At 42.7% G+C, this 63,850-nt stretch overlaps 1 protein-coding gene across 1 annotated transcript; it reads right to left on the bottom strand.

Annotated features, from left to right (window-relative positions):
• Positions 1–10,003: 10,003 nt before the first annotated feature.
• On the bottom strand, positions 10,004–56,282 carry RFX7 (regulatory factor X7). Its single transcript, XM_065641909.1, is given in 10 exon segments — positions 10,004–10,025; positions 10,027–13,295; positions 14,235–14,530; positions 17,165–17,372; positions 18,070–18,154; positions 20,819–20,935; positions 27,110–27,232; positions 27,965–28,047; positions 35,794–35,827; positions 55,930–56,282. Coding segments are annotated over 10 exon segments (4,383 nt in total). The 5' UTR covers positions 56,076–56,282.
• Positions 56,283–63,850: the final 7,568 nt, after the last annotated feature.

The following is a 63,850-nucleotide window of genomic DNA, read 5'->3' as shown; positions in this document are numbered from 1 at the left end:
TACGTGCAAATATGCACTAGATCCTGGCGCTTAATGCTAGATTTCAAACACCATGATAACAAGATGCAAAATTGATGCAAAGTTGAAAATTTAAATTTTGTAAGCAAGAACTTCTTTCAGTCTGGTAAAAGTCACCCCAGACTGAGTGTTGTGCCACCATTACAACGAAGCTGCTGTTAGCTCACGCTCAGGTTTTTGGCAGCCCCTTACTGCTCCTTTTCATCCTCAGTTTTCCAAAGTCACTGGTTCGGTTTTCCCCAACTTTTTTTCTTTCCCTTAAAAGCAGCTTCTGTTAGGATGTGTTGCTTTCCACCTCCAGCCGTCCCAAACCCTGAGCCCTACTTGTCCCTGCGGGACAGCAAGGTGTGACCACCACTCAGGGACAGACAGGACGTGAATCAGAAATTCTCCACACAAGTAGCTCCTTTTCAGGGCAGTGTGCAGACAAAATTTAACACTGCTCCCCAAGCATAGGTCTGTGTTCCCAAGACACTAACACCTGCCCAGGGCCAGCGCACTCCGTCCCCCCACACAGATCCCTGTCCCCCAGGATAGCTACTGAGATCTCCAGCTCTCACATGGGGAGGCTGGGAGAAGGGAAAGATGTAAGAAATGTTTTTCCTAATTTCTGTGACTAGTATAACAGTTTACAAGCAATTTATTTTGGAAATCTCTCTGGCTTGATGAGCAAACCTGCATAGTAAGAAGAGCAACTGCGGTGGAGGTGGAAAGTCATGCTCTTTTGGTGCATATGCATTTGAATGAAGTGGTAAACACTTGTCTGAATCACCACCACTCATGTCATCTTTCTCTATTTTCAGCTTAAGGGGGAGGAGAGCTGCCAGAACAAAAAACCAGAGGTGCTGAGCTCCAGTCAACTGCTGTCACGCTGTTCTCAGCCTAATTCACCACCAGCGATCCCATGGTTAACTAAGTCATTGTGGATATTTCTCCTAACAGCTCAACCAAACACAAAGTTACAGAAGTAAGTTCTTTCCAGGGATGACGTATTTGGGCTTTTCTTCTTTAATACCTTGAGATGATCATTCTCCATATGTGTATGAAGTAGTATGTGCCATATGCTCTTTGCCAGTGTCTGAAACATCACTAAGACCAGAAGCAGCTATAATACTATTCTGACTAGGCCTGGGACTGAGCAGCATTCATGCACCCCCATGTTGACACCTCTCTTTTTCACACAAGTGGCTCCTTCTCATACTGTTTCTCCCTTATTCCATTAGAAAAATTGGAATAGTAAATAATTGCTGTTATAAGTAGGTTTTAATTACTTCTTTGGGTTTTTTAGTGTTCAAATACTGTTGAGTACACAGATTTTCAACATGTTGTCCTTGGTACATTGACTGGCTTCCAATAAACTTGAAAGTGTTGTCACCGGCAATTAATTACCAATAAGGCCAAACTAGACACAATAGCGCATCATCCAAGAAGTGCCCACACATCTTCAGGTCTGGCTGGCATAGGAAGTAATCCCACAAGAAAGTGCTGTTAAAAACCAGGATGACTGACGAGGATGTAGGGCTTTGTGCATGCTGTAAAACGAGACCTATTAGTGAGAAGACTGTTACCTCTGCCAAACAAAGGCAAATGCAACTATCCTCCTGTATTACGTAGCTACCGCTTGTAAATGTTATTTATTAAAAAAAAAATGCAACTTCAGATAATTCCTAAAGCAATAAAATAATTCTAAAGTTATGTACAGCATAACAGGTCTTCAGCAATTCCTTATTAGTAAGCACTGAGGTCTCCTATTTTGCTCTTGCAGACATAGCCATTTTAGGTCCCAGCATTAGTTTTGCTTTGCACAAGTAATCCTTATTAGAGTAGATTATAGTTATGCCATTGGCACAAGAACCTCTGAGCGGGGCCTGTTGGACATGGGCATTTTGTCTCCCCTCTCATCTATACATATGTAGCAGGAGAGATTGTTCTGATTTTTCAAAGCAATTTGTAATACAATCAAGGAACATTTTGTTCCAGTCAGAAATAAGCATTGCTTATACACAGCTTTTTAAACAGCACATTTCAAAATGCCTCTTCTTGTCTCAGAGCAAGGAGGAATTGGGCTTGATCTCTTTGGGAACTGATTATCACAGCCCTTGGAATAAGTGTTCTTTTGAAGTACTGACACTGAGCAGGCAAATTGAACACTCCAGGGTATTTTTGATAAAGAAAGGAGACGAGTGAACCCTAATCAGTTTATTTATAATGTAACACAGTTATATAGCTATGTTTTCCCATCCATACTAAAAAACAATGAAGAATGTTCAAGACGAGGGCGCCCAATGGCTCTTGAAAGTAAGTATGTAGAGAAGCACAGATTCGTAGCGATGGGTAGGTCAGCTGCCTGAGGAAGGCTGCAGGGACCCCTTCTCTTGACTCCTACTGGCCACTCTTCTCCACACGGTGCTCAGAAAACTGAGACTGCAGATGGACTCAGTCCCAGCAGCAGTCAAGAAATGCCCTGTTCAATTTAGTCTTCACAAAAATCCACTAGCAACAAGTTAATAACTGGATATAAGGCTCCTGAATAAATGAAGATGTATTTTCAGCTTCTTTGGTATAATTTCTATACTACTTTGAAAATATTTGTACCAAAAGTGGCTATTTGCCTGTGTAGGTAGGTTAAAATGGAATCTTCTCACAAGCTCCTGAGACTCATTTCCATCCTTGGGCCAGTTTTTCCAAGTACAATTTTAACATTCGTCTCAAAAAAACCCTACATGTGCAACAGAGTATGCTCCAGATCAGCAGCACACCGCTAACTTTATTTGAAACAGCAGCTTGAGCTCCACTGTAAATTTGATTCTAATGGGTATCATCTAATTAGGTAGTGGGATAGCTAAAGTTCCAATAATACAGAACTTATCATAATCCGTATAAGAGCAGTTTATTTAAAAGGAAGCTGACAACAGAGGAAAGATGAGCCACAGGGACAAAAATGGACCTTTTTAATAATTTCAGAGCTGAAGCATTACCATAAACAGGTAGGCAGGCCCAGGAAGAACAGACTTAAGAGGAGCCCCAACAAAGCCATTGGAGAACAGATGTGCACGTGTTCCAAGGCAACACATCTCGACTGTTTACATCAATAGTAGTGTATCTCCTACATATTCAAAGCACATAACAGAAATGTTATGACCTATGAGGAACTATAATCCCTTGGTTATTTATTCTGCATTATATATCAAGGTGATCTTTTATTTTGGGTATTTAAACGCTGCAATCTCCAGGATGAAACTGCTGTCTTTTTAGCGCGGTATGTTTTCTAAGCAGGAGGTGCTGCTTTATTATGATAGCAGTAACAAAGGTGCTCAGATTGCTTAAAATGCCATTTGCTAGCAGTAGCACTACAGAAAAAAGGAAGGACAGTATAGAAAGTCTTACATCCCTTCAGATCCCTGAGCTGTGCAGCACTGAATGGGCCTCTGATCCACATGCAGATCCTGCCTGTGTAAGGGTCACTCTGTTTTGGTCATTTGAACTATTACAGGATTTTCTTACAAGAGCCCAACTCTGTTCATCATTTCTACTGTCAAGCAGAAAGGATGTTCACATGAGAACTTCTTGCTGCACTTTCAGATAAAGGATGGGACGCACAAGTGGCGTAATCGCCGGCACCGAGTGGGAGCTGCCTGTGGTTACCTGGTCAAGTTCCTGCAGCCCGGGAAAAAGCGCAGCACAATCCAGGGACAGCACAGCACAGGCCTGGGCATGTTCAGGTTGTTGACTGTTATGCGCATCACTGACTCCTCAATGTGCAACGGTCTTCTGGTCTGGATGATTACAGGTAACTATTAGAAACACTATGCAGATTAAACGTTTTACGTGAACCACTACGTTTGCAAGTTTTATTGCACTCCCTCAAAAGCGTTATTCAGAAACATCTTAAGTGTACAATCAGGTCACTGTTCATTTCTTAAGTTTATAATTGCTTTCCAGAGTTATTCCACAATTTGTCTCACTACACATTTTTCTTGTATTTCCTCTCCTTTTCCAAGCTTAACTCACATCATTTGTAAGAGGGGAAGGATCCAAGTACTGGCTATCTCAGACCTAGATAATTAAAAATTTTCTGTCAAATGAACTGATGATCATCAGATACTGTGCTTGAACTTTACCTGAGTGAAAGCAGCCATGCTACACAGTCAGATCGTTAGGTTTACTCAGGTCTCCATCCTCGATGCACACGCTGACAAGGGGAGGTTGAAAGGAAGCTCCGGAGGTCACCTCTTTCATCCACCCCAGCTCTAATGCTTTGGGTTCAGATTGAGCTTCCAGCTCTCGGGTATGGGAGAGCAGCTTTCACAGAGGCAATTTATTCTCTGAGCACCTAATAACACAGTGCTTCTTTCTCTGGAGAAGACAGTGGTATCAATTACCAGAGATATTGTACAGACCATGTGAATCACTGGCTAATTCAACACAGCAATCCTTATGACCCTAGACGGGGAGGTACCAGCTGCATTCACACATGCAGATTTATATTTCTGGAGATGTAAAAATATTTCTCAGCAGCTATTTAGAATTTACTCTGGATGTCTTTATTAAACACATAAATATCTAGCTGTTTTGAAACCTACAAACCTCATGACTTCAACATTTTGAGGTAGTTATTTTGGTCATGCATTTAGTTCTGACATGTCTACCTTCTTAAGTCTTTCCTGTTTGTCCATTTCCATTCAGTCAGATTTGTTTGCTCTCATGGCCCTTTATATTAACCACTAAGGCAAATTTTTTCCAGTCTACAGCTGGGAGGTTTCAATGAAAACCCATTATTACTTCAGATGAACTATCAGTTTCTAAAATAGCCTTTTATATGTGCAAAATTATATTCTCATTCCTTGGGAGTTTTTAATTTTCTTTTTTTTTATGACTGTGGAACCTGGAGAATGCACGTCTGAATTGTTCATGGAGAACTCTTTTTAGAGCATGTTAATTTAGAATCCAGTGGGATATATTAATAGCATACCCTCCAATGTCATGTTAAAAATAAACTTGTCTTTCTGATGCTTTCATTCATGCTGCCTAATTTATGTCTCCCTGATGATAGTACTTCTTTGTTGATGAACCTGAAGCCAGCATCAAATCTGCCGCCTGCCAGCTCATCTCAGCACCTTTGTAGTCTGGGATGGAGTCTAACTGTTAACCAGTGCTATCTTTTTGGCACAAAAACCTAAATAATTATCCTCACCCTCATTTTCTCATAGCCAGTTTCTGCTCTGTGGTAATACTTTTCCATCATGTTCATGTAAACTGTGCTGGGAATGCTGCCGGGTTTATATACAATTTTGCAACCCAAATAAAGGACTCCATAGATCAAAAGAGCATTTTTTTTCTCTCCTTTATGGCAGCAAGCCAAACTGCATCGTAACACTACCTTGTAAGCAGGCTTTACTGGTGTCAAAAAGCAAAACCAGCCAAGCACCGCCACAGTGGATGGCCATTCCAGCAATGGGATGTTGGATGGCACAACAGTGAGAGCCACCACCCAGACACAAAGACTTGGAGCAGCCCCCACACCGGCACGTCTGCAGCACAGAGGAGCTGCACGTGATGACAACTCCAACCAGCACGACTATCACCAGCGCATTCTGAAGTACAGCCTCGACCAAAATATTATTTTTAAGGTTTGATTGTAAATTCGAACTGTCAGGTTCAGCTGTAAGATGCAGCTGTTTTTACCTCCCAAATGTACTAGTATCACCACACAAGTACTTTCCACTTAAAAGGGACACCTACGGAAATGGAATATAAAGTGAATGGTCAGGAGCCCATTAGCACCAGTTTCTCTTGGGATTACTCTGGGAGCACAGAGTGCCCAAGGCATCCCAGCCAGAACACCCACCTTCATGCCCAGCTCTACGTCTGTGACCGGGCTCAGCATCGGCAGCAAGTCGGTACAGCTGGGCAGCAGTGACCCGTCTTCACACAAACTAGAAAGCTCTGTATTTTAGGCCAAACTTAATGCATATTTTCCACATAAGGAAAAAAACTCCAGACGTCATTTTAATAAAAAAGGTTTTTATTGTTTTTGAAAACATTTAAAAAACAATTTTTGAGCACTTTCAATAAAAAAAATAACTGAAATGCTACTGCAATATTCAACTACTGTAGTTTCAGCAGTACAACAGACAACAAAACACTGGGGAAGAGGGGAGAAACTGGATTTCCTGCACTAAATGAAAACGTGGAACAGGGATTTTTCTTTCCTTATGGTGCAGTAAATAAAGCACAGTATAGTACAAGACTATTATATGAACCTCAGATGCACTGCACAAGAAACGCTTTCCTTCTTTTCAGTTCAGAAGTCAGTGCTTATTGCAATTATTTGCAAATTATTTACTTCATGAATTCTTCTCATGATAAAATGATGCAAAAATGTTTTTCAACACCAGAACAATAAAAAATAATCCAAGAAAAGAACATATTCAACAATAACTAAGCTGAATTAGTTAACATAAAAAAGTAAATAACTTGTGAATAACTATGCTCACCTGGTTAACACTGAACCAGTTTCAATACAGCAAAAGAATAAAAAAAATAAAAGTGGTTACAGGAATATATCTAGTACTGTACAAGATTAAGTCATTAACACTCATGCACGTTTTGTGATCATGTATTAACATGGTGAAGCAAACTAAACTTATTTTTTCCTGCTGTAATATTCTCATGTAAGAGAATAAGAAATAGAAATATCTCATTGAGATCAATGCACATTGCTACATAAGACAATTTTATCTGTCACTTTTAATGACATTTGCCTTTTAATAATGAAACACATTAAAAAGGTTTTGTTTGTTTTGCTTTTTAAAGTTTTTTTTTTTTAATCTGTGGGCCGTATTTGTTGCATTTATCCTAAGGAATGTGCCTGCCACAGGTTCAACAGAATTTTAGTGCAATATATGAACCCAGAAAGTTTGCTGGACTAACCAACCAAATTTAAAGTGTTTGCTGCAATACTGTACACAGGGTACAAATTCACTAGTTTGTATACTTTAGCAAAAACTGCTATCAAAATAATTAATTTATCACCTTAGTAGGAAGCCAATAATGTAAACAAGGGGTCAGAACTGTCGCAAATTCTTAGTTTTGGAGTATCTGACACAGACAGGCTTCCATTTGCTAGAATCACAGAATTTTCCTTTGGGTATTGCATACTTTGGTGTGCAGTAGTGCTCTGTCTCAATGTATAGTAAAGAACTCACTAGCGCTAAGGACAGGGACCTAACATCATCAATTATAACACCAACGCACATATGCCTCTAAAATAATACATCCCAATCTACAAAGCTGTGCCTGTGCCCTGGATTGTACTTGAAACAATCCTTATTGAATTTAACACTTCTTAAATTAAACACATTTTTGCTTTAAATCCACTGATTATGGAATATTTCCACTAATTAAGTCACACATTAGGCCCAATGTAATTATTGTATTTTAAAATTATTTTAAACGCACTTCTATAACCTTTGGTGACGGCTGCATAATTCAGAATGCATCAGCTTCCAATCTACTCTTGCTTTTCTGAGAAATGTTCTTAAAAAACTTAGTGAAGCCAAGGAAAAGCTGATTTCCCCCAAGCCCACGTCAGTGCCGGTGACCTGGAGGAGAGGCCAGCGCGTCACGCAGACGCATGGGCTGCCAAAGCACACGTGTGGCTTCTCCCCATCCTCTCCAGCCCCTCCACCCGAAGGCAGGTTTCACCTCTTCACAGACGCACCGGCACTTCACACAGGGTTGAAGAAAAAAAAGAAAAAAAAAAGAAAAAAAGAGGTGCTGAGTGTCTCTGAGTCAGTGAAGTCAGAAAGGTCAGAGGACATTCAGCACATCTCTGGCAAAAGGCCACAGGCAGGTACAAAACTCAAGCCCTGCCTTCTGCAACTTCAGTCTACAAGAGGAACGGTTCGAGCCTTACTGACAGACACCTGGCAAGGTAATAAGCAGAAGGCTACCAGGCAGATTTTCATCTCCTCCCCATTTCCTTAACAAAACCTTAAAGGGTCACTTGGTCTTAAATGATGCAAACCACACCATTGCACATCCATGTGCTTCAAGGACGGATCTGAACTCTTCAAGTTTGTTCCTAACAAAGCGGCAAAACTTCTGACGCAAGCACAGTGAAATCAGGCCCCATAAGGTGCTAGAGCTTGGCACAACTGTTTGTCCCTGCAGGAGAGGCCACAGAGCGGTGGTGAATTCGGGCAAGAGCAAGAGAAGCCGTGGTACACCAGCACCTCAGTGCCAATGCAGCAGCACAGGTTGAATCGGCACCGCCAAAAAAGTTGACCAGTACTGGGATCTCAAGTCATTAGCAAAAACTGAAGAAACGGAAGACCACCAAGACACTTAAACAAACAAACATGAATCACCCGAAAAATCTGAGCATCTTCCCCTTCAGTAAAGCTAGGGGGACTTATTGTGCCTACCCCTCATAAATTCATGTCTGCTCGTTCAAAGAGGTGATGCAAGAGAAGAAAATGTTTTCTGCTGTTTTCTGTCAGTTCACAGGAGAAATAATCAATCTCATACTAAGCCTAAGGGATGGTATTGTAGCATCCTCAGTGCACCACTTCATTTGTAAAAGCTGGCCTCTGCAAGTCCTCTTTCTAGCGTTAGGGCCATGGCCGGTTCAGTACCTCTCTTTTTTCACCATTAGAGAGATCCATGCCATGCCAATAAAACAAAAAATCTTTTTTGGTTCAAGTGAACTAGTGAGGCAGAAGTCTAAATCTCATTTTCCAGAGGGGCAGCTAAAGACTTCTAAAAAACCTTTGATGCACCAGTCCTGTCAAATCACTTTGAAAATGGAATTCAGGCTTCTAAAACAGCAAGTACTTTTAAAAGAAGTTTTACCAAAAGAAAGTTCACATGTCTTACTGTGTATCTGTAAAGTGCCTGGCAGTATTATGGCTCTATACAAAACATTTTTAGTTCAACCACATTTTCTAATATTTTAATCTTTTGTTTGAGAGCGAGCAAGAAATATGGAAAGGCTCAACCTATTGAAATACAGAAAATAACATCTTCCCATACCGTCCACTAGGTTAGGAAAGGGCAAACTTAAAAAACAAATCTTGAAAAATAGTATTTTAATGAGCTCCAGCAGCTCTTCTGTTTAAAAAAAGAGGGAAAATATCACGTTTCTTCTCTAGCATTGATAAATAATTAAACTACCTATCACTTTAAAATAGGGTGTTATGCCTAAATTAAATCTCAGTGCTCAAAATCTTTTTGTATTAATTCTACTTAATATAAAAACATTGAAGTGAGAACTAAAATATCAAGTATGCCATGAATATTAATGGCTAAAATAACTACATAGATTTATTTCTCTTAAATAAAAAATTTAGTGCATCTTCCTTTTTCCTTGATCATTCCTGTTAGTTTTTCCTCTGTCTGCATTTTAGTAGAGATGTCAATGGCACCACTGCTACAGAGACTTCCCGCAGCTCCCGCTGAGCAGCGCTCACAACAGCTACACAACACTCGGGCACCTGCACGTCACCTGGGTCACCGGTACCCACTCCCCACCACCGACCTGGCTGCAGACACCCTGCATTCCACACCTCAACGACAAAGGTCAGTAAGGATCAGCTACGAAGAAGTAACAAGCAATACAAAGTACGGAAAGCCTACTAATGAGTTTAAATCCTCCCAAAGCCTCAGCCATAGCTGTCACTGCTGGCTGGCTGGCTGTTAACCACCTCTTTATTTGCTACAATAAGAAATGTCGAGTGGGAAACACTAGAAAATTCAAAGTTTAATACTGGCTCTTTGATAGCCCATCACCTTCAGAGATTTGTTTAAAATTGGTAAGACTGCATCTTCCCTGCTGAAGAATGAGCAACGGGTACAGCAAACTTTTTAAAAAATGCCACAATACATAGCAAGTGTTTCTGCTGCGGGAGGCACTTCCATTAAGACAAATACAATACGTCTGTCTTTTAGATACAGTGTGCTACATACATATTATAAAACAAGCTTAACCCAACATTTCAACAGCATTCCTTGCTCTCCATCCACTCAAAACCTGATGTAGTCATTGAGCTAATGGATTCATTGCAGATTTGTTGAAACAAGGGGTCGTTTTTTAATTCCTCCAGTGTAGCATCATCGTCTTGTCCCTGCTGACGACCTGGATCAAACAGTAGATTTGTGTCTAAAGTGTTCAGATCGTTAATGCTGCCTGAGAGCTCGGAAGACAACCTGATGTCGCTGGGAAAGACAGATGCAACGTTATTGAGATCTGATGCCACCTGATTCACCAGCTGCTGGTTTGTTGGCAGACTGTCCTCCCCTAAAAGGTCTTTTACAGTGCTGCTAAAATCTAATTGCTGCTCTCCGATGTCTGATTGTGCTTGGTTATCTCCAGAAGAAAAACTGATCTGATCGGTGCTGCTGTTTTTTGTGAGGTAATTTGGTGTTTGGAATTCATAAACTGAAGTGCTGGAATTGATCATATTTTGTGGGTTGGCACTAGGAAAAGCAGCGGATGTCTCCAAAATCTGAGTGAGATTCATCCTGGCTGTGTAATTTGAGGGCATGTTGTTCACTCCCAAACCTCTCACTGCATCATCGCTATCAGAATCAAGTTTGTTTAACAACACATTGGTGATTTTTTTAGTGTTTGTTTGTTTCTGAAGAGACGGGAAGGCCGTCTGCATCATCACAGTCAACGGGACTGACTGGCTTCTTTGTGCTATGTTATTGGCACTGGTGTCTGCATGGATATTAGCAAATACATTGTGAACCTCAGGAGTCACTGGACTTCCAAAAGGTGTCAGGTTAGAGCGTGGTATATTTGAAACAGGGTAGACAGTGCTTCCACTGAGATTACGCTGGCGATGGACAGCAGGGCTCACGCTCCGGCACCTCAGACTGTTGTTGAGAGAGGAACCAGTGCCTTTGCTGTCCAAAGGAGCAGGAACAGCAAAGCCCTCTTGCTTGGTGGTGCTACTCACAGGGGCTGCCTGGTGCTGCACCGGCGAAACCGGAGTCACGCGGCCAAAGTGAGTATCGTGGTGGCGCGGCTGAGACTGGTACGACTGGCCAGGAACGGCAAAAGCGTGAGGTTTCCTGAAGCGGTCTTCCACCAGCTCCTGATAGCTCGTCAGGATGCCGTGGTTTGCAACTGACGAATTGCTGACTCCACTGTAGCCATTATTCATCCACTCAAGCTTGGTTTTGTCAGGATGGGTAGCCATAGGCCGCTGCATCGGCTTCACGGGGCTACTGGATATAATGCTGGCATCGTGGTAAGCCATGCTGGAGCTGATGGGAGTAAACGCAAAGGGGTTTCGGCATTCCACGGGACTCGGAGGGACACTGCTGCTGCAGTTGGAATGCGGTGTACCGATGGGCGTATGCCGGCTGCTCCCTAGAGCACTGTCCACGGGAGTCGTCTGAGCCAGCCTCGAGCAAGGGCTCTCTCGCGACATGTTCTGAGACCCCGCAATCATTTCGGAGGTGGGTGTTGGAGTCGGGGTGGGGGTGGGAGTCGGGGTGGGGGTCGGGGTGGGCGTGTGAATCGGAGTGCTGTTGTTATGGATCGAATGGTAAAAGTGCACGCTGCTTGGATGAGATGACACGGGAGCTCCTTGAGCTGCAGTCTGGCTCTGAAGCGCCATTCCTAGACAACCACCATAAGGATGAGAATTATTCATGGACATCTGCTCCTCCATGAGCACCAGCTCCTCCACAATGCTGTCCTGGGTAAGGTCGTCATCAAATGAAAAGAAGTTTTCGTTTGACTGAGGGACTGTATGTTCAAACTCCTTCAGCTCAGACTGCAGAGGTAACTGATTTGAAGACTGTGCTTGTATCTGAGCCAAGGAGGAGTCCTGGATCTGGCTCTGTAACTGCTGGCTGTACACATCCTGCTGTATATCTTCGCAGTGCACTGGCTGCCACGCCGATTCCTGTAAGTCGCCGGAGTGCCCTGCAATCGCCATCACGCTGAGATCTTGCTGCTGCTCACAATTCACAGATGCAAAGTCGGAGGTTTTGGTGATATGGTGCCATGTACTTGGGTTAAAGCTGCCATCAGATTTTGAATCACTTTCTATGATAAACATGTTTCCTTCCAATTTTACTTTTATATCTGGAGATGGTACTGATACAGGCTGCTGTTCTAAAGTAGAATCACTGGTATTTAAATCGGTGCTCACGGGAAGGTCTGTTGCCAAGTTTGCTGCAGCTGCAGAAGGTACAGGTACTGTGCTGGGAACTTGAGCAAGTGTTGCTGTATTGTCACTGTCAGCTAATGATCCAACCTTCGGAGACTTCTTAACACCGTTTGCCTTTTGACCCTCCACAACATTACCAGCTGAAAGCTGCTCCACCAGTGGTTTCTTCACAGGTGGTACCTGGGAATCCTGAAGTGTAGAAGGTTGTCGCTTTCTTGGACTTTTAATGCATGTTTTGTCTTTAATCGTAGACTCACCAGTAGGAGGTGAACCCATGCTGGTGCTGGACAAGTTTTGATTGGCAACTGAGAGCTTTAGAGTGCTTTGATTATTGCCTACTGAAGAAACTGGCAGGATCTCATTAGATTGTGTTTTATATTTGGTCCCTGCTTCTTCAGCTCCCTGATCACAGCCCTTAACTGGTTTTACCTCCACAACATCATCAGCTGAAACCTTCGAGTTTGCAACCTCAAAATTAATTAGTTGAGCAGAAGGCAGGTCAGCGGTTGCCTTTATGGACTTAGACACCTCAGAGCTCTCTTGGCCCTGTACTGAGTTCTCATCCAGCAATACTTCTGGTTCCATTTTGATCTTGACTGCAGGCGTAGCTACAACAGTGCTGGGCTTGGATCCTGGAGACTGAAGTGAAACAGCAGATCCATTTTTGATCTGTGGGCCAGTCCTCCCTTCTTCCACTGCTCCTGCACTGCTGCTAGCTGAAGGTGTCTGCTTGACGGGCACACTACTGCCGCTTGGGGCTAGAGATATTGCTGTCATTTTTACCACATTTAAAGAATTCACGTGTGGAGCTGGCACAACGGTCTTGATTGGGCTACTGGTAAAGAGCACTGTCGTGGGAGAGCGGATGGTGAGAGCACTGGTATTTGCTGGCTTCGGTAAGATCTGTGGGTAGCGATGCCGGGCAGAGCGGTCACCGACTGGGCTGGCAGGAACGTTCTGGGGAGTCTTTGGTGACTGTTTGACTGATTGCATGTGCTGGGTGACCACCTGAACGTTGAGCGGCAGGACCTTGCTATCAGATGATCCCATAGGACTTGGAGATGTCACCAACTGCCTGGTCCTTGGCACCTGTCGAGAGAAAAAGTGTGGTGATGAAGCAAGGAAGTCCCCAACGTCCACAGACCACTTCATCCCCAAGCATTTCAAAGGTGAAGGACAACACAGCTCAATACACCAAAGCTAGTTAAGTGTCAGTTTGAAACAAAACAAGCTCTTCAACTATCTACAAGACTATTTCTATTTGTCTGCCTAAGGACTGATAGATAGATATGTGGCCTCAGTTTTTAAGGCATGAGGCACTGGTCTAGGCACTACTCTGCTCTTCTGCTAATGAAAGGGTCATTCTCATACAATCCTTTACCACATGGGACAAAAAGACAGACATACAAAGGTTAAAGAGGAAAGGATGTGATCAAAACACTGCTCATCGTTAATGTTTCAAAAGTGAGTTAAATACAAACCCACTATCAGGCAGAAATATTGGCTTACCTGTTGAAGTGGACAATACAACTAACACCTTAGAAACAAATTATCTCCCCACCCCAGTTTTGTATGGCCTGAAAGACAAAGATGTTCCATGCTACCGACATTCATCCAAAACCGAAATTGCTGCTGCTGCTAAATGTGCTGGGCCAATGAAATGCAATTTAGATTCTATAACAGGGGCTCAGTGACCCACACAACTGGTGTCAGCTCTCCCGTCTGGTTAAACTTCATCTCAAGGGCAATTATTCCCAATATAACCTTCATTATTGCTAGCTGAAATCCCACTGACAATGACTTCAAAGATGAACTCAGCGTATGCTCTGTGATCAGTATTCTGCTGCCTCTGTATCGATTCTGTAACTCACGTGGTATAACACAGTCACTGGGACAGAGAAGCATCAAGGGACTCGATCCTTTGAATGGAAACAGTTTTTCTATCCCACTGACACCACTGATTAGTTACTGTCAATTTGAAACCCTTTTATAAGGTGGTTTCTCTAAAGAATTGCTGGAGAACATTACCGGTATTGGGCTGGGGACAGCTGCCACAACAATGCCAATAGGTGGAGGAGACAGAATTGCAGGACTTCCATTAGATATACTGGTCACACCGTTGGTTGAGGTGCTTTCTGTTTTCTTTGCCGGAGACTCTCCTGGCAAAGGAGACTGCAGTTTCTGTTCTTGCTGCTTCTTCTGAATCTTACGCTGCAGCTGCTGCTTGGCATCAACAGGAGATGGCAGAGTTTTCACTTGTGGTTGAAAGGAATTACTTTCAGCAGTAGGTATAAAAGCTGAGGGCTGGGGGATCCCTTTTATTCCTGAATGCAAAAGAAGAACAAATTATTACCACGCATACCCTGTCTGCTGTAGTGCCACTTCTGTATCTAACCACACAGAATTCATGGTAGGCATCTCCACAACTATCCTGGGACTATGTCCTCCATGAGGTCCTCCCATCCGCTTCATGCTCAAATCTATTCAGTGTTTCAATTTATGTGCATATCTGTGGCAAAAACTATCAGTTAGACAAGCTGGCATTAGCTGCTACAATACTATGTACTGGCATCGTTTCTAGTCGTCTCAAATTGCAACTTTTGCGTCAACAAAATCTGAAAACGAACGCATTTCATTTAACTGACAGTAGAGGGCAGTGCATGTTTTAGATAAACCTTTAAAATTCATCATCTACTATGTTTTTGTTTTGTTGTCAATGTCTAAGGAAGCTTTTAAAATGAAAAATCTTTCTAGAAAGCTGTGGGTCTGCGTCACACAGGAGCAGCTCTGAGCAGATGATATCATCTAATGGCCAAGGCATTAACCACAATGTGTACATCAGAAAGGATCACCACCTGTGTGTGTGATTCAAGGCTAATGGTGAAACAAGGGCAAGAAGAGACGCGTTCAGGGAAAAAGGAAAAAAAAAAAAAAGGAGGAGGAAAAAGGTGAAAAAACAATGGAAATTAGAATGGAAGAATGTTGTTTCTGGCGATAATGCCTTTGGTGATCATAAGCAAGTGGTGCTTCCAGAGAGAACAACAGGGGGTTAAGTCTCATCTGTGCAGCTGCTACCAATTTCCCTTACAAAAATCACATCACATTTATGATCTTTTTCTAATAACAGTCAAGAGGATTAGCAGGGCCTACAGTGACCAACTAACCCAGTTGATCTGCTCATCTAAAAATGCTTTAACACTGTTTCATTTACACTTTGCTCACAGTTTTTAAAATAACTCTTAAAAATTAATCAACACCATTTTAGGGCAAGTATTTGTTTTTTGATACCCAGTACACGCTTAGGAACTGTGGTCTGGGAGCCCACCCTCTCAGCAGCAGTCTGCATGTACCATGGGAGCTCGAACATCCCAACATGTCTCCACTTTCACAATTCCTTCTTCACAGAGGAGTGAAATGCCCAAATATATTGCAATTACTGGAAAAGAAGTCATCTATGTGGGCCGAATACTGAAGGATTCAAGGAATTCAAGAATTCAAGGAATCGAGGCCAAATACACATAATATTTATGAGAAAAAAAAATTTCAACAAATTTTTGAGGGTAAAATTTTGCTTTTTCCTCAGTTAATGCTCAGTTAAGACACTGTAGTTCCTTGTGATAAAGAGGAATGGGAATATTTTATTTGCCATTCCAGAAAGAACCTCTCCTGAAAAGACTATCCAAGCCGTAGAGGCATGCACTGGAAACAAGTGCCCTTTTCCTTAAGGAAACCATCTTCTCTTGAAGGAAGGACGGTGGAGGAGCTGCACGAGTTGAAGAGCTGTCCATATACCCAGCGTTCCTTCCAGCAGCACGGTAAGCAGAACCAATGAAGCCAAGCGACAACAGGTAAAAGAGGGACAAAACCTGCCACTGCCACCCGTCAATTCCAAGTTGCAACAAAGGAAAGAGAGCTGGAAGGAGAAGGAGCGTGGTGCAAAAGGGCATCACCCCAACCTACAGCCCTGACTACCAGTTTCCATTTCAAATCGCCTGTCTCAAGTCAAGAGATTTGCCTCGATCCAAATGCACATTGCTTGACAGTCCTGGGCAGGACTTGCCAGAGGGAAGTCTGGGGGGCACGTTGTGCACTTGCACTTCCCTCCTCATCCTTCATTTTCATAATTTACTTCATTCACATCCACAAAAAAAAAATTTAAATGATTGATTGATTTTGACCATGAAGAGGGAAACAAAGAACACAAAAGAAGATGAAAAACCACATCCAACGTAGTCTTTCCTACAGACTGTATAAAACAGGAGTTCATCTCGTGCAGCCAACTACAAAATAACTCTTCTTTTTAACTCAATCCCTAATGAAGGTTTGAAGTTGAGTGATGGAATCTCAGTCAAACAACTGCCCCCAGAGGAGGCTCCTCCTGTCCCTCTCAATGCCCGTCAAGCCCTTATTTCTAATGTGATCAATAATAACAGCAGCTGACTTGCTTGGACTACCGGACATTGATCAAATATCTGAGGAGAATTTGCATCTGACATATCAGAAATGCCTACACAAAAATCTTCTCCAGAGAAAATTAAGACAGACGATTGTTTCCAAATTAGGGCAAGTTATCAGACAGAAACACAGCTACACCAGCAGTTTGCCTATAAACCAGCACTGTACTGGCACCAAACTCCTGAGCTAGCAAAGTACATAAATTCAGCACAATTACTCACATGCCCTGAAGTGCTTTAAAAGACCAGAGTCCTCACTGGAGGAACAGGAGAAACACAAACTAAACCTGAGACCACTGCTTATTTTCAGATCTCTTTACCTAGACTCCCAACAAGAAAAGTAATTTGCAGCAATGTGGATTAAAATAACAAATGCATGCTCAACACCCAGAGTCAGTGCTTAAAGTTTGCCCTGAAGAGGAGCGCTTCCTCGAACCGAGATGTTATTACTCTTCAAAAAAAGATCCCTTATGTAATCCACTCAGCATTAAGTTGTCTCATTACCTGCTGGTGCCCCTGCCATTACTGTTAAAGCTGCCATTGACTTGGTACCGATATAGTGACTTTTTACAAGGAAACGAGCCAATTCCAAGACCGTATCAAAAGGCTGGCTCAGCACTTTCTGGGCCCATTCACAAACAAGCCGGCAGGCCGCAGAGACGACTTCCTCATCAGCGCTTTGCAGCTGCCCAGCCGGCTCTGCCCCGTCCAACTAAAAACAAACAAACAGCAGAGGAAAGGTTACTTTAATTATTAAGGGTCACTAAGGCTTGAAAACAACAATTGAGAGCAAAGGATGATCAGAAACACAAAAAGTTCAGTAACTATGTTCACAGATTTTCATTAAATTGGGAGAATGAAATCATAACATCATTCAACAGGAAATGTCTTAAAGTTCATCTACTGGTTGTTTCCAAAGGCATTATATGGAGCTGACATTTCTGGGAGAAATTCTCTGAAAAAATCCTAATATCTGGACCACCACCAATTGATGCTCCTTGCAGCCAGAGTCTTGTCAACTCAGCAGGCACTGTTTAGCAGGAACTGCTTCTTTCACCAGGGTTCCTCTTCCCTGTCATTGTGGTTGTGTGTGTTTATTTTTTCTTTTAACACAGTAAAACCGCAACAGAATCAGAATTGAAGAGATATAGTTTGTGGGTGGCAACACTGTGAAAGTCTGCTTCACCTCCTAAATTAGATTTTAAATAGCACTGCAATTTGTTCTGAACTTTACAGGAAAATATGAAACAATGATTCAGAATATAAGTATCATAAAGTAAAAAAAAAAAAAAAATCTTAAAAACTGCACAGCCCTTTGCATTGTTTTGAAAACTTCAGACAGAAAAACAACATGATAAATGTTGATTTGCAGAAATATTTATATAAAAATAAGCAAGTATATATCATACCCCATCTCCAGTTTTATGGAAGTCAAGGTTGGGCAGTGTTGGCATATGCACAAAAGCCTTCTTCCGCAGTCCACTGTAGCAATATGTGAACAAGAATTAAGGTCTAAATTGTCTCTGCTTGTTAACTGGGCGATAGGAGGGAAGGGCAGTAATTCCTCTGATACCCTTCATAAGCTTTCTAAGCAAACTCATCAACAGATCTAATAATTACTGTCATTAACACAGTCTCATAGGCAGCCAGAATCAAAAGCCTATAAATGGCTGTGCTCTTGGGCAGGTGGTTGGGCTTTTCCATCCATGCAGCGGATCAAATGATGCTGGGCATTGAACTTCTCCAACAGTGTGATGAATTTCATTTGATGACTCAGAAGAACCACTAAGCCACACCGAGTAGCTTCAATTAGCTACTCAATATTTAAATCATTAACATAAATTTGGACTAAACTCTCTTCCTGAACCAGGCCTAAAATGAGATGGAAAACGCATTTCCAAAAGTTAATTGCTATTAAAAAATGTGTTCCCAAATTTCAGTTTTACATTATTATGAGTTCTTAATTTTTGCCTCTTTTTGCTATATTTCCTTCTCCTAAGGGACTTCTACGAACTGAAGAAGTTCCCCACGATGACAAGATAAATTTACTGCTGAGCACATTTCTTCCTAAGATTCCACACTGGTTTTGTGGATCTCTCCCCCGCCATGACAATAATTATTCTGTAAAAATAGGGACACGAATATCTAGATTTGTTCTTACATTGATCTCATCAAATCAGTACACAAAAAACTCTGTACACAAAAAAATACTCTCTCCATTACTCTTACTCACTTGTTTATAGGTCTAAAAATAAGATCAGCTTTTTTTTTTTCCACTCCACAGCATTACTCTGGGAGTTCACATAGAGTGTCTCTTCTCTGTGACACACAAATCCTTTTCAGGATCACTAATTTTTCACATTCTGTAAATATGTCTGTAGTTCTCTTTCCTAGACCATGGAGTTCGTATTGCTTGCATTAACCTGGATGGAACATGAACACAGTAAAATAAATGCAAGGAGGCTAGGTATTTAGGTAAGTGTGAGATAAGGCCACTTTTAAAAAATTCTTAATTAGAAGCTTGGGAAAACCAAATGGAAAGAAATCTCCTGGGTCAAGCTACAAGTATATCATACAATTTCTTCCTTAAAACTCCTTGAGCTCTATCCAGAACATCACTACTAAGTTTTGGACTCCACTGCAAGATAATCCAATATTATTTTATGAAACAATTTAACTGACACATAACTCCTCCATTTACTGCTACATGGAAGGTTTTTTCCTCTATGGAAGACAAATAATTCTGGGCTGCCCACTAGCACTTAATTCTCTCTGTAAGTGCATGATCAAGTGAGACCTTGGCAAAGGCCAGTATTACAGTGAGTCCATATAATTACGGATAGTTCTTCTGAGTGGTTTTTAATTAGAGCCTACAAGCACCATGATGCCTTTGGCCTTTTAATGCTCTCCCTCCCTTGCTTACTGCAATGGCTTAGCCACACATCAGAATGGAGCAAGAGCTGACCCTGGCAGGATGCAGCAGATATTACATTACTTCGTGATGGTTTCTAAGGATTCTCAAGGGAAGATGTAATTCTCAACTTGGAAAAGACAAAATTCTTGCTGATGAAAAAACAACTTTGAAAATCACTAATAGACTTTTTTTTTCTAGTGGACCACCTCAGCATGCTAAACTCTAGACATACTACAGCTGAGTCTCAGAAAAATCTCAGAAAAGGTTGCATCCTTGTAGCCTTTAGACTTGATTATCGCATTTCTTTCCTAGCAGAACTTCTTGCCCCTATACTGAAGCAGCAGAACCACCAGCAGTATGAACGGACTCTTTTGCAGAGACTTTGCCCCAAATTCTTCACTGTGGCTGCCTGTTAATTGGTAAACTAATCTGTCCTAAGATCTATGTATAGTTCTGCCTGTAGCAATTATGTCTAATTACACTATGACAACATCATTTTTAAAAATCCTTTAACACTTGTATTGAGTTACAATTGAATAGGGTAGTGGCTTTGCACACCCTCTGGCATGGCCTATTTCTCTAACACAGGGAAGGAGGGAAGCAAGTGGATTCCAACTTTGGGCACAGAAAACAAGACTGCAGTCAAGAGAGGCAGCGCTCCCCATCCTAGAAGCTTTTGCTCTGGATTGTCTTTCCTGCTCCAGGAGGTCTGCACCACGCAGTGAAGGAAGCCACCTGCCCCCTCTGATGGGAGAACAAGCCTCAGATTCTGCCTTCCCCAAGTCTGAAGTCAGCTTTTCTGACAACTGCCCAGTCCCCTCTTCTCCTTCCAGCAATACCAATGGTCAAGGAGGGGCAGTTTTATGAACTATCTGTAGCACAGCTTAAGAAGGACCTTTGGCTTTACAACTAACTTTTAAAAAGTTACTGGTGTGCACAAGTATACTATAAAAGCAAGTTCCTTTATTCTAATATCTCCCTTTGCACTAAATGATAAAGTTTCTTTGACTCCTCATTGCTGTAACAACTAAGCATCAGAACCGAAATTTAGGTACTTGTTTCCAAAGTTGTATCTTGCAACCTAACACTACTGCAGTTAATAATTTTTAAAGAATGCTGGGAAAGTGTCTGCATTTTTTAATTTAACGTTACTTCTACACTTAGCCGGTAGTTAAGCCATAACGACGGACGTTCTCCAGGTAAGTGCAGAAGAAGTTACTGAGAAGCGTTCTAGCAAAGGATATTTTGATTTGCCTCTTGTGCCTAGACGACGGGCCTTCATATTTGGAAAGACATTTTTCATGATCTTTCCAAAGTCAGCAGCACTTAATGGGTGGTAGCCAAGATTGTCACAATAGCTCCTGCAACAAAGAGAAAGAAAGCGTGAATGGAATCCAAGTCAATACAAGAGGCCAGTCTACTTGCTAGACTCCGTCAAAGGTTTTCAAATGAAAACACTTATACCCACCTATATTTAGAACCACATTTAACATTCATGAAGCTATCCACAACGAATTGAATGCAATAAAAAATGTATAAACAGAGCTATTAATACCATAGGTTTTGCCTTGTTTTCTACTGAGTTCAAAGACAAGTCATGTGGAGACATAACATGTAGTGGCATTATCTAGAGCACAGTTAAGATTTACTCCATAACTTAGTTTGAAGCATATGTTTCAATTCACTTATTTTAGGACATAATAAAATCAGAGACATTGTTCTAGCCAGAAGTATAGCTTGAGCATGGTAAGGCTTGAAGTCCTGCAGGAATATTTGAAAAGCAGTAGGTAAGACATTTGTCAGTGTCCAGAGAAAGACTCTGCCTACACAAACTCAATTTAATAAAGCTTAACGGAACTGAATTTAATAAACCATACCTTCCCAGAGAACCAGCTTCACCCTTATAGGTGCAACATAAACACGTACTGAAGACCTAATCCTCTTACCACTGTATCGCTACTGAACTAGGAGAGCTGCTTAATTATAGACATCCTTATATTTGTTAACAGTCCTAAATTAACTGAGATTTCAACTGCCTCTGAAAATGTACATCTTCATGCAACTGAGTATACAACCTGATGATATAGAGGAATAAAGCAACAAAAGGTAATTGGTTTGCCAAATTTACTTATTCTAGTAAAACGGCCACTTTTACCTGTCTTCATTTCTCAAACACAGCAGAAGGAATTTTGTTTCATCATCTATTCAGATGTTTCAACATCTGAGATATTTAAGAAATATCACCTTAAGGCAGAAAACAAGAATCTTTGATTTTGCTGCAAAACATAAATGTTCCAGAAAATCACAAACATGTGAAAGCAGAGAGAAAAGTAGGCACTGCTCTGGAAGGTTTACCTACACAGCAAGTGCTTAAGGCTGCACAAAGATATGAATGCTACATTGCCTTTTGTTCAAGAGTCTTGCAGTATTTCACAGCTGTTAATGCGTTACGGCCCAAAACATAACAATAAAGCATTCTCATTCAGATTTCCTACAGCACAGTGTCAGCCCCAGATAGCAACCACCTCCTTTCCCACGAGAAGTCCTACCAGCAGCACGCACACAACCTGCCTCTGAAAAGAAGAGGTGGCTGTACACAGTCCTGTGTGGGCATCAGCAACTCAGAAGAAACACAATAACTTTGTACACCACGTTGCCTGCTACTCCAACCAAGTACATTATGCAAACAAAGCTCTGCTCATAAAGGAACAAAGAAAGAAAAGAAAGAAAGAGCAGCACTCCTGAGACAGAAGTTTCATTCCCAGCATCACCTAGTAAAAACTGTAACAATTAACAATGGCATTTGCATCCAAATGGGCCAGTCAAAATGTCTTCTCTGAAAACTGCAGCTCTAAAGAAAACAGTATATATTTCTTAAGATACTTCCACTGATATTCTCTGTAAACATACTAGTTATTACAGAGCAAGTATCTGCTGCTTTTACCTTGGCTGTACATAGGTATCCTCCACTTGGAAAGCAGCACCACAAATGCAAAGATTTTGATAATGGTAAACAGCAAGTTTTATGCTATTTGGCTCTGACATTTCCCTGCAGAGCTTGTGGCACCCGCATCCCCCAGCTACTGGGCCACTCCATCCAAACCAGGAGATGTTGCCTGCAAGCTGGCGTGCAGTCAGCCGTTAGTCTGGTTTCTATACGGGACATCACAAAAGTCTTTATGCAATTTATATACTAACATATTTCATTTCAATGCACGTCAGTCATAGAATCTAGATTCTGGATGTGAACCTCTGAAGTTAACACAAAGGAATACTTCTACCTTGCTGCGCCCTCTTAGGAATCAGATATTGCTTTATGTGTAATAGAGAGATCTCTGTGCGCCTTTTTTTTTTTCCGTGCATCTTGTCAGGCTCCAATGGATTTTAACTTTACTCTCAAAATTCCTAAAAGGTGGGTCTTCATTGCTTACTGATACTGATCACAAGACTTGAAGTCTCAACTAGCATGCAAAGGAGGGCTCCTGGAATTTCTCTGCCATTGTTGGCAGTATCTTTGACTAAGACTCAACGTCAGCAAAGCAGATTTTAAAAAACCCAGACAAAGAAACAAAAAACCCACAGCAAAACAACAGGATTAAGGACCTGTCAATCAATCAACATTAAAATTATTCCCTATCTAAGAGAAAATAACTAAATAAAAAAGCAGACAAAAAAATCAGTTCCTCCAGTCTGGCACATTTGTTTCAAGACAATTACTTGCTAGCAGGAAAACACACTGTTACGTGGTCCCCTCGTCTCCATACTGGCAGCTCCTGCAAGCTTGTGATTTATGAGCTATTATTATTATTATTATCATGTAATTTCGGTTTTCAGACAGATCATCCCATATGGCCCCTCCTCCTCCTGGCTCGGCAGAGAAGCCTCCACGTCCTTCTGTGGTCTCTCATTGACTTGACAACACGTATCAGGAGTCTCTTCCCTGAAGCTCTTCTCTCTGCTACTTGCACTCTTGGCACATTGCTGAGCCCAGGAGCTGGTTTGCTTATTTGAAGGGTGGGTGGGAGACAGATGGGGGGAGGGAAGGTCTACGCAGAGATAAGAATGACAACGGGCACGCGGTTGTTCATGTTCCTTTGTACAGAGCTCCCCTACATAAGAAGAAAAGGCCTTTTCTTTTTTTCTTAAGATCTTTGAATTAAATGTACTGGAGACATAACACACACTAGAAGTGCACCTGAATTAAACCACAAAAAAGATTAACAAAAAGCCAATGAAGACAGTCAGGCTACGCAGCTCAGCTTACATAGCTTCCTAGGCAGAAAAACCATTATGAATAGCAAATGATAAAGAATCTGTTGCATGAAATGACACAAACATCTTGGCTTATCCAATCCAGAAAAGCAACTGGTCTCTAAAAATGGGTTAGAGTGAAGAACCTTAGGAAAAGGTAGGTTCTCATTAAATGGACAAAAAATGCTGGCACAGAAATGAGGCCTAAAAATCAGGTAGGGTGGAAAACAGATGTCTGAAAACCATCAGAGAAATGAAACTACAGGTCAGACTCCCAAGGCTAGCAGTGGAGGCGGGAAACAACTGCTTTCAATGGAGTTTGATTGGCTTTTAAAAGGAATACATAGGTAGTTGCTTATGACAGAGGACTGGATTTTACAACACAATAGGTCCCACCCTGTTCCTATCAGGGAGTTCTATACAAAAACATGGGTTAAGTTCCATCAAACAAGATCAGTACCTATCTTGTGTCTGTTTCACATGGTATTCCTATACCTACTGCCCTCTTCTGTGGTAGGTTCCAAATAGTCTTCTAACTTGCTAGTTAACATCCTTAACACTTGGTGCATGTAATCTATGCATCAGGTGGCATCAACAGGCCCATCAGCCAGTAAAGCAAAGATCAGTGATTTACAAACTGAAGGAAAGAGATACAGGCTGACTCAAAGACCTCCTAGTCTATATTAAGCATATCAATTCAATCTTCAGAGCACCAAACTTAAATATGAATTACTTTCTTTCCTTGTGTCACTAGCAGAAGCAAAATAAGAGGACCCAAGTGTTTAATGAAGGCTCAACAAATCATTTTGTGGGCAAATAGGGATTTTGTCTGCATAAGTACTGCAGAACTGCACTTAGACTCAAAACACTAATTCTCTGCACTCAGCTAAATCTACACCTGGCTGCCTCCAGAAGGGTGTCTACTAACAGGGAGAAGATACCCAAGTAAAACCAACTTGCAAGAAAACATTGGAAGTATTTGATGGGAAGCAGCATCTACTCTCTGCACGCTAGATAACACCGTAGAGAGCTCCGCATGAATTCCCGTATTTTCCAGGCTGTATCCCCAAACAGCTCCCAGAGGCAGCTGGCATAAGAACCACGTGTGCCCAACAGAAACACAGCTTCTTACAGCCCAGCGTATTCTGTCAGTGCAGCAGCGCAGCACCAACCAGAGGTGAACCAGCTCTCGTGCCTTCTTTCTGAAATTCAGCTGCAAGCACTCAACCTTCCCAACTGCTACTGCCTTATGATGGATTTTTCATTTATTGTATCCCTTTCAAAGGAAGATGAATCAATTCATTTTAATCCACTTAGAGATGTGAATTCACAATTAAATTGAAGAGCAAGGAAACAGAAAAAAGAGCCACCGTGTTGAATGAGCGCAGCGAGAAAAGGCTACTGAAAGGTAGAGGAGCTGGAACACTATTGACACTTCTCAATGGTTGACTAGGGTGGAGTGCAAGCTTCTGACTTTTCCCTCTTCACAGAAGGAAAAAAAAGAAAAAACCCACAATCAAACCCACACACAGGAAAGGTGATGCAGAAGCCCAGCAGTTTTGCAAGATTTATTTTGAGTAAAATTTAAAGTAGGAATTGAGATGCTGGTATGACATGGCACTCTTCTAAAGCCTCATAACTTTGATTTAGATGCGCAGAGTGCATAGGCTTGCTCGCTGTGCACTCGTGCAATATCTGTCTTTGCACACAGAGGAGAGAAATGGTAACTTGTTAATATGGCAAAGTGAGTTTTGAGAGGTTTTAACACTCTTAGGCAAAGAAAAATGACTTATCGAGACTCTCTTATCTATTTATATGCCTGTTCCCCACCTCCCACTCCAAGACTACTCTTCCTTTGGTGTGCAAGAATAACTCACGAAAATATTCAAAGAAACGGAATGTTTTAAAAACAGAACAGATGCTTTCAAAGGAGAACAGATTCCAAACATTTGATATTTTCCTGAATATTTGCTTACCACCCTTATTTTGTTAGGGAAAAAAAATACAATACACAAATACTTGATGCAGCTACATACAAAAGCCATCCAAATTTCACACTCCACAATCTGTAGATGATGATTTTTCCGGGCATCTGCAGCTTGGCACAGCATGGAAGCCAAGCAGATTTGTTGCTGAAGCAGGCCATAAATTATTTAATAAGAAATATATTTAAGAATAACGCTCCCATCTCTCTCCCGCACAGCAGCTGCCGCTGTTGCTGTGTCTGCGCGAGCGGCTGCTGCCCGGGGATTGGCCACCCCAGCACGTCTGTGCATTGGCTGCACTTCTCGGCTGCGTCACCGCTCCAGTCGGTGGCGAGATCTCAGAAATAGGTGTGTGCATGTTTATCAACCCCAGGCAAGCGAATGCCATCATGTTTCAGTTCAGTCACAGTAAAAAAACTTGACCAGAAAGCGTTAATTAAAAGCAGGTATTCGCAGAAGGCAACCCTGCAATAACCATTACTAAGGGCTGAATCCTGTAGGCGCTTAGGAGGTGAAGGGACTCAGCTCGCTGCAAATTATTGCAGTTGTTCAGATTATGGAAATATTCATACTAGATCATAAATCTGTTATTCATCTTCAGGCAACTGGGCTGAGGATGATTTTTTTTTTTCCCCTGTGGGGAATGTTCTGTAAATGAATTCAAATCCAACTTCCAGACAGCTCCCTCTCCCTTGCTGCTAATCGCTTTCTCGTTACATGGTAGCTTTGACACTTGACAACACAGGCTTACAGTGGCCTTGGTTACTGCATATTCAGATATATTGTGCCTCTGTAGAAATCAGGTTTGCTGCAGAAAGGTCCAATATTTATGCATTATTCTGGAAAGAAAGGTGTGATGGGCTAGATCTTATGTGCAAAATAGCTGCATTTCCAGGAGGAACAATTAAGCCCCTCATCCTTGTTAAGGCAGTCATATACATATGTATTTACAAGCGGACAAAAACATACTCTAAGGTAGTAAATGGTGCTTTTTATCTGTGCCACTCTGTCCACAAAACAAAACCAATATTCATACAGATATTTAGCTGTTAAGAAATACTTGTATCTTTCCTTCAGCGTATGTAATGCACAATTTAAACACCACAGTCTTATCTTCAGTTGCAGAAATAACTGATACAGTTTGCCTCACTGTAGCTAGTATGTTCTCATGTACATCAGTACATAAGGCCTTGTTCTGCTATAGGCACTTGTACATCAGTGGAGCACCAGTATACGGCCAGTGTCAAAGAACTACACTTGCTAAAGCCATATGTACAGATCCAGTTGGGAAGCACTCACTTGTATTCATCATAAACCTCCTGCTTGGGAAGGGATGTCTCGGGGTGCTCTTCCAAGGTATTCCGTATCCACGAGAAGGCGTGCATCTGCTGGGCACGGCTGGACGACACGGAGATCTGATCGCTAGGGGAAGAAGAACGAGTGCCGGTGAAGAGTTCGCTCCATAGCTCCTCCTCAGTTACAAGACTTAGTAATTGTCTGCCTACACAGGTGGAGAGACACCAGAGACAACGAGGGCCACTACCTCACACATTTAGCTCTTCCTTGAGGCCTGGGCAGCAGTTATTGCCCTCTTTCATCTACAATTTGCCAAAACTCCACACTCCAGTTCTTGACTGATTTACAGACATGAGCAGACAGTGATGGGCAAGAGTTCGCCCCCTTGCTTACGGGCGGCCCTGAGTGCTTCCTGCAGGCACCTGTCTGCCTATAACCACCTGACTGGGAACACACACTAACTCTGACGTTGTGATCTGCAGGCTGCTTTTCCAGACCTTCTTTTGTCAAACAAATGTTACCAGAAATACCAACGGTTCCTTCATTCCCCCACCATTACATTTGTGCTGCTGTATTATCACTTCCTACATAAAAAGCAAAGGAACAATCACACTTAGGCTGCAAAACACTTTCTCTGATGACTCTTGTATTTTAAGAGTTTTATATTTACAAGCTATTCATGCACAAAAAGTACAAAACTTTTAAAAAAGCTATCTTCAGGAAAATAAGAGTCCTTAATGTATAAAAAAGGCTGCTTCTGCTACCAATCACATTATGTGAATGGTTCCTCAGCAGTTAAGTGCCACAGAAGTAAGTTTTCAGTACTAACTGCTCACATTTGCACACTCACACATGTACCTTTTGTCTCCATTGCTGGGACCCGAAGGCAGCTGAAGGTAGAGGTAGAGTTTCTCTAGGTCTGTAAACTTCTCAACGTCTTGCTAGATAAAAAAGGTGTTTTGGTTAAAAAGAAAAGGGTGGGGGGAGGCAGAGAGAGAAAAAGCAAACAATAAGAGTTGAGCTCGACAGCTAAAAACTGTCATCCAACAGTGTATTCCTAAATAATATAAACAAGACAATATTTGCTTATGTGAAATAATGTGACTGTGAGCACTCTGGCACTAGAAACGTGACTTTCTATTTTGTTGGCACACCATCACAAATTAGAAATCACTGGTCACCATTTCAAAATTCACATGCAACAAAAGCCGAATCTGGAAAAAACATCAGTAATAGATCACTTCTGTAACCAGACATGTAACATGAAAGCTTTATCTTCTCAGAGCACATACGGAGCACCTCTGAGAATGCAGTATCAAAAACTAGCTATGCTGTAATAACGCAGGATGTCAGACCTGATCCTGCGATCCACTATATATATTAATAGTTAAGCATCACAGATTTCAATGAAGACATTTAAAAATCTCTCTATATACATATGTATTTTTTTTGTTGTTTCCTTTGGAAATTAGACTTATTGAACAGGTACTGAAGACAAGCTGTCCAGTTAACATGAATCTCAGTGATGCTGGACTTGTCCTCCAGAGGATACCGGCTGAGGATCAGACACAAGCGGGGCGTTTACCTGGTCTATGCAAATAGTGATTGCTACATACAAACTCAAAGCCTCCCATGACGCCCGTTCAAGTCAGAATACAGATTTTGGATTACAGTTAATTCTCTTTTCCTTTACTGGTGTCTTACTGCCAACGTAAGCTTTTCCAAAAGGAAAAGACGAGAGCGGGACTGACAGGGAGTGGGACCTGGCTGTTTACTTCAGCTACGAGTGAATAAAGAGCCAGGAAACTACACACCTAAACTTCATTTTAGCCAGGGCTCCCTACCTGCCCCAGTCCCGTCCAGATCCACCTCACTTGAGCTGGCCCAGAATGGAGAGCAGCACTGTGGGGGTGAGCTCCCACCTCCGCCCGCTGGCTTTGCGCCCAGCACAGGGTCCCCCCAGACGCTGGGCAAGGGCCGGCGGGACCCGCGGCGCAGGGAGGCGCTGGGAGGGCGCAGGGGCTCTCTGACCCCCCGCGCACACCCACCGCAAACCCGCTGCTCGGAACTGGGCCACCAGCAACGCGACAGACGCTCTCAGAGCCAAGAGAAACACTTCCAGCGGCAGCCAGGTAACAGACACTGGATTTGCTGCTTTTATAAGCTGCAGCAAACCACAACATTTGTTGGTTTTTTGGTTGTTTTTTTTCCTCTGACAAACTCCTGAAATTTGCTGATACCAATTTCTGTGTGGCTCTACAGCAGTGGTGCTCAGATCACCAATATCTTAATTTCCTAATGGGTGGATTTTGTCAAATTCTCAGTTCTTCCTTTCCTGCATAAATCACACCGTTTGGACTGGTGCGTTTTCCTTTAACAAACCCACTACTGAAAAGATGAATCTTCTTCAAAGAAAGAATTTACAGAAACTTAATCATTAATTTATGAAAAAATAGAAATTTAACAACTGCAAGAACATTTGCACTTGTTTATTAGATCTCTTCTTCGAGAAACTTAGTTGCTTTTTGTTTTAAACGGCAAATGCCAAAAGTACCATTCCAAAGGACATGGTTTGGATGAGATTCCCTTGCATAGTAAGTGCTAATCTGTGCAGCAAAAGCATCCCAGGCAAAACAAAACCAAAAATTCCCGATGACTCTGACACTGAGGTGGAAGACAATCTCTCACTTCCAAATCTGATGTGCCAGAGTGCAGCACAAAGGGCAAGGTTTTAGAAGCAACATTAAACCTTTCATCAAAAAATACTGAAGTAACCTCAGTGCCCACAGCAGTTGAAGCAACTTGTGCTGTGTCCTGGCAGAAGAAAGGGGCTGTGGGGAAGGGCCCTACCTGAGCTGTGGAGGCTGCTACACAGGCCCCGTCTGTCAAGTTCTCTAATTAAAAAACAAACCAAAAACCAGCGATGTAAGCGTAGAGAAAAAAATTGGCCCCAGGCAGCACTTTCCGCACAGCTCCTCCGGCTGTGGGGCAGCCCCAGGGCAGCACCACCTCCTCCAAACTGGAGTTAACTGCAGGCAGGAGTCACAGGCAGCTCACAGATGTAATCCTACCTGGGTGATAATTAGATAAACCTAAGCTTATTAGATGAGACTGAATCTATTTAGAGAAAATCGTCTTAAAACTGAAGAAGTGGCAGCAAAGGGATGGAGTGTGACAGTCAGTGCAAGCGGATTCAGGAAACATCACGTTTCATTTAGTTTAAAAATTTGTGAAACGTTATGTTTTGTATAAACAGTATAAACTGTTTTTCCAAACATTTCTAAAACTCTCAAAACTTGGTTTACAACCTCAGTAAATACAATCTCTTCAACCTCAGCTGACATCCACCAGTTCTCAGTGCTAAAGATCTGGTGAAATCAGCAACAACTCTGCTACTGCAACCGTTCAAAGTATCAAAACGTTCAAATTTCTTAATGCAATCAGAAAAGCATTTGGGAAAGCGGAGGAACATTTCAGCTGGGCTGCTGACTACTGACCAAGAAGAAAAAGATTCATTCAATCCTGAGTTTTTCTTCGTGCTAAATTGGATGTATATGGAAATGAAAAGAAATAAACACACAAAATATACTCTAAACTTTCTCCACTACCATCCCCCAAATAGGTCAATAGTCTGGAAAAAAATAGGTCAACAGAGCGGAAAAGAGTCACAGCATCAAAAGGAAGATTGCAATACTGGCATTGTCTTGGACACATTCCCCTTTGCGCAGCCCATTAAAGCTCATGCTACAGTAGTTTTAAACCCATACAGAATGCAAAATACCTGGGGAATTCTCTTCTGGTAGTTAAAAGGATCTAAGTAAACATTTTGCTTGAAGTTTCCTGACCTTGATTGACTGGTTCTATCATATCAAATGAAGACCGTCTAGTTCTCCAAAGGCTATTTATAAAGGGTATTTCTTGAAGTTGCATTAGGAAAATGCATAAGCATGCCAAACTGCTTGCAGGAGTGAGGTGGAAAGCTGTCAGAAAGCACCACCTCTGTCACTCTTGGTTTTCACACATTTATCTCCTGTAACTGGAACCACATCAAATGAAGGAAGATTCAGTGAAGATGGGGAGCAAGCAGCATTCATACTTATTTTCACAACTCTGCTTCAATTTAGCCAAAAAGATACATCAAGTACTCCAAATATCTGAGCAATCTTATATTCTGAGACAGAAAAACTAAAGACAAAGAATTAGAAACCTCAAGTTACAGCTATGCAGAGACTTTCAGTAACATACAAAGGAGCAGAAGTCTCTGATATTTTTGTTCTGACAGTTACCAAATACAGTTTGCTTAAGAAATGCACAAAACACGTAGCAAACAAATTAAACCAGAGCTCCATTTATATTTGCATTATCAGTGGCCACATAGATCTGCTCCAAAACAATCTGTGCTTTTGCTGCCTAAGAAAGAGAAAAAGGATCTCTTGGGAAGAAAAGCAACTTTTTTTCACTCTAACAGGCATTTTGATTGAGCGAATAAACAGCTCTAAAATAAAAGCCAAAATGTGGTTGTTTATGGTTTTGTTGAGGGGTGGGGTTTTTTTGTGGTTTGTTTTGGGGGTTTTTGTGGTTTTGTTTGTTTTGGTTTGGTTTTCGTTTTTTAATGAAAATAGCAGGTTTTGACATTTGGTTCCATTCTTAGAGACACTAACTTTTCACTGAAACTTTTTGCAGCACAAAGAGACAAAGATCAGTTCAACACAGAATGTCGTTAAGGACTTAACCTATATTTTAGGAAACAGGAGTTTATTCATGTTCCTGCTTGAACCAGAGAACACAGAGATTGGAACATGAGTCTCCAGAATCACAAAATCCCATTTAAGGTTTCCTGACCTTGGTGGATTGGTTCTCTCTATCTGGTTTTATCAGACTGCTGATCTACTGTCAGGTCACAAACGTTAGCGAAGTTTAATCCTAAAGTTGTCAAAAGGGATTACCATGGGAAAAGTCCAGGGAATGTGCTTCTGGATTGTTTTAAAGAAGAAAATATTTAGTCAGGCCAAACTTTAAATAAGATAGAGGAAGAATATACTAAGGAACAATTAGTAGAGTTACAACTTCTCTAATGAACACAGTGAAAAACGGCATTCAAATTTGAACTATTTCGTATTTCCACAGTGAAGGCAGAATTACAGGTTATTTCTGTCCTTGTGTTCCAGTGAAGGGGAGCTGAAGGCCAGAGGCACTGCTGCAAGCTTTTTGCAAGACTACTATTTTAAAGAGCAGGGACTGATCTTCATATTTCCACATTTTGAGTATTTATAGATTACTACACTGCAATCGAAGTAAAAAAGGCTATGCCAATGGCAATGTAACTTGCACCTACTGGCAGACTGGTTCTAAAACTTGTCATACTTCAGCAGAACAAACATCTATTATTTAACAACCGGGCTAAGAATAGCAAAGTAGTCAAGCAATCATCTCCCCACTTCATGAATAGAGAAACAAGAAGCAAAGGTTAAATAATTTGCTCAAGGTCAGGTGGTTTGTTGGAAATATGATCAAAACAGAAATAGATAATACTTGAAACAGAACCTGTTATTCTAAAAAGCTGCTAATAAATACATTTGATATGCCCTAGCTGAACAGAAGCAGAAACATATTTCAGGTGCTAAATATTCCAAACAAGCCCTAAAAACACATGGCAGCTTTATACTGACGGTGTCCAAGCACAGCTGCCAAAGCTTCACAGAGCTTCTGCCTGTCTCCTGTAGGGCCAACAAGACAAGTGACAAGAGCCCGAGCCACGTTGCTTCATCAGCTCCTGCCCACCTGCACCTGCTCCAGCCACCAGCAGCATCGGTTTTCATGGCTCTCTCACAGCACTGACCTCTTTTCAGAGGACTAAGGGAACCTTAACCTTCTTGCTGAGCACTTATATGGAACATACCATTTTAAACAGCAGGTTCAAGAGTTCACTTAGTATGTGGCAACAAAAATAACAAGCGAAGTCATAAGAGAATCTACTGCTAGACATGTTTACTACAGTTAAAAAGATGTTATAATGAATTTTTAATGGCTGTTTACACCACAATTCTTGCTAATTATCTCTTTTGGATTGCACAGCATACAATGATTTTCTTATGATCTTCCAGAAACTGACAGTTATGTCAGAATGTAAGTGGTGCAGTATAACAAATAAAAGGCAGATAACTTTGGTCTCTTGTATGAGTAATTGCAGTCCCAGTGCCCTTATACTAGCTGTTTTCTGTAGTCCTCTGCTGCCACAAAGTCTACTGCCATCACCTCTGTTTCTTCTTCCTATTTCTTTCTTTCTCGCTATCCTGTGTTGAACGAGGATATGTATGTACTAAAGAGCATTTGTGTGCGGTTCTGCACACTGTGGCTCTGACTGGTGCTACCAAACACAAATGGCAACAAAGGTAGTCTGGTTTTTGTCTCTATTGGCGTTTTTTTGTTGTTTTGTTTTGCCAGCAAACTGATCAAGTTTAAATGCTTTAGTGTCTTGTCAGCACCTCCCAACATAACTGAAAGCTGGTCCCAAATCTCCTTACAGTAAGAAGGGAGACAAGGGACAGACATTGTCCCTTTATGCATCATGAGGCTCGATTCAAAGGCCCTGGAAATGTTTCTATCTGAACCAAACACGTAAGAATGTGTATTTAAAGGAAATGTTCTGACCTGCCCATAAGCTTGGAGTTGGATCCTGCAGGCAGCTGGTACCTCAGTCACAGGACCCTCTGACAAACCCATGACATCCCACAAAGAGGCAACCTGCTCGTGTCCCTTCTGCAGCACAAAGCTGGACAGCTCTGCAAGGAAGCTCCACGCAAGTTATTTGGAGCTATGTAGTCACAGCCTTTTACTTTAACATAGTTTCAGATTCTGCCTTGCAGCTCACAGCTTTCCAAAAGCACGTGAAAATTCAGAAACCGTTTTGCCAGAATCCAGCTTTTTATTTCCTGCAACTATTCTGGTCTTGGATTTTCCTTTTTAAACTACCTGAACAGCATTAGATCTACCTTTGCTAACCTAGAGTGGCACTGTTGACAGGGCTCCTCTGAACTCATCAGCAGGCCAGACAAGGCTGCATCTGGAACAGAAAATCAGACCATCAGGACACTGCTGCTCTGTTCCAAGTCAAGCTACGGAGACTGCTTTGATTCCAAGAGCACTATTCAGAAAAACAGCACATCCTTCCAGCGGGTGAGACCTCCTAGGTCCACAAATCTGCAGAATTCAAGGCAAGAATAGTCTTAGTGTAATTCAATTTTCTCAGATTTCCAAGAAGCAGATGACCAGTTAACCTCTTACTTATTTACTCCCTCTCCAATGCTACTTAGGAACACCTACCCCACTTCCCATTTTGCACTGTGGAAAAACCTCATGTTAAAAGAGTTTTACAAGTGCAATTTGTCCTTTTGCCACTGAAGACTCACAAAAAATTTAAGATCTTCAGACACCTGCTTTGTGTCCACAAATGTCAATGAGGAATAAAGTGGACAAAAATGACATTTTTGCATTGCTATTTTAGTTGGATGCATCCAAGAATTTTTAAGCATAGGCAAAACTGGGTTTAAAGTTTGTTTGCAATACAACAATACAGCTTACTTTAAACCGCTTACCACAACGAATTAAGACAACATTTTAAGGAAAGAGAATTCAGTGCCATCTGAATTAGCCTTTGATAAGATGACTTTAAGGAGTATTCTTATCTAGCTCAGCCATACAGCTGAACAGATTCTATTTGATAGTATCCAGATGGTTGTCTTTGTCATCTTTTTATCTTACCCGCTGGTAGTTCTGGATGAAGTGCTGAAGGTAGAAAGTCAGAATAAGCAGTCCCTTCCACCTCAGACTCTGATTTAAAGAAATTCACAGCCTGCTCACTCTTAAAAACAAACAAATCCTCTTTCTGAGTTAGTGCTCAATATGTGCTTCCTAGAAATAATCTCTTATCACTGTCTAGATCCTATTATTTTAATGCACAAAGGAAGATGACGTTTATGCATTGCAAGGGCTTTCCTTCTTCAAAAAAATATGATCTCTCTTTCCTAAGTAGTACAGCTGACCTAACAACAGGATCTATAGAGTTACATATTTCTAGGAAAGTACCTGAGATGATGTGCACATTTTAAAGTCAGCAAGTTTCAAAGACAACACAAAAACAAACACTGATAATTATGACACCTGCAAGATTTTCACAGACCACGACATTAGTCTGCCAGGTTTTGTGCAAACATGCAGTTCTATCTTGTTCATTCCTTAAAATGTAGCACTGGCCATGAATTAACTATTTCAAGGAACCATCAACAAAAGCAACAATAATTGTCATTAAAGGTCTAAGGAGCAATGGAATTGAAGACACAATTAGCTTCTTGCATACTCTGATCTGTGCAACAAATAATCTTGCATTTAATAAAATCACGCTTACAAAAGCAGTAAGTCACCTTTTTGTGCTGTATCTATACTGACAGTTCTACAACCAGCAGTCACTTGCTGCTGGCAACGAGAGGTCAATACTTTCATGGAAAACAAACACCAAACATACATCTTGTCTCTTTTTGGCAATTTTGGACTAATTTTGATCACATTTAGTAGCAGTACCTTAAAGCACTGCTAAGGAAAGGCTTCATAATAGCTGTCAGTCTCCAGAGTCATCTATTTTGGTCTTGCAGTTTATTAAATATTAAAAAGCATTCTGGAGTTGTACTTACCAAAATGCAGTCCACTTTAGATTGTACGGTTTTGCTAGACGTGAGGGAAGAAAGAGAGAATAGAAATCTTGAATTAATCTAAACAGCAATGACAAAAATATTACATATTAGAATTTCTATCACTGTACTACAGGCTTAATCTCCTGCTGTGAAATATCCTGCTAGTCTATGGAAGAATACTCCTCTGGCTATTTTTTGTAGCAACTCATCCTAAACTTAACTGTTTGGTAGAATTCTTGCTGTTTTGCTCTTTTATATAAGAACTGTATTTTTTAAATGAAATATCATTGCAACTGGGAGCTATTATCCCAAGTTACAAAGCAGCCAAGATGGATGTCGTGACTTTTATTGTAAGCTCTTCCACAATTCAGATGCATTTTACTTGTTCATCTGTAACACAATTAACATCCTCCTCTCCCCACGCTCCAGTAAATCCCACCACTTCAAGGCATTTATTTCTAGTTTTCTGAAGAGCTCTACATAGCAAACAATTGGTATCCCACAGGCAATTTAGGAGTTTTCCACGTTAGTCTCATTACCTCTCCATTGGCTTATTAAGAAGACACTGGGTGGGGACTGCGTTAAAGCATGCCATAAATGAGCTCAGTACATGTGCCAAGGAGTGCAAATAGTACGGACCTTACTATACTTCATACAAACACACCCATAAGCAGCTTTTGTGTTTCTTAAGGGTGCTGGATTTCACATGCTTGGTCTGACTGCATTAGCTGAAGGCATTTTATCATTGTTCTGACGAGGAGCAGGAGCTTTAACATGCAAAACCCAATACTCTTTACTGCTGGACATCTACTGAACAAGCACTAAGCAATTGTTTTCGGAGTTCAGGGAGTGATTCTTTCCCTAGTAAAATAAAACGTAATTCAATCTCCTGTTAACACAACAAAACATCTCATTTCCAGTTACTTTACTTTTGTACAGGTGCTAACACATACTTGGTCCTTCTTTGTATGGTATCTGATGGATACACTAAAATCAAAAGTAATAAACAAGCAAAGTGTCTGCTGGTGATAGGAACCAAGGCCACTGAATCAGCATCTACTGCTGCATTAGATGCTCCAAGAGGCAGAAGCTCAGTTGTCCTGCTTTGCTACATCACCTCATTTTGAAACTAGACAGTCTAAAAATCTGTTCTGCAGGAGCTTCTGATACTGATGCTCCTTCCCACACAAAAACTTCATATGACAGAATACAATAAAAAAATTTCAACAGGTAAAAATATATGACAAATCCACAAAGTAGATACATCAGCAGCCATTCACTTCAGGTGACTTTGTGTAAGACAAGACCATCCAATGGGTGGACACTTGGGAACACCATGGAGGGAGTAAAGCAGAGCTGTTGGGGAATTGTGAGAACAGGGAATGCTAGGGACAGTAAAATGGGAGCTTTTCCTTGCCTGGGGGAAGATGCTCACATCTACCGCAGGCACTAGACAAGGGAACCCAAATGTCATCTCACAGTCCTTGTGCTGCTGCAGATCCACAGCCTCTACTACAAAGCGGCACTCATGGCAGCAGGCAATAGGGTTCAGGCATATGTGCCCATTTTTGTACCCAAACCTTTCCTAGGGCTTCACAGATAGCTCAATGCAGAACAGGATCATAGAGGATGAGGAGATGCAGGGTACGAGCAGCTCAAACTTAGTCCAAATACAGCCTGTACTCTACAGACTTGGAGATGACATTGCGCACTAGGCTTTTCAGGAGAACATGCTTCCGCTAGCACGGCTTCCCATCCTGCTAGGTTCTGCCAAACTGCAGATAAGAGTGCCCATTTGCATTAATATCTTCTTCTTGCAAAGACAAAGAGGCAAGTTGCCAGGAGACAGCTGGGCAGGAGACCCCTGGAGCTGTCCTTTTATCTCCAAATATCAGTCTGAGTCATTAAATGTAAACTCTCAAATTTAGTTCAGGCTCTCCCAGTTGTGACCTCTGCTCCCACAGCACCGATCAACAGCGTCAAGAAGACACAGCAGAAGAGAGAGCAATAATAAGGCTCCCTGCAAAAGCCACTGTGTTTTATGGGGACCCTCAGTCCCACGGTCTCCCAGGAAATGTGCATTGGCTGCCTTGGGTCTGCAGTGGAAAGCATCACTAGAAAGCCTCCAGCCCATCTTAGCAGCCTCAGCTTTTGACTTAACCTTTTAAGCCCAAGACCACTGAGAGAATCTTGAAGGTGACTTTGAAGGGTGCAGTAATTTAAGCTCCTAAATGTTGAAGTCACGTTTGCAAACTCCCGAAAGTATTTTGGGGAGACTGGGGCGGGGGGGGGGGAGCACGGAAAATCAGACTAAAGCATTTCCTCAAACTGCTCTTCTATCTTATGCCAAAGTATGCGCATCTGCTTTCCCTGACCTATTTATATATTTCTACTCAAAACAGCCCCATTTCCATGGCCCCGATGTGGCACAGGCAGAATGAGGAGTGTGTTCTCTCTCCAGGTGTGCAGCTGGCTTTACTTTGCACTGAGGGAGAAGGGAAGGAGATGTAATTTTTTTTTTTCAAAGTGGCATAAAACCAGATACTGCCAACCTTCCTCTAATTAAGCAATACTTTTCTTTCAGGAATAGGTAGCTGAGCTATGTTGAGCAATATGGGACTATTGTATTACAAGAGGTGGCAGAATTCAGTTGCTCTGAGCACATCAAGTATTTCCTTAAAGCTGCAAACAGTGGAAGCCCGTATAACCACAAGAGATAGAGAAGCCTTATGCCTGTGAGACCAGAAAGAGGAAGGTGGTTGGAAGGGGTAAAAGAAAGCCCTCAAACTAATTAGCTACTGCCTAGTTAACTCTAAGCCTTCTCCAAGCCCACACAGCCACTGAAATTAACCCTTATCAGCATTCCAACTGCAGATCATTCACTCCCCATGAAAGCCAGCAGTGTCACAAGGAGGGGACCTCCTAGCCCCAGAAGTCCCAAGGGACATGGCTCTCATCATTCAGGCACTAGCAGTGGGCTCAGTCCTCGAGTGGAGGAGATGTCAATCTCAGCGATGAGTCCCATTCAGCCAAATTCAGGGGACAAGTGGAGCCACAATTTATTGTGCAAAATATTGTAATGGTTTGACTAGGTGGTCAAACCCAGGAAGCCCAGAGTGATTTTTTCATTATAACTTCCATACCAACACTGAGGTTGCCACAGATACTCTGTATCCTCTTCAGTCCAAGACTGCAAATATTTGCATAAACTGGAATACCCACCCAAAACCAGCCTCTGTGGCTGTGTTTCGTGTGCTTGGTACATTTTGGACAGCCTGGGGAAAACATGATTTCTGCCAAACGCTAATGCAATTTATGAAAAGGAACCACTTTCCATCACTGCTAATGGCTCTGCCATTCATCACAAAGCCAGGATCCACCTCCTGACCCAGCAGCTAGGGTTCCCCACTGCAGGGCCCCCAGTTCCCACTATTCATGCATTACGCTACATTATTACCTGATACACAGGACACAGTAAGAAAAGTTGCAGCTAGAAAGGAAAACCCCAGTGTGTAGTTACTTATCATCAGCAGCGTTAACTAGTTACCATCTCAGCTAGAAAACCACCCACCCTCTCAGACAACTACTCAAGACAGAGATGAGGTTTATCAAGTTTTATTATTAAAAAAAGCTTTCTCTGGAGAAGGGGAAAAAACAAAACCAACCCAACCCATAAGTTTTTCTCTTTTGAGAGTTCAGCACAAGACCAGCAACAGCTCAGCACAGGTTCGGCTAAAGAAGAGCAGCTGGGGCTGTTCAGGGCCACAGGGAACCCCCCTCCAATGGTGCCCTCCTGGCCCCACATACCACCCAAACCTGGTATGGCGACACACTGCTGCCCTGGTATTTTTACTCAGATATCTGAAAACAAGCCTTCTGTATGAGAACGATACTCGAGACAGCAGTTAGAGCCGTCCACCAAGGAAGAACTATTTCGGCCACACAGCCTTTTAAAAATTACACAGCCCTGAAAGCCTCCATTTCCCACTGCAACAGCCATTCGCCCACACAATTTCCAAGGGTGGTTTGTCAAACTGCTTAACAACAGGGTCTACAGGTAGTCTGGAAAGGCTGCTTCTGCGGGGAGCAATACCACAGGAGCAGCGCTAGCCAGGCCTGTGTCTCCCAGGCACGGGTGGTATTCGGGTGTTGGTGGCACCCAGGGGCTCTTGTTCCTGTGCAGTGCCCTGCTGCCTCTTTGCCTCTTGCAAAAACCCAGTTAGCTACCGAGGAAAGCCAGCTACACTCCACTACTAAATACCGACAGTGACAGCTTCGGCAAAGCCATCTTCCTGAAAGCCACCTTAGGGAGGGTCATTATTAAACTGACCACACATCCTTCTGGAAACATTCAACATCTCTTCCACAACTCATCAGGCAACATTTAAAAAAAAATATTTATTTACTCCGCATGCTGTGAGGAACCACTCAATAAAAGGATTACCAACCCTATTACAGTAAGTGGTACTATCAGAAACGTACTATTATCACATCCTTATCACGACAAGCACTGTGTCCCAGCGGTGCCTGCAGGATTCAGCCCTTAATTCTTAATCTTACTGAATTAATACTTCTCTTTCTTAGACTAACAGGTCTAAATATATCTTTATATAACCTTCCATTCAGAAGCACAAAGAAATGTTAAACTGGAGCCAAGGATCATCTAAGGAGAAAATTACAAAACAGCCGCCTATGTGTGCTGCTACTCAATTAACATCTTAACATATGCCATGTTACATTGTCTGGCTTGGCTCACGTTGATAAAGAAGTAAAATGGCTGTAAAAGCATTTCAATTAAATATTTAGAAAGCAGAGCTACAAAAGGTTGAAACATGTTTGAATTAGCGAAATGATGACTATATATACTGCTCAGCTAATGGAGTAAGAGCCTTTGCTAGCACGGGTTACAGAGACAAGCAAGCATAGCCAGCCCTGGCGCCCCAGAGGCAGGACTCCCACCCTCCGGCAGGCAGGACCCCAAAATCAGGTGGCTTCTGATGCCACCTAGGGGCTCCGTCCCCACCTGCACTCCTCTCTCCCCTGGGGACAATGCCATGTCACGCCCTGGGGACAAGGCACTTGAACCTAGCACAAACGCAAGCAGACAGAAGCAAAACATTTAACACAAGACAAATTACATCTTCCAGTATTCAAATGCAGATGTATTCTTACTCCAGATAGAAGCTACAGGGACCATAATTGCATCTTGGAAGCACTTGAAGTATTTTTATTTCCCTAGCACATAAAAATAGCCAGAGTTGTGTCCACTGGAAATGTGGAAAAGTGTCCAGCTCCCAGACCTCAAAAAGTAAAAAAAGCAAGCATTCACCAATTTGTAAATATCGGCTCTTTCGGCTTGAAGGCAGACTCCAACTCAATCCAAGTCAAGACTCTTCTCAGCAGAATCAGGAAGCAACAAGCACAGCAAGCAGATAGAACAGTGCAACAAGGCCAAGCTGCAACCATTCAACCTTCCCTGTAACCTAATCCACCTCCGTCCACTTGCCAAAGAGAATAAGCCGGACCGGTTTCCCACCAGACACAAGGAGGAGCAAGGCTGCACCACAGTGCTGAAAAAAGTAATAGTTTAGCGTGCCGCAACACTTGAGTTACTGCAGGTTAAAATTGGTCAAACACATTACTTCAACACTTATTACTAAAATAAATGCAATTAAAATATTTCATATAGGATACAGATTTAATCCTTTCACAATTTCTGACACTATGATGATTTTATGAGTATTAAATAGTGCCAACTATAGAAACAGCTGAACAAAGAATGAAGATAAGGCTGCTAATGAAATGTCCAAGCCTCAAATGTAGCCCATTGTAAAGAACTGCCAAGAAATAATTAGCCAGCAGACATCAGAATACCTATGTCTGAAATTTAGGTCTATAAACATCTCTTTTAGCTCTCTGAAGAAATCTAGCTGTATTCAACACTAAAGACTTGTTCCGCAATTCTTAAAATAACCGGGAAGAACTTGTAACAATCACACACTGCCAGGTGCTCTATTCCAGCTACAGGACAGTCACTTAAGTTCTAGAGCGTTTTTTACATTTATTTGAATACAGTATTTTGCCATAAGTTATTTTAATGACAAAGAAAATGCTTTTATGTAGTTCTCACCCTAGTTCTTTCAGCCTTGCTCTGAATTAAAATCAGTGCATATTGTTATATTCAGGCAGGACTTTCTATTCCAAGGATGCAATGTCCTCTGTACATTCTGTGGGGAGATAATATGACTTCAGGGGAGCTGCATCCTATATTTATTACTAACAATCTACATGGGGCACTGCAGGGCATTGTTCTAAGATCAGTCTGCAAGGATCAATTGCCTAGAAAGGCTAAAAACAAAAAGCACAGGGTGATCTCAACAAAATTACAAGAAGACAGACTGCTCGAGTAGGAACTTAAACTGTGTTCCACTAAAAGCAAAAAAGAAGGGATGCAGTCACCAGATAGGCAGGTTTGTGGCTAAACGGCAAATCATCCATTGCAACGGCTCACATATTTCACAATGAAAACTTCTGTTTTTAAAACTAATTATGAAAAAAAAAATTACTGGTTGCTTCTGAATTCAGTCTATAGATTGCTAAAAGATCTGCTGGGGTATTTTCAGCCATGGTCAGCAGAGGCCTAACCACAACATTATTATTTAAGGTTAGTATTTCTAGAGGGTCTGAACTGGAGATGCTACAAAGCATGATGAGATTTTTCTCAAGCCTTTGTCCCACATAGCTCTAAAAAAGGACATCTAATGAAATTAAAGGAGTGACACTCCTCAGCAGCACTTCAAAAAAAATAAAAACCAGGGGCAGGGGGAAAGCACAGCTACATAACACATGAGCACAAAGGTGTTTCACCTCCATGCCTGTGGAGCCACCAGGATGAGGAGGACGGCAGCACCTCACTGTGCATCACAGCCTGCACAGGGCACAGACCCGGCCCTCTGCTGCCCTTCCCTCCAGAGACGGTGGCTACAGACAGCTGAGGGCAAAGCGAAACAACACGCTCACGAGAAAACAGGCATGGTTCTATACTCTGCTTACATTTAACACGCACCCATAAATGTGCAAATCTGTACAGGATTGTGCTTCTTGCACATAGTTACACGCAGCTCAGCTGAATCCACTATAAAAGCTTCCAGTGCGAGCAGCTCCACAGCAATGCTTTCCTACTGCACGCGTTTCCCAACACGAGTGTAGGTGCACGGATGGCAGATTGAAGCCTGCTGATAAAAGGCGCGTTTCTTCTTCCTTTCTCATTGTTTCCTTTGACATTTCCATGACCCACAGCCATGCTAGTTACTTTCTGCTAAGAAACAGGTTTGCTACTGGTTGTACCACTTCTGCACCAATCTCTGGATCTGCATTTCTGCTCCTCCTCCCTTTTCTCTCATGGCTGTCCACCACAGAGCTCCTCTGCACCCTTTTTTTCCACTTGAAGAGGAACCTGTACCCGAGTGCTGACCTTGGTAACTCCCAGGGGATGCAATCCTTGCAACCTCTTAGGTTTCCTCATGCTGAGTAATGCCCTGAGTATCTACAAACACCTTCCAAGCATCTGCCTAGTAAAAGGGTCACTTTTTTGTGCTAGATGGACACGGAAAAGCAACTTCTTTTCCTGACCTGTGCCACGCTGCTCGCTGGCACATCGCATAACCCTACTCCAGTCCTTGACTTTTTTGTAGAGGTGTAAAATTTAAAAGCTGAATGTATGCAGGATGAACATGGCACTGCTGCCTGATGGTGACAGTCATACAGCTTCCCATCTCAAAAAATTCCTCCTTCTTGTTCAGCTGCCACAGGTTCTTTCAGGCCTCCATCCTTCAGCCTTGCACCTGTACCCTGGGGCATCTGTCGCTCACCTCTGCTTACAGGCTTCGACCCACGCCAGGCACAGAAACTGCCCGGTCTCTGCAAATACTAAGCTGCGAGCAGTCAGAAGTCTCTTGCCTACCTCAAAGGTCCATTCATCAAATACTAAAGTAGTATAAACCGTAAGTTTTCCACCCTCTGTTTCTGAGGGTAAAAATAGTAATCCTAATGGCATCTTTTAAAACATTTTTGGTCCCCGAACTAAGATCTTCAGAAAAATTGCGAACATGTGCTACTCCAATTCTCAAGGATTTAGTTTGGGAAGTTTGAGTTCCCATTGCCTGCAACCCAGGTGAACTTTAGTTTACTTTGCAGACTCAAGAGCTTGTCTAAACCTGTACGCTGCACTTGCTTAAAATTAAAGCTGCACAAAATTTAATTAAGTTAAAGCCGTGTCAGTTCATACCTACATGCATCTCTTTCAGTCTGCACCTACAAAGCCGAGTTTGAACACAGCTGCACTCACTCTTAGGTGGTAGCTTAACTGTGTCAAATGAGCATCTTGCACGAGCCTGCACTGCAGGACCAGGTGCCGAAACCCAAGATTACATTCACCAGCTCTTTGGCTGAGGCAACCAGCAGGCCTGTGCAGCTTCACAGCGGACAGAACAGACAACTCCACTGCCAACGATGCATAAACTACAAGCGTGGGGCAGACGAGAACCATCCACTTGGTCACCTTCACTCCACCCATTGCCTCCTCCACTGCTAGGCTGCCTCTGCAGCCGTGATGAATGAACAGGCGAGTCTATCAGATTATTTCTTTCCTCTAAAACCTAATTTATTAATGTAAACTATGAACAGCAGGCATCTGACCAGCACTGAACCTCCATCTCCTTGGAACAGAGGACAACGTATGCAGCCAGTTCATTGCAGGCAGCCTGTGCTACACTTGGCTCTGCCAGCCCATCCTACCTCTGTAGGCAACCGAGTGGGGACACGACTAAAAAACTGGAGAATTTTGCCATTTTCTTCTCAAGTATCATACCTACTTTGTGGGCATGATGTTGTCCATAAACATTTTGATACCTATTTTTAAAGCTTTGATATTGTCATGGTTTTCTTTTAAAAACATAGCAGAGGGCACGTGACCTGCCTTCGTGCCAAGTACTGAAGCCACAGCCACACAGGTCACTGAGTTTAGTACCCTTATAAGACAACTTGCAGAACATCTGCATGGATTCTTTACTCATAATATGTCCATTTCAAACATTCCCAGGATGTCACACCACAACTTACTTAGGAAAGTGCTCAGAAACAGAAAAGGCTGTCTTTGATTAAAGAACAGATTTCAGAAAAACTGCAGTAAACTTCTGACTTTCCAAAAATCATAGCGCCAGAGAATTATATTTCAGATAGATGCAGACAGAAACCTACTAAAACAATATTCCCTGAGAGATAAGTGCACTGTTAAAATTCACCTGTAGGCTGCAGCATGTAGCTGGCTCACATCTTTCAGCATCTAACAATTTACTGATCTATGCTTGTATGAAAGTTTCACACTAATGTTACCCACAATTACTTGTCTGATGGGTCTTTCCAGAAGGAGACATTGTCTGAGAGCAGTACGGAATTGATCAGCCTGGATTTTAATTCCTGTGAATCACATCATGCGTAAACATGCCAGTGAGAGAGCAGATGTTTGCATTAAGGGAATGAAAATGTCTTTTCCTGATTATTAACACAGTTTGATTTCAATTTTCAAGGTGAACTATATGCTGCTTGGCCACTCCCTTACTAAGCTGCTGAACTAATCAAGCCAAAACTGCAGCTCGCCTCTCCAAGTTCGATGAAGGACCATCTCTTCCAGAAGAATACAATCTACTCGAGCTATCTTCTGATCCTACATTGGGCCTAATTTGCCACAAAGCTACTGGTATTTGAAGTATTCAGTGGTAACTAAGAACTTTTCTGAAGTGACAAGAATCACCGTGAAGTGACAAATAACAATTATTAGGTTCTGTGCTGCAATCATCCATTATAAATATTTTCACCCTGAACATCTGGAGCTATTGACTGACAACATCCCAGTACATACACGTGTCTAAGTGTTCACAGAGAGAGGACTTCCACACACTGAACCACTGTACATGCAATCTAAATATTATTTTTTAATTAACCTACAAGTTTCACCGACTTGAACATACAAATGATGGTACATGAACCTCACTTCCTTAATCCCTCCAAGCAAAGTAAGCATCTAGCAAGGAAAAGATGCAGTCCATGGGGATATCTGCAATGAAAGGTAAATAGGGACTGCTTAAACTTATTGGTACTAAACAAAACCAAAAAAGTTATCTTGTTTTTCATATTTATTCTCAGCCTGAGAGATCAATAGTATTACAATTTTTTAACCATTATTAACCAGGAAAATTGACTATTCATAGTGGACATTCAGGTATATATCTACGGGGTAATCAGACACCTAACTGCTACTTGGAAGTAAGGAATAACAGAGCGTTGTCTGAATATCTTCGTGGATCAGGGACTGACTTTTATAAGTTACCAAATCTTCAGGATCAGCATTTTAGCATCTTTTGCATGATAAAATTATAATTTATAAGATTAATTTTTACCCGAAATTTCACTCTAAACTGCATCTAGACAAACTTTCATCCAATGTAATTAAATGCACACAAACCAGCATTTCAAAATTACTGTAAAAAGAAATAAAAGTGCTTTTTCTTATGTCTTCAGCACATTCATTGATTACTTGGGATTTTTTTATTTGATTCAGTAAGCTACCTCTACTTGTTAAATACAACTGATGGTTTCTGTCCAAATTATCCCATTCCACACTTTTAGAACTAGACCCATCAATCCCACTTCATTCACTTGATGAATGGAAGATGCAAATATGCAAATACACTTTTCTCTTGGCTGCCAATTAATTTCTCAACTTTTTATGAGTTAATCATTGAACTATACCACTGGAATCACGCATAATGAAGGTAATTCTGCAGAAAAGTCTCCTGGAGCCAATAGCTGACTTAGCTCTCCAGCACACTGCGGTTCCAGGTGTGCAGCTTACTATTACTGCCGGTGAGTAATTTAACTGTCTTTTAAATATCAACTAATTTATTTCGTTTACATGACCACTAATAGCAATGTAGGCCCTAATACAACTTGTTGTTTAAAATGCTAACAGGTTTAATTAAAAAAAAAATCAAACCATAAAGAAAATAGGCAAACTTCTTATGTACCCTTAATGAAAGGAACACCGTACTTTGTCAGAGGTTGGATAAAAGCTTCCTGTGGCACCGTCTCTTAAGTCCCGCAAGACTATTTCCAAACTATTTTTGGCCTTTGCTTCAGACAGTCCCATGGCAGCAGAAAGAGCTGCAGCTTTCAGGCAAGGGCTGCGCACCAGCTGGCTGATCTCGACATTCATGTAATTAGCACGAGGATCATGGAGCGATCATTTACCTTTCATTGAGAAACACTGCGAGAAGCACAAAGCATCTGAATATGAAGATAACATGGGAGACGGCAGTTGTAGGGGGAGGATGCTGTGTAAGTACCAGGAGGCACAGCTCACTTGAGCAGGGCACCCGTCCCTCGCGGGTGCAGCAGGGACACCCACACCAGAGCTGCCACAGCACGCCCGGCCCCGAAGCAGAAGCCTCAAGTGCCACTTTCAGGTTGCCTCCAGAAGCACCTTGCCCAGCTCTTCCCTTGGCTTAATAAGCATCCAAGTCTCTCAAGTACTTTTCTCCACTGAATTAGCAATAAAACTAGCACGTGGTTCTGAAGGATGGAGTTGTCCCTATTTTTCAAAGCAGATTAAAAAAGCACTTAAAATTCCATCCACAAAAAAAAAAATTAAATAAACGTTAAAACTTTTCAATTTACAGGCCTTCAAACAGTTACCACTTGCTGTAGTGAGTAACTGTCTTTTAAGTCTGTGTTTTAATACAGCACACAGGAGTATTTTCACTGAAGTTACAAAGACTACTCCAAGTATTTTCAGTTGGTTTCTAAACAAGGGCAAGAAGAAGGTGAGGAAAATGCAGCAGAACAAATTGCACATCTTACTATCCAGCACATCTTGATCACAAGCTAATTCTTGTTTTTCTGAGGGTTGCTTGAGGCAGACACGGCCACACAACCTCATACTAAGAAGTTCCAATAGTCTGTATCACTGACAGTTTTTAAAATAATTTAAATCACTGCTTTAAAGGCAACCAAAGTAATGAACTGTAATTCTTGCCGTCCCATGCAATCCAAGTTTTTAATTGACAGGAGTCCCAACAACCTTATAATGGCACTTAGGAATCTTTGACTGGGAAACACAGATTGCCTCCATGCCTGTGAGACCATCCATCAAAAAGGACAGCGATAAATCACAGACTTTGACATTTAACCTTTAATTTCCTCTCTGGGGGAGATACGAAGATGCTTCATTTAATAAATGAGTTATTCCCAGGAACAAGATTTTCTTCCCAAACTTGAAGTACCTGACAATCAGTAAGTGATACCAACCCAAGCCAGCTCCAGGAAAAAACTAAGCAGGACCCCTTGCTCTGGAGGAGCACAGGCGCACCCTGAGAGACCCACATCTGTAGATGCACCCCCTGCCTCTGCAATCACCATGCACTGTGTCCTGCAGTGTGTTTATAGGTTATAATCAGAAAAAAATAAGAGCTCACATGGCCTGAGCGCTATGTAAAGACCCATCCTGGGTCCCGCCTGCAGCAACACCCGGCCTTCTCCGCCCTCCGACTGGTACAATGTCCTACAATGTCGCTGCAGCAACCACGAGCAACCGAAAACAAGCAATGGGGAAAATATTCGGGAAGTTTCAAATGTTTTTTCCACTGTCTTAATGATTAAACATTCAACAACAGAAAACACTTGGCAGCTTACTGAAAGCCTGTTGATGGCACAGCAGCCGATAACCAGCATCCTACTTGATGACGGATAATCCTTTTTCCATTAAATCAAGAAAGCATTAAAATTGAGATACCAGCTAACTCCATTTAGAACAAAACAAACCAAACCCTCAAAATTCCCAAAGATCTCAGGGAACACAACAAAACACCCCAGTGCTTTCAGAATTTTTAGATGTTTTTGGAGGATTCTTCTCACTGGCTTGAAAGTACCAATTTGTGCTGGCCTTCTGGTTGGGCTCTTTCTGGGTGACAGAGCACCCGCTGCATTTTCATCTATTCAATTTACCTTTTGAATCACCTACTGATAACTTTTCACACATACAGTCCAGCATTCTATCTGGACTGCTCCAGAGGCAAGCTAGAAAGCTACCTTCATCTTCTCACCTTCACAGTTTAAAAATAAGGAGTTCCTTTTTTGTCTATGAGGTTCTGTAATATTAGATATTAGAAAGACTTGAACCAAAAATCCAAATTTGGATCCTGATCTGAATTTTGCAGCTCTGGCCTCTCTCCAAATACTTCTGTTTGGCAAGCGGCAAAGTGGAGTAACAAGAGAAGGCAACATACATAAGTTATAGGATCTGTATAAAAACATCAAGCTCAACCCCTGCTCTCAAAACTACACATAACACACGCACACAAAAATACTAACAAAACCACCCCCAGCCCCAATTAATTAAAAGATTAATCAGTGCTTCAGTAGAAATCTGATCACCCAAACCTGAGCAGTACTGCCATCTCACCCAGTTATTTTTTCTGATTAACTTATATGGCACCCAAAAAATTGTGGGGGGGCAGTTCTAAGTGTTCTTTTCGGGTAGACATTTGGACTCCCACCCGACAATGGCATCCACAAACACACAAATCAAACAGGACTGCCCCAAATGGCAAGCGACCCAGCTACGGAGGCCTGGGATGACACTCCTGCAATTCTGTACTTATTAAGAGCTCATTAGAAATGCTGCTCTGAATCACAATGTCACACCGTCTGACTTACTTCAACGAAGGGAACTCCTGCGGTGGAAAGCAAAATGTTTATGACACAAGGAATTGCATATGTTTGATGCTGGAAAGTCAACAATTTAATGCACCCCTATGCATTTTAAATGAACAGCAGTAAAACTTAGCCAAACCTTTTATTACTTGGATATTGAGGTTTTTTCTCATATACTTTATTAGATCCTATTGTTTCAAGACACACAGACAAACAGAACGCAGGAGCAAGAGTGAAAAAAATCCACGCTTCCTGAAAGCACATTTACAAAGATCTTTTTTCTGCAAAGCTATTCCATCCAACTCAGCGCCAGGATATTCAATAAAACCTCAACTCCATTCTCAAAAGGTTACATAAAGGTTAGCGTTCATTTTACTCAGGTTTATTTTCTAACCTTGCAAAAATGCCTGTGGACCAAATTGGCTTCCACACCTGCTGACCTAGAAACTCTACCACTGTGGTGGCCGTGCCCCGGTTTGGAAAGTTGCTTCTCCTCCCACGCCGATCTGGCAGTGCCGGTTGCTGACCTGCCTGATCCCGGCACGGGGGGCAGCTTCCCCACCAGCAACAGGATGCATTTCAGCAGGGAACAGTACATGCTTTTTTAAGCCGCTTTGGTGAGAAGCAATTCTTCCCTGGGGGCTTCCCTCCAAAAGGAGGGTTACTTCCATACAGGAATGTGTGGTCATAGATAAAGGGTGTACCTGGACCTTGTTCAACAGAATGGAAGATCTCCAAAACAACCCACGGAGGGGATGGAGCGGCCATCCTCCAGGAAAATAAATCAGGTTGAAAAAAATGACAAACGGTGTAGGATTTATTTCACCCGATTCGAGAGATCTGCACCACAGATGGTTTCACCCTGGCATGCAGTTTAGAATTTCTTTATAGTAAGAGAAAAATCAGGCAAATAAAGTGATCAGATGGATTGTTTTATGGGAACGTCTTCTGTAGGAGATGGCCCTCACCTCAGAAGTGCATTTTTCTCCACGATGGCTACAAAGGAGCTACCTCGATCAACTTGTACAGAAACAGATGGAGTCAAATGAAACAAATACCACTTTCTGTTCCTATCCATTTGGGGAAGCAGAGTGTGAAGGAGAATGACACGCTGCTAAATGCTCTGCCCAAGGAAGCCTGACCTCCCCTGAAATCATCAAGAACTACTCTAAAATATGGGCCACAGCTCAATTTTTTCCTACGTATTTGACAGCTTATACACCACACCGGGAAATACATTCAGGACAGGCAAGTCTCACCATCACCTGTGAACAATGGAACCATAAAGCCTGGGAAAACTGACTTAGGGACAAGAAATTTTTGCAGTTTTACACAGGATCTCTTAGCCAAGAGCCTCAAAGTACTTTTTCAAAGGAGGTAAACACATTTCTGACATTACATAGACGTAGTGAAGTGAGTGCAGCCTGTATGCCTGTCAATGATAATTATCAGCTCTTCCTCACAATACTTGGTAGTCTGTTATTGAAGAACTACAAGATTTGTTTCCCATCTCCAACAATGAATTAATCAGGATGAAGGAGGGAACAGTGGCTGGTGCATTTGGGGCCGGGGACACAGGATAACCACAAAGAGTCTGTAATCAGTTACGAGAAACCTGAAGTTCAAGTCAATTTTGACAGATCATTTAACAAAATATAGAGGTTTTTTCCCTTTGCTCTTACGCCCTTTCTCCCTCTCCCGAGCTACAGAAAATTGAAAGAAGAATAAATGCAGATGGACTGGTCTACAGATTAAACCAAACTGACTCAAAGAAATCTGAGTTTTTAAAAATACATAAAGGGTGTTACAGGAATTTCAACCACAGAAGAAAACTACCAGAAAAGGTGTTTGCACCTGCATTTGCAAAGAGCCTGAAATACATACCCCTAGAGCTTCTCTCTCCACTGTCAGGTATTCTGTTAAAAATATCAAGACCATCGATCATTTTTTCTGCTGACCTAACCACACAAATAAGTAGCAATTCCTATTATGAAAAATTTCAATGGCATTTCCCAAATTGTGGAACATCTGCTCTGCCAACAGCTAAGTGACGATCCACACTTGCTGACAATGCCTAATGAGGAGTGATGGATGCGATTGCGGGAGGGAGCAGGAATTATTTAAGTCATAAGAAAGAACAGAGTCTTCCAAAGATTTTAAAATATTGGTGTTATGAACAGCTGATTTGGTTTTCTAGCATGATACCAAGAGCCCAAAACTAACAAGGGCACAAGTCATCTCCTACTCCCCCTTCAACAGGAGACAAACAGGGCCTTAGGACACATAATTTTGGCACTGTGCAGCCTAGCTCATGTGGTTTTCCAATACTGCTAGCTAGAAGAGTGATCTGAGGACAAAAAATATGGATCTCAAACCCACACCCACATCCAGCTGAAACGGCTGCAAAAGCAACGGTTTGTCTTTGCCACTCCATGCCACCCGGTCTTCAGCCTGGTTTACACAGGAGCTATTGGGGAGGGGGAGGAGAGAAATTAATCTCTCAAGCAGAATTATTATATTCAAATCCTAATAGATGCCTTTGAGACAAAAAGAGCCAAGATGCAGGCAAGGTGAAAGAAGCTGAGGCCAACCCGCACGCAGATGCAAGCACGAGATCACTCTTTACAACAGTAAGCAAGCACTCATTGAGGAATCATCACCAGTTACTCACAACAGCGAGCAAGAAAACAAACGCATCTGTTCCTACAGTGTTTGCTGCTACAGACTGGATTTTAGATTAATACAGTGAGCAGAGGGATTAAATTGCCTAGAATTGTTGGTCTTTCTCTTTCATGCCAGCAAGAGCAGACTCTGAGCCGACACCTTCCTCCCTCGGTCATCTCCGCACCTCAGTCCTTGTGCCACACTGCTTCTACATACGAACATCACTGGCTGTCTTCGGCCACAGGATATTCTTTGGCAACTTGATGTAATATTGAGTAGACTGTGTCTTCACCACCACGTGTTTGTGTACAGAAATATCATATACAAATAACACATGTTTGGAAATACAGTACCCTCACCCGAAGGAACTAATTGAAACCCCATTAGTCTATAGGCTCAGACAGCTGACTGGAGAGGTTTTCCTGCCTCGGGCTCTAACGTCTGGACAAAAAGCTATTAATAAATATGAAAGCTTTAATGAATCTAGAGGGAAATAAAATCAGGCAGATTAAGGCCCAGTGGCCAGCCGAGACCAGGGCAACTCACAAACCCACCCAACCTGACACTAATCAGCCCGGCTGGGCTTCCAAAGATGTGTTCTCCCGTCTAGACTGCTAATCCGTCAATGGGAAAAGACATCTAATATTATTTCTGCCTATTTCATTGACACCGTAAGAACACATCCTCAGCAACTCATGTACACAGCATGAAACAAAACAAGACACCACTTTGCTGGATGTGTACAAGTAGGGCAGACAGGAAAGAAATACAGTTGGACAGTGATGAACTCCAATTATTGTAACCAAATGAACTTCAATTATTGTAACCAAACAGCAGTTAAATACCTGTATGTGATATTACAATGCAAATAAATACTTCCTGATTTGTTTTTAAGCACAGCTAAGTAACTCCTTTATCTTCTCCACCTCAGTCCAAACTAATGGTCACTTTATATGCAAAAAAATGACCAAAAACCCAAACCAAACATGAAACCCAGACTGGACTCCTAGCAAGCACATTTTTAAGTCTTCAGTACATATGTTGACCACGTCTGCAATTTTAACCAGCAGGACTTAACCTGTTGTTTCATTTTAAGGCACTCAACATGTTCACAATTACTCGAGCTACTTCTATCAAACTACATTTAAATTTCATAAACAGAATAAATTAAGCATGAGTTGAGACAACTAATAACTCATTGTTCCGTGCGAGGTCTGCATCACACACTATATTTATATTCATCTGTAGAGTGGAAGGACAAGCACAGGCTTGTTTGTGATCCTCAAGTCCAGTATTTCAGTAGCTGCTATATTTTGCTATACTACTGTTTTCATTGACAAGACAATTGGAAGACTGAAACCATTCTTAAAAAAAAAAAAACACGAACAACACCAAACACACACAAACAGAAAACAATGAACTAAAAACATCCAGTATGCACAAATCTGTAGGAGAAAAGGCGGGGCGGGGGCGGGGGGGGGACGGAAACAATACGGAAGAGTACTAATCTAGATGTGCTAAACGCTTTGGGAAGCAGAGGAATTGAACAGGCCAACCTGCCAGCTGACACAACTGGCATGGCAGGGGAAGAGCAGAGGAAGAGGAGGGAAGGCAGAGAAGAGGAAGCTCTCTCTGCACATTACACCTAGTCCCTGTTAACAATAGAGCACTACCATTTTCACAAGCAGCCTTCCACAATCTCTCCCACTGTTTATCACCAGCACACAGCACCTGCTGAACAGAACAGCAGATCCAAACTGCAACTACAGAAGGAGACTTTCCACTGTTTACTCCGAGTGTGGAATGCACGACTTCCCTGGCAATGCTCCTCATCCTTGCTGCTCACAAACAACCACCACATCTACGTGAAGATGCAAATTAACATTAAACTCCAGCTTGAAATGAAGACCACTTGATTGCAATACAGAAACACAGAATTTCTAGTAGTTCCAGACAAAAGATTTTAAGTTATCACAGAAAAGGTTTTATTATAAAAAATAACCTTATCTTCAAATACTGCATTTCACCAGTAGAACCTGCAGGGAATGGATACTGCCTGCGAGCAGCAAGGAAGTGGCAGTACGGTGCAGGAAGTGAGTTCCAGGGAGGAACAGTCCTGCGGAGGAGAGGAACGGCTGTCAAAGTAGCAGGAGACAGGGCTGCAAGGTGCTGCCAACACCTCTGCTGGTCACAGGCACTTGGCACCAGGAGAGCCACCTACACCCCCAAAACGCTGCATTCCTTTGTACCCAGCGCGGGCTCGGGCTACTCATCAAGTTTACCTGAACTAAATGAGCAGCTTTCATTTAAAAGGTTAACATACACCCTCTTTTTCCTTGAAAAGAAAAGCCATAAGAAAAGCAGAGGTTTTACTTAGTAGCCATTTTGTCTTCAACTTGGACATGATACCTAATCTGGACGCAATGTAAACATGTTCTCTGAGGCTCGTTTCCAAACAGCACGTTCATGGAAAGAGAAGAAAATATAAAAAGGCCATCACTAAATACCATAATAAATTAGGAGGGTGTGAAGATTGTGTGATCTAAACAGACAGGAAATTCTGCAGTTCGTATTCCTTCTCTGGGTCACATTGCAGAGAAAACCAAAACAAAAGGTAGCAAGTGTGGATTAAGGACAATGAATTATTATTTACTGTTTAAATTAAAAAAAAAACCCAGCCAACAACCAAACAACAAATGCAAATTCGGTATGCCTTACAGTAAAAGCATATGAAGAAAAAATTATATTTAGATTCTTTCTTTTATAGCTACATCAGTCCAACCATAAAATCTAACTGTAATATGGAGCAATATGCAAGCTAGATCAGTATGTTTTTATGAGGACGAGCACATGTATGTAAATATATATATGGTATGTATATATAAAGGAAAACATTACGTATGAGCAACCTATATTTATAACTCCCAACTTTCACAATACTTTATCAGCCCTCTCAGCCGAAAGCAGCTTTTAAAAACATACAGAAAATATAAATGCTACAACAGGCTCTTGCAGATATTTTTTTAAAAGCAGAATATTTTATTTGCAGGGCAAGCTGAACTCAATCTACCTCCTTGGAATGCACACAAAATAAATATTCTTAAATAAAATGTTGCTTTACTACGAATTTTGTTTCTATTTTTAGAAAAACAAAACAAAACGGATTCCTGTGCTGAAACTTGCAAACCAGCACCACAAGTTTCAGTCAAAATTGCATTTCAATCGCCAGACTGGAAACTCAGAAGCACAGAGGTTTACAGGAAGGCTGGAAAAACGCACCCTTACTGCAACGCTCTGCACTCCTTGCTGCATCAACACTGTGCTGGGGGGTCTCATGTGAACGTCAATAAAAAAACCAGAGGGCCGTATAAGATGCCGAGTAATTAAAATGCCCTCAGCAGGTGAGCCTGCACCCGCCCGCCCGAGGAGCGCACACGCAGGCAGCACACGGGAGGCTGCCTCCCGCCTGGAAAATAACAAGCACCGGGCACGGCAGCAGCCGCGCGCCCCGGCCCGCCCAGCCGGCGCACCTGACCGCGGCCACGCGTGTTTTCCGCGCGGAAGGGGGGACGGGACCGGGAGGGGGTGGCAGGCGGCTCCGCGCTTCCTGGCACAAAGGGGCCGCGCCCCCCCCCGCGCCCGCTCCGCTCCCCCCCCCCGTGCACCCGAGCGCCGGCCCGGGGCGCAGCGGGGCCCGGCCCTTACCAGATGGAGCTGCGGATCTTGTGCTGCAGCGCGCTGGCCTCGCAGCCCTGCAGCCCCGGCACCAGGGCCGGCAGGGCCCCGCCGGGCGCGGGGGTGCCGGCGAGCCGCCGCGGCGGCTGCCCCTCCGGCTGCTGCTCCTCGGCCATGGGGGCGCGGGGACGCGGAGCGGCGCTGGGCGCACTAGGCCTCTGCCGCAGCCCTTGAGTGAGTCGCCTTCCCCCGCTGCCCGGGGGACATCACGGGCGGAGAGCCGAGCCGCGTCCCGCCGCTACGCCGCAGGATGGCGAGCCCGGCCCTCGGCAAGGCGCATGGCGGCCCGGCCGCCGCCCCCGCGCAGGGTCGCTCCGCGCTCCCCCGCTTCGCAGCACCTGGCCCGGCCCGCCCCGCGCCGCCGCCGCTCCTCGCCCCGCGGCCGCCGTGCCCGCCCGGGCGCCGAGTGCGCAGGCTCGGCGCTGCCCGAGCAGACGGGCCGCCCCGCGCCGCCGCCGGGGAGGGGGCCGGGGCCGGGGGCGCGGCCGGCGGCGGCGAGCCGGAGCCGGGGCGGTGGGGGCGGCCCCTCCGGTAGCCCCGGGCCGCGGCCTGCGGGCCCCCGCCGCGGGGTGGTGGGCTCCTCCCGGGGCGGCCCGGCTCTGCGGGGATGGCCCCCGCTGCGCGCCCGCGGCGAAAATAACACATATGTGTGTGTGTACGGTTTTTATAGATAGAGATATATATAATACACGTAGCTGTGCATGATTTACATAGGGTGCACCGAGCGCGGAGCTGCGCACTGAGACACGTGAAGCTGCGGCAGCATTACATCAGCGGGCTGCACCGCAGCCGCCCGGCTCCTCCCGGGGGCTCCTGCACCTTCCCCGGCCTCACACCTCGGGCAGCGCTCCTGAAGTGCTCGTTTGTTAAAAAAAAAAATGAATTCCTCGGTGCTCACACGACCCTGAGGAAGGCAGCCGTGGCACGGGGCGGTGGCAGGGCCACCCCTTGTCATCTGCCTTCCTGTGTGTCCCCTGCGCATCAGTGGGGTCGGTGGTGCCATTAGTCCCACGGGCCTTTACCCCCAGCTTTCATGAACAGCAAGGGCGGCTCAGCCTTCCCCTGTGTTGCCCCTCTTTTCCCAATCACTCAAATTCTGGTAGCATTCTGATGGGAATTCACAACTGTTGGGCTCAGCCCACTGGGGCAGCACATGGCAAAGGGATGGAGGCGCAGGTACCCTTTCTGACAGCGGTACGCAAGGAAGGAGGACTGACCTCCGTACGCCGATCATAGAAGATGTGGGCCTGAAGATGACTAATAATGTAAATACACACATGGAGACAGGGCATTGCTAAATTTAGGAGATGAGCATTTGTAAATCACTATGTCACCAACCAAAGAGAGACTTCAAAAATACCTGCGTCTTCACTTAAGTTTCCACTGCTCCAAAATCAGAACATTAATGGCTATGACAATGATGGTGATTTTTTTCTCCTTATAAATCCTCTCATCAGAACCACAAAAACTAAGTTCTCTTGTTCCTGCCTCTTATTAAAAGCATTTTAAAAATTTAATTGGAAATTTCTGAAGGGCATCCAAAAAAAAAAAAAAAAAGAGAAAAATACAAGTAAAAATTGTAATCAGAAGTAAACAGAGAAGTAATCCATTTTAGATCCCTAACTGCTATGCTTCTTGCAGGAAAACTACATCAATAAGCATGTTAACTGGCACAGGAAGACAGAGGTGAATGTCCTTGGTGATATTTTCTAGTTTTGTGGCAATTTCCACTTAATACCAATAGTATTAACACAGCCAGGGTTCAGGGTTGCCTCTATTGAGATCTTTTGTTGGACCCTGTGACATCTGACTGTCCAGAGCTTAACCCATGGGGATCCCAGACCTAAAAATGTTCTGGCCAGTGTGTATGTATCAGTCCCAGACTAAAATCAATGGGCCTACACACCAGAATAAAGTTCAACAGATGTGCATCAATGTCACAGGATCATAGTCTGTTACAATAAATTGGAAAAATATACATCATTTCAGTGTTGCTTTCAGTCTAAACCAGGAACTGAAAGACAAATTTATTATTTAGTTCGTAATCAATTTAGTTCCCAGAATGTGATTAAATTGACACAGAGATTAAATAAGTGGGCTAGACTCCAGGTTGCATTTTTGTGGTGGAAGTGGTCACTGGGCCTCAAAAGCTATGTCTGTACTTCCATGTCTCACCATCAAGTCAGCTTTAAAACAAAACAAAACAAAACAAAACAAAAGACAACAAAATACATCACTACTTTTTCTGTGGTTTTTCGGTGTGAAGCCTTTGAAGTGTTAGTCAGTTTCTGTTACTGGCTTTCAGTAGCAGGCCCGAAATAAGATGGCATAGAGGCCCAAAATAGGATCAGGGTCCCATTTTGTGTAAAGAAGATATTTCCTCCTCAGGCTGAGCAGTAAAGAAAAGTTTAACATTTTTTCCCCAGCATGATACTTGAAATAAATGGGGCTGTGTTGTGTACAGCTAGAGCAGAGGCCCACACTCTGCTCTTCAAGAGCCATTTTTGTATTAGGAGTAATTCCCCCTCGGTGCTTTCCTGGTGTTCCCTCAGTGCGACGGAGCACAGGGTTTGGCGCAGGTTTGTTACGTGCCTGTTTAACGCCTACTGAGGAATTTTTCGCTTTATGCAGTAGGTAGGCCCATGAACAGAGGGCATTTTAGCTGACTCCTGTGCAAAGTGGCTGAAAGAAAAATGGTGGCATCTTACAGGCAGTTTAGTTGGTTATATACAACTAAAGCAAAGAACAAACAGATCCAGAATAGTTGCGTAAGCAAAGAACTTGTGCTGACAGAATTAACTTGAAGACACTGAGGAGAATCGTTTGACAAACCTGAACTCAGATGGACTGACTGATGACCTCCAGGGAATGTCCACCGAGGACCATGACAACCATCTGCTGGAGTTCTTGCACCTAACGGCTCTGAACACCTTTGCGTGATGCAGAGGTTGAGCTCCTGGCCAGCACTGTATAACAAACACACAAAAAGTAATACAAAGGAGTTAGTATTGAGTCACATTACTGTAAATGAAGGCACGTATGAAAGTTTAAGCCTGTCAGAAACCTGACCAGTATTTGCAGGACCAGGATCTTACTTGTTTTTTTCCATTTTCCAAATGTACGCTTTGACGGAAGAGCGCAGCAGCTGAGCTCAGAGCAGGTAGGCCGGGGGCTTTCTGCCCTCCTCTCCCCTTCTGCAGACAGATTTTGCTCATCTAGAAACTGATGTTGCTGTATTAGACACTAAAATTCCTGTCTCTTCTAACTCAAAACACTGTAAGTCTGCTGTACCAGACAGATATATTCATTAGAGGATGATCTTGAAAAGAGAAAGGAAGAGCCAGCTGTCTGCACAAAGACAATCTCCACCGTGTGGTCCTGTGACAGATAGGAGCTAACTCCATTTTGCTAGGTTAATTCCAAAAGTTGTGTTTATTTTCCCTCCATTTCTGGAGCTTAGGATCTAACACAAGCCCTCTCGGTGGGGAAAAGTTGTGCTTTAATGATATCTAACCTATTTTCCAGGATTTTCTTTACCGTACTTCAGCGTGGCTTTGTTTTGTTTTTTCGTTCCCTGTTATGAATTGTCTCTGACAGTTGGGGAATACAGCGTTTCAAGCTTTCAAGGAGGAATGTCTCGCTGCCCTTTCTCCAGCAAGCAGCCAGACTGAGGGGAGGGAGTTCTTCCCGCTCGCCCGTCCGTGGAGAGGGATCTGCCACCTCTTGCCTAGCACAGGGCCAGAGACCTGCACGCTCAGACACTAACCCAAGGTATGAGGCAGATAAATAATGAAATCTCACTGTCTTTATCCTCGAGACAAACATAAAATATATTCTGTGAGGATAATTGACTTTAAAGGCTTGCTAAAAAAATACACTTTCCAAAAGCTTTAAACACTGGTTCAGTGAACTCCATTTTGATGCCTTTTTGCAACTCTCCTTCCCTGGTGATATCTGTCTCCGTGTATCCTGAGCTGTGCCCAAGACATCTCCCTCTGGTTCTCTTTGTTTTGTTACCTCCATTCGTGCATAGCACCTGTAAAACGAAAGTGCGATAACTAGTAATTCACCTAATCAATTTTAATGGATACTTTGGCTTTTATGGTTTCAATTATTAAAAACAAAACCAAAAAGTTTACCTAGGAAATCTCCAAACTGATATCATACCAACTGACAGGAGAAACCAGGCTGTTTTCAAACCTGGTAGTGAGAAGGGAGCTATTTTAATGATAATGAAAGCCTGCTTGACCGGGAGTTTGCCAAGCTTTGCTGGATCTTGCAGCATGTGTTTGAAGCGGGTGCAAGGGTTGTGCGGTGGGCAGCATCGCGACCTGGCAAATAATGGGAAACATTAAAAAAAAAGGTAGGGAAGTCTGAGGTAGGCCCTGTGATCACATGTCCTTCTCCAGCAAAGAAAGACTATTACCTACCACTCTAAGTAGTTGTAGAAGCAGTTTTCTTGGCAACCACAGTTCCAGTTGTCTGCTTTGCCATCCATTTAGTCATTTGTATCTCTGCAAGGCAGTTTTAAGGCACTAATGAAATGGGTATGGAGCCCTTACTCTGTGCAGATGTCGATGATCATCAGGTGCGAGACGGCAATGGCCCAGGCTCACACAAGCCTGGCTGCAGCTTGCCATGGTCAGTCAGTCAAGGAGTATGGCATTTTGCTGGGGTAATACGCAGACCATTGGCATTCTGTAAGTCACGATAAGCAGATTAATTCCCAAGGTCCATCCAGGCTCTTTGATGATACAGGTAGTTTGAAACTTTTCATTTCTCTAGACTGCCTCCTCTGTAAAATAAATCTTTGTCTCAATGTAATGTCAAATGGGCTCAGCTGCTGAGCTTGAAAAAGTTTTGTGTATGATGTTCCTATACACTGCATGCTTGTCTTCAAGCTAGAAGAAGTCAATAAGGAAGAAAAAGGCATCAACTACCACAGCCCAGGAAAACTACTTAGAAGAGAACAGTAGGTCATGAAAGTGGTGATTCAGACTGCCCTGTACAAGGCTGATGAGTAGGAAGGAAGGGTTGTCACTGAAAGAAATACCAAAGTTTGATCCTTGACTGAGGTTCTAAAAAGAGGCATCCTTCCATTTTCAGTGTTGTTGAATATTTTATTCTCCTGCAGGTAGAAGTTAGGGGAAAAATATTTTCAGTGAGACCCCTACGCACATGTTTGATCTTGTCAGTGTCTCTTGTGCTGACCCAGAGGCCCAGTTTTAGGGAGTTTCTGACAGAATGAAGGCCAAGGAGAGAGAAATATATGCAAGTTTCATGTAACAAAGCAATCAACACTTCAGTCTTTCCTTGATTTTTTTTTTCCTTTTGAGGTCCATTGGTAAACTGGAAAGGCACAGGCATTCAAAACTAAACACTGTGTACCTGCAGAATGGCTTGAGTGCAAGGAGGGGCCAGCTGCAGGTCCCAGGGGCCTTGCCACCTGCACAAAATCATGAGCCAAATAAGCCTCACACAGTAACGCAGTGGCTCCAGGTATCTGATAGCAGAGGATGGGAGAGCACCCAATCCCCAAAGGCAGAGCCATGTGGCACAGGAACCATGAATTTCAGCTATGCTGGTCCAAGCTCTGGATCCCCAGATAAACTATGGATGTCCTTAATCTTACTGCTGCCTGAAGGAATCCTGGAGGATTTCCAAGTCCTACGGCCTCCTGAGAAATTTGTTTGCATTTTCTCCTGTATGCAAATTGGCAAGGCAGTGATCCAGCAATACACACGTTCTTGCAATTATGGCACTGCCCTTTGATTCCCCATCTTGCAAGAAGGCACTGTCCTTTGATTCCCCATCTTGCAAGCAGGCACCGTCTTGAAAGATCAAGCACCAGCCTGAGCACACATTGAGGATTTTTGTTCTCATAGAAGTTGCCCCCCAGAAATGGAGGGGAAAGGAAAATGCTACCTGCACATTGTGCCCATACAGCAGACAGGTAAACCCACATGACAGTAAAATGCCATAGCCTCCCATTTTGTCTTTCTTCTTTCAGCTCTGTATCCCTGAAAATGCAGTGGGGTGTCCTGTCAAAGATCAAAGCAATCACGTCTCATCCCTACTGGTTTTTGTCCATCTGGTTTTAACACTTCAGTTCTTCTTGGTCAAAACTCCAGCCCTGCCCCTGCTCATCTTCTGGCTGGCACCTCCACCACCTCTGAGCACCACGACAGGACCCTCTTGACCACAAAGGCTTTTGCCCCAAGGGCTGCGTCACAGGCTCTTCACAACCTTTCGGCCAGCGGTCCCTGCACCTCCAGCGCCGGTGGCTGCTGCAGGCAGCACTGCCCGTGCCTGGGAGCAGTGCTATCAGTGCCTCGTCAGGATGCAGCAGGAAACGTCTGGCCCCCGTTCCACCACCATCTGCTAAAACCAGGCCTCCTCTGGAAGGAGTCCAACACAAAGTAAATAGAGTTTCACAGCCAGATTTCAAACAACAAAATAACTGAGAAATATGCCTCACTGCTCCTGGTTTTCAAATGCAAAACAGGGAAGTTCCTAGAAACAAAAATCCTTTATGGATCCTAAGACTTTTTGGTTATCAAATGGGTCCACAAGCAGCTAACACTAGGGAGAAAGCACAGTGATGTAGCAATTTTAGTTAGCTACACCTAATTAGTTCAATATATGCATTTGCTAATTTTTAAGATGATTTCTCTCTCAAAACCAGCGATGGAGAAAAATTAAATTGTCAAAACAGAGAATTCAGCTTGCAATATTTGTATGCAAAACTGTACAGAGAGAAGAATTCTGAATCTTGCTACTGTATGATATATTTCATGGTATAGGAGAGAGAGAAGGACTCAGTGAAGTGTGAACGATTTTTTAAAAGAACAGATTGCCATGTCTTTTAAAATAGGTCAAGTTTTTGGCCTAGTTCTGTTTCAAGTGTCCCTTAAAGCAATGGTGTTTGAATATCCATGATAGTGCCATTGCTTTTTTGTTTTTAGCCACATCTATGTGTGGCTCTAGTCGTAAGGCAAAATGTTCCACTGTAAGACTACAACGGCAAAGACCACGTGTCTCAAGCAGTATTTCTGAACAAGTTACACTGAACAGTAGAATCTCAGCAGTGGCTGCATTTCATCATTATGTGTAATGTTATTCTGAAACAAGTGGCTAAGAAAACACAAAATATACAAAAAGGTGATGGCTAGTGAAACCAACACCTGCAGATCCAAATCCTGTCAAACTTGACCTGTTAACTCCCAAATTTCAGGAGGGTTGGTAGCATTGTTTGCTTTCCATCTTTAAATTAATTAAATCAATTGAGTAACTTGATTTAAGTAGGAAGTAGAATTACAATAATGGCATTTAGATTGAAGATACACAAGATAGTACTTATAAGAACAAACAAGGCCACCTATGTTGAATTGAGATAAAATACAGTGGTGAGCTGTCAAAGCAAGAGTATCTGTGTGTGTACATATAGATTCTAAAAAAGGATGTTAAAGATATTTAAAGAGGGAGGCAATTCTGCATGCAATATTAATTAATATAGAACAAATACCATCTGTTCTCTATGTACAGAGCAGTCTTGTACATGTATTTATGGATGCATCTTTGCTCTTCATTATGAACATAACTTAGGTATAACACACACGTATTTATGATGTTACCTGGACTTAATTATTCAACGTAAGACACATACCAGTAATTGCGGTTGGCCTTAGAGTAGCTGTGTGGAGTGAGGCAGGACATGAGGAGGATTTCCTGCATCTCAGAGCCCTGGAAAAAGGCCAGGTACAAATCAAGAGGGATTGTGCTTGGAGAACACAAGGACAGGACTTGCCACTCTACCTACTCTCCCCTGAGGCTGAGGTGGGAGCTCAGCACACTCTTGTTAAGATGCAGGTTCTTCTCCCCACGAAGCAGA

Source organism: Caloenas nicobarica, chromosome 10 (genome assembly GCF_036013445.1).
Source record: "Caloenas nicobarica isolate bCalNic1 chromosome 10, bCalNic1.hap1, whole genome shotgun sequence".
NCBI lineage: Eukaryota > Metazoa > Chordata > Aves > Columbiformes > Columbidae > Caloenas > Caloenas nicobarica.
Note: the sequence above shows the minus strand (reverse complement) of the source record. Positions and strands in the feature narration are given on the sequence as shown.